Raw genomic sequence first — 65,856 nt, forward strand, 5'->3', positions numbered from 1 at the left:
CTTCCCCCTGAACCCTTCAGGATGAAAAATAGCACAAGTCCATAACACCTTTGGCCCTGCAACTACACTTTCATTATTCCCACACCACAGAAAAAAAAATTAATAATCTGGACTGGTTAATTCTTATATGAAAAAAAAAAAATTCCCATCTCATGATGAATCAGATTAGCCCAAACACTTAATTTGGGTTGTCCAGAAACAAGTGTATTTGTTCCCAAAATGCTTTCTGGAACTTCCAGTTATTTTCTGGCTGCATTTTTAATTTTAAGAGATAGCTACATTTCTATTGTCAATGCCTATTCCACAAGTAACAAACATTCAATTTCTTCTGCTGTAGAATTATCTCACTCTGCTTATCTTTAGGTTCAATTCTCTTGTTTCCATTTTAATCAGATTTTCCAACTCAGTATTTTGTACAACAAACCATTTTCCTTCATGGCAGATAAAAATGATTGCATATTCCTTTTCATTTTTTAAATGAAATTAATGTTATTTTTTTTACCTAGAACTTACTGATTTTTTTTCTGCATTTTTTCACTAAATTGAAGAAAGAATACTTGGCAAAATACACACCCACTAGGCATAAATCACTAAGAGAAAACAACATTTACATTATCAGCCATCTATATACATTACACCTAGTAAAAACACTAGTATCAAAAGTGCATAATGAAAAGTTATTTATTTCCCATTTTTAAAAAGTTCTAGCTGAAAGCAATAATAAAGACTTCTAATACTAGTATTATTTTTAGTAATCACTATACCATTTACTTACAGTATAGAATAGTTTCATTTATACTCAGCCACAATAAGTCACAGCCCTGGAGACAATTTCAGAAAGCTTTATGTATTGAAAAATAGAAACTTTTGTGGGCTCCATATTCTGGCTTTTTATATGTGCTTTGAGATGACAGGATGAAACTTCTGTAGAAGAATGTGGCAGTCTGAAGCACACACTGCGCACATTGACACAACTGCAGTAACAGCTGTACTGACAGTGGCCAGATGTAAGGAACTGGAAAGCCAATTTTCAGTGTGCTAACAAGGGCAATGAGAACTGAGATGCTAAAAGCCCTTGCAACTGCTCAACCTCTACATATTCTTTCTAATTTCAGCAGTAAAATTTTACTGTAAACAAACAAGAAGTGTCACACCAGCTGACTGAGGACAAAGGAAAAGTCCTAACTCCTCAAAGAGCTGTCCCAAACCCAGTGACCCTTCTTTCCTTGGTCAGGATATCTGATAACCAGGGCATGCTGGAGGTGACAGATGTGCTGTCTCCAGCAGGTGGGAACTGGTCAGCTGAACTAATTCCTGATAAATGGAGTGGAAAAGCACAAGCTCAAAATGACTGGTCAATCAGTATGTTTCAGAAATAATCTAAACACCCAAAACAGGAAGATATAAAAAACAACAAACAGGAAAGAGTGGATGACCATTTCTTATTCCTTCCCAATTTACATATTTTTAATAACTCAAGAGTACTGGCAATGTTTCTTCTGTTGAAAGTATGCAGATCCTTACAGAATTTATCACTACATAACTACTAGACTATACTACTAATAGAAAAATGGTTACACTCTGAGTAAGCAGGTAAAAAACAAACAGGCAAACATCAATTAATCACATTTTTATAACCCTCCCATTATTTAAAAAAAAGTAATGTCATCATCACCTAGCAAGGAATTTACTTGGAGAAGCACAGTGCAATAAACAACTGCAAAGCTAGTAATCCATTAGAAGCCAGAGATTTCTTCAAACAGGTTTTTTATATAAACACTTAAAATACAATAAGTTGCTGCATTTATATTGTAACTGTACTGTAGTTACTGAAAATGAAGTGTTCTAAAGAGCAAACCAACCCTTCAATACCTGCGTGGTTGCAATAATACACTGAAATAAAGGAGTTTAACATCAGAATAATGGAAGAGCTCGAGCAGAGTGGAGCTGCCCTCAGCTCAGAGGCACCTGCCAGAGTGAGAGCAGCGAGCTGTGCCCTTGTTAAGGGACCTCAGCCCTGCTCCACTGCCATGGGACGGCTCAGCCCAGGGGCTGTGAGCTCTGCTGCCAGACCCCAAACCAGGCCGTGACCCATTGTGCCTAGAACACGAAAAACCGGGAGCTGGTTTCTGGAAGCTTCCAGGGACTGCCTGCAGGTGCAGCTGGCTCCTTTTGGGGCACGAGAAATGGCCCAGGATTTTTGTTTCGTTTGCATCCATTAGCAAAGGCTGAGGAATGCTCCCCTAGAGCCAACCTGTGGGCACCTGGTGATTTCCTCTGGGATACACTCACCTCCTGTTCAAAATTTTACATCTTGCTCCCTGAACTCATCAGACCTCATTTTAAAGAAAATAATTTAGGTATTATTTAGATTCAACATGATCACATCCAGAATATTTAGGCAAGTATGTTGTCTACAACTAATGATTCGATGAACAACTTAAGATCACCAGGACCTGGATACCCAGTGTATATTAAAGGTTTAAAAACAGCTTTGAATCAATTTTTTCAGGCTTCTCCTTGACACATCCCCCATGACCATCCCAGGCAGTCACTGATATATTTGAAACCTCTGTCTTGCAAAGGAGTCCCCCCTGGAACCCCGGGCCCTTGTCCTGCTGGCAATCCTCAAACTCCCTCTCCCAAAGAACTCCAGGCCCTGCTCACCCAACAACAGTTTGAAGTCCCGACCCCAAAGCACATTTAGCTCAAGCCCAGGTATTTGAAAAGCTGCAGGTGAGAGAGCAGCTGGATTTGCCCATGAAATTGGGGGATAGATTCAGCAATGATAAAATCTATTTCAATAATGAAAACTGGTGTTCATCCTCTCTTTTGGGAAAAGATGGATAATGTGTTCATTTTGACTGATAAAAAGACATGTTAAAAAGACCAGAATATTTTATCAAATTAATTCACATTTCCATCACCATTCCCCACAGAAAAACATTAATTCCAACATTCTCCTAGATGAAGATGAAATGCAACCAAAGCTATGGCAATTAGTATTTTTAATCCTCTAGCCAAAAGGAAGAAATCATCAGAAAAAAGTTATTTGGTTAAATCTGGAATAATTTTTAAATTATTTTCTAAAAATAAAATACACACATTTGAGATACATTACATAATATATTTTGGCCTAAAACAAAAAATTCTTCTTCTTTTGCCATTATTATTTATGCATGTGAGAAATTTTAAAAATGCAAATAGGGTTTTTTTTAGGAAAAAAAATGAAAGTTTAATTCTCAAAATTCTAAAATAAATTTACTTTTTGATTATTTACCCAAGACTATTTTCTGCCCTCAGGTGAGCTTTGTAAATAATTTCAGCTCAGTCAAAACTGCATTTTTCAGTAAGCAAAGTAATCAGAAAAATGAAAGAGCAACTGCCTGTGTCTAATCACTCTAGTGAAGGGAGGGGAGCTGCCTTATCCTGCAAACTCCAGAAACCCTTCCCTGCACCCGCCCAACAGGGAATTTGTTGGAAATTCCACCACAGAAGAGCAGAGATTTTTCCATCCCTTTCTTCCATGCTGCAAAGCAAATTTAGATGCTTTAGATAAGCCAGAGGCACATACAAAAATAAAAATTAACCATTTAAAAAAAGTAAAGAATTGGTGTGAAAGAAAACCCAGGACAGTTAGTCAAACTCTTCTGTTACAACCAAACATTTTAGTTTCTAAATCAGTAGCATTTGATGAAAAGAAAAAAATACATATATCAATTTACTCACATCCTCTCCCGGTTTAAAGAGTTGTTATTAAGTGGTTTAAGATAGAAAGTTAAAAGAAAAAAATTAATACATATAAATCATAATTCCAGAAAAATATTAATGCACATAATGATACCACAACCCCTTATTTCTGAATGCCACTGCATTTGCAATAACGTCACAACAGCATTAGAAGGACAAGAGAAAAAATTCCTACGTGGTGAAGAGAAGCACTAGAAAATATGCAGATTCCCTGACACAACAGTATTTAAAAGTCATTCAAAATTCCTCATTGCTTTAGCATAAATATAACTCAAAATTACTTCAAAGACATGATATTCATTATGTTGCATTTACAGAATGTAAACCCATCAAAGCCGACAGAACTGTCCTTGTCCAAAACTGGAGGAACTGAGGAAGAAGTTGACATTTTGATTCAATCTTTAATGTGCAAATTACCTTTCACATATACAAAGTGTACTGGCACTCAGGCAGAAGACAAACATGTAATAAATCAGCTTACATTTTTTTTCGGCTCTTACAGTGGAATTCCCAAAATTCATTTTATTTTATCTTTTTCCCACTCTTCAGCTTTTTCTCTTCCATTTTTCTTCCTCCTCTTCAATCAGCACGTTTGCATTTCTCGTTTTCTATTTTACACTTTGTTGTCTCCAATGGAAAGGCAGACAGACGGACAGAGAGCAGGGACAGAGGCACGGCCAGCCCAAGGCAACCTCCTCGGACTCCCATGCTCTGCAGGATCTGATTCTCTCTCAAAAACATTTTAACTTTATAAAGGGAAGGGAATCAAAACTGATTTGCATATGGGTTCATTCCATCTCTGCAGCTCACATGTTCGCAGCTCTGGAAAGTCCCTCTCTGATTCCCGGGCTGATAAGGAGCCAGGAAGGTAACGCAGCCCAGCAGAGGTGAGACCTGCTTTGCTGACCTTGCACGAGGGGCACACTGAAGCACTCCATCCACCGTGCTCACAGGGCTCAGCTGGGACATCTGGGTGCTGTTTATCCTTTGGGTTTCAAGGCTCAGAGCATGCAGCAGAGTTGAGGACTGGAGTCAGAGAAACCCCCGCTCCTGAGCAGGAGGAAGCTCTGGTCAGGCGCTCGATACTTCGGCTTCCTGTCTGTACACTACGCGGTCTCATCTGGGGAAATCCTGAAAACATTATCAGATGCCTGATAAGCTCTTTAGCTTTCAAGTACATAGTGATTCAGTTTCGGTCAAAGCCTCATTTGAATACAGTTTTAAAGTCTAAATAAAAAGTGAGACCCTAAAGGAGAAGACATTAGACTTGCAGCCTAACATCTGTGCATCCAAAACAATGTGGCTGATGTTTGATACCAGCATAAACAAATCTGTATTTCCATATCTGCACCAAGATGGTCAGAGCATGTGTTCAGGTTATTAAAAAGGAGTGGAATGAGTTGTCTGGCTAATTAACACTTTTATTTATCCACAAACATAGCAGAAGCAGCAGTACATATTCCTTGCTCCATTCCAACGTTGTTTACCATTGACGTGAGGCAGATTGTTTCTGAGAGAAAAAAGTTGCTTAAAACTCCAATGCCTGCCCCTCCCATGGGCTTTTCTGGAAAAGCTGGCCAGTGACAAGACTTGTTTTGTTCCATATAGACTCCTATTTGCCTAGTATGAAACAGATTTTTTCCAAACCCTGTTAACAGACTCAGAACAGGTTGACAGCATTTAACCCTGTGGATTTAGCCCTGGAAGAGTAAACATCCAGCACCTCCAACACTTTCCAGTTCAGATGGGTATTTTGTGAGGACTCCCCCACAGGAAACCACACCCTCTCCACTAGTTGTCTTCATCCCATCCAGGCCAGGGGACCTTTCTAGGATACAATCCAGGAGGTTCCCCTTCACACACAACTTCTGGAGACAAAGAAATGGACTCCATCTATGAGCCTGGAAGCAGCTAGGAGAATTTTCCCATGTACTGCATGTCTGCAAGCAGAGAGAGCTCAGCAGCACAGAAAACCTGTATCAAACTCTCTCCCTGACAGAAAACCTGTACCAAACACTCTCCATGACAGAAAACCTGCACCAAACACTCTCCATGACAGAAAACCTGCACCAAACACTCTCCATGACACTCTGATGTTCTCTGCTGCACTTGCCCCAAGGGTTACCACAAAGGCATGCACATGTATTTACCAGCTACCTTGGAGAAGACGAAAACTTGAAATATATTTATTGTTAATAACCACATTCCTCTGAGTGAGTACAGAAGTTCAGGCTGTCCATACTCAAGGTAGAAATATCTTTTGTTTCACCCCAAGATCTGGTTTACAGATCTTCAACCAGGCTAATACACAGGTTACAATCCACTAGAGCAGAGGTTTCAGACACAAAACCACTCAACATTTTAAAATCCGCATCAAAACATAGAGAGATCCCAAAAGAATGTAAAACTGGGATTTTGCTTTTCAGCAGCATGAGAGATCTGATGGGCTAAAAAATACCATTTTCTGAACTCTCAGATGCTGCCCAGGGTCACAATTGTGCACAGAGAAGCCAATATCATCCTTATCAATAAGGATGTTTAAATTGATTTGAATGAGTTATTGCACAGGAAGAGAGGAACAGTGAAATCTCAGGCTGGGATTCATCTGTGTTTGCAGTGCTCACTCATACAACTTTGAAAATGCCTCCTCACTCTAGTCTTGGATTTAAAAACTTCTTTGTAAAAGACACTGAAGTAAATGAATACATTCCCTGCTGAGCAGGATGTCCTTGCAGGTTCTTTACATAAAGATAATTCAGGTTTCCTGTGTCCCAAAAGGAGGGTGTCATTGTGTGCATGTGTCACAGCTGGATAACCTCAAGCACAGAGCAGCTGAACAGAACCCAAGTCCCTTGGTGAGAGCAGCACTTTCCTCAGCCCTTGGCACATCCTCCAAGCAAAAGCAGGAAAGTGAACAGTAAAGCCAAAACATTTACAGAGGCCTTTAGAGGGCAAGGATGACAGGACAGGTTCTTCACTTCACCTGTGAAGCAAATGCAGGGGCCAACAGGGGGCAAGGAAAAGAAAGTCAGTACAGAGTGGAAGGGACTGGCAGTATGTTGTGCACTGCTCCTGACAGCTGACATCAGTCAGGACCATTTATTATCATCTCAGCATCTCATCTGGAAAGTTTTGAAATTAATTTCTTGTTTGACAAGAAGTCTAGATCTCAGCCTAATTGAGTGGCTGGAATCTCTTGAGGCAATATTGTGTTAAACCAAACAAGGTAACACTACAGCCCTGAGTGCAGCACTCTCAGAAACACATGCATGGTGATGCAGTGCATTTTAAGGACACTAAATTACAGCCCAGGTGCCAGAGCACCTGATAATTCCAGCTTCTCTGCTCTCTTTACTGCTGCTCACTGTGTTCCTTATCAAGAGAAGAAGCTGCCTTCCTTCTTTCACTGAGGGACAAGGTCCTCCCAGAAGGGAGGATCTCTCCCAGGGTAGTTAAAATCTTTACAGAAGAATAAAACATGCAGGTATCAGAGATAAATCATGTCCTGTATATAAAATATCTTCCACAAAAATACAGCCTTCAGAAAGCAGAGTAGACATACAGTCATTTCATGCATGATTTCATAAATCTTTCATCCCTGCTTAGAGTATTTCTTTGTGACTGGCAGTGAAGTATGAGTTATGAATTCCAACAGGAGCTGGAGCTTAGTCCCATTGAAAAATATGGCAAAATCCTCATTACTTTTGAAGAAACTGGAATTTCTCCTTCAATACTCTTAAAAGCAACTTTCACTTTGTTTCTCCTGAGAGGTTAGTGCTGTGTGTCTTTTGCTATACAGAGCCTTTTACACATACATATATTATTCTTTACTTTTGTGCATCTACTTGTCTCGTTTCTTTAAGCTGAATTGACTTACAAATTTTATGAGCTCTCCCTCTGATTTCTGTCTCATTGCTTTAACACCCAATACATTGAAGAGAGCTTGAGCTGACAGAGAAACTGAGGAAATACTTTATAAATCATGCACCTTTCATGGAGCACTTGGCACATTTACAAAGGCTGTGGTCATATCACAAGCCAGGTAGGATTTGATTAGCCATTTCACCACCCACTGTGACAGGCACATAAATTAGGACACCGTGCTCCTACCTCTTATGCAAGCATTGAAGAGCTGTCAGGCATGCCTGGGTAGCAGAGAGGAGAGGGAATGGCAGAAATGGCTCTTCTGGGTGCTCCTGATCCCCTGTGCAGCCTCCAGAAGCCAGAGCTCACAAAAGAGGGAGGAACATGCCAAGACAGGAGAGCTGCAGCACCCTCCATGAGATGTTTTTCTAAACTGGGAAATGTTCCCAGTAGGAAATGCCTGCAGAGATTCATACAGAGGCATTAACCTTCCCCCTAGAGCCTGCTTGTGTACACGAGTGCATGTACATGCACATATTTCTTATCCTAAGAGAAGATTTTTGCTCCACAGTGGCAACAGAGGGCTGGGTGTTGCCAGAACAGCCCACAGCCCCTGCAGCTTTGCCCTGTGTCCCCCATGACAGCCAGATTGCTTGTCCCCATGCCTTAAAACCTGCCAGAGTTGTTCTACTCAGGTTTGTCATTCCCTTAATTATTTTCCTGTGACTGGCTTTACATCTGTGAAAACAAGAGTCTGAGAGCAAGTGCAACACAGCCAGACCTCACAGAAACCACAGCGCACCCAGAGATCTGCTCCCACACCTGCACCCTGGCCCCTGTCTCCTCTCATGCCTCCCTCCCTGGGACAAGTCCTGGGGTCTCCTGCACCCTGCCCTTGAGACAAACAGTGCCCCCTGAGATGAATGCAGCATTTCAACAGGTAAAGTATTCCCCTGTCAGCCAGCTCAAGGGAAAAGAAAATGATGCAAAGCAGCACCAGGCAGCCCAGCACAACTTCTCTCACAAGGTTCAGAAACAGCTTCACTTTGCAGCCAGAAGTCAGAAAACAGGAAGGTTTCAAGTGAGCTACTAAGGCAGGAAGTGAGTCAGCCCTGAGCAGGAGGGACAGCAAACAGCACCCCCTGCCACCACAGCCAGCCCAACCCCTTCAGCACAGCCAGGCAGGCACAGCCAGGGAGGCAGGCACCAGAACCAGGAGGAGCAGCCTGAGGGCAGAACACATCAGCAGGACAGGAACAGAGAGGAAAAGAGACTCCTGTTCTCCAGCCACAGCCCAAAGGAGGGAAGGTTTTATCCATCCAGAGGACTGTCTGCTAACCAGCCTTCCTTCTCCTGGCAGCCCTAACCCCCAAGCCACCAGCCCATCCCCTCCCAAGGCCTCCCGTGCAGCCCTGCTCAGGAGCAGTTACAGGAGTCCTCCAGAACAGCTCAGCTCTGAGTGGGATTGCAAGTCCCCTTGAGCATCAGAAATCTGAATCCTGGCCTCTCACACACTCATTTAGGTACTTTCTGTTGGAAATAGAAACACCAACACTTCCTCCTCAGCTGCCATCCCACTCTGCCTGCGTTTCACACGAGACAAAATTGCTCTGGAAATGGTCCCATCAGCCTCCTCAGGATAAGGAGGCCAAGGAGCATCTTAGCTTAGGGGTGGAGAGCTCTCTAGCTGCTTGCCTAGAAACAGATGTTCATCAGAAAATTCACCTGCAGCAAACAGAAGAACCATGAGCCACCAGTGCCACCCCAGCTTGGCAGCATATTATGGCAGCAGTTCTGAGGATCCGCATGTTGGGGATAGGGACAAAAGAGGCCCCAGTCTTTTTCTGGGTGAACCTCCAGGCACAAAAATCACATCCAAAAATAGAACTCAGGTAGGAAAGTCACACAGGCAGAGTTAAAATGAAACTCTATATACTGGACAGCATTCCCCATCACATAAAAATGTAGCACTCCTGGATGCAGTGCCTGGAACAACATTTGGGCCTTAAGCCTGGACAGTCACACAAGCACTGAAACCCTCCATGGATAACAAATCCCCACCAACTTTTGCAGGTTCCAAAAGTGGGTAGAATACTTAAAGAATTAGCTGTTCCACAGGTGATGCATGTTGTTCCTATGTATTGTCCTCTGTTTCAAACATGTTGTTGAAGATATTAGGAGGACAAATGATGTTTTACTCTGTACTAATCAGAAAATTAGAATGCTAATCCCAACTGAAAAAAAAAAAAAAAAAACCTGGAGAAGAACAGACAGAATTGGCTGAGTTCCAGCACTAGAAAAGGCCCTTGCCTGTCTGCTTTTCCTGATAATATTCTGTAAAGCATCAAATTACTGTAGCAAAATTCTTAAGAATCACAGCATGGTCACACAACACCATGTGGGGGAGCCAAGACACAACTGAAGAATAAGATGAGCTTCCTCAAAGCAACTAGATCTCAAGGCAAAGCATTTCCAGATCCTTCCTAGCTTCCAAAGAAACTCAGACTAAGGCATGGGAAGCTATGCACAGAAAAAAAAGCACTTCAGGGGAAAGTTTTTAATCCTTGAAAGAAGCTAAGAACTTGTTATCTGAACAAAATAAGGCTGGAGCAAGACTGGGTAGAAGGTAAAAAGCAAAATCCAGAACCTAGTTGCAACTTGCAAGTTTTGAATAACTTCCAGTGCAATAATCATTCCTAGAAAAGTGCTGTGCTGTTGGAATACATTTTTCCACAGGAATGTTCCCACTCATTTTCATTTTGGCTTTTTTTTTCCTCACATGTGCTTTGAGAGGTCAGCACACTCTTGGAACCAGGAGGCATTGCATTTACAAAATGAAGTTTTGTAAACTACTTTACATAGCAAGGTTTTTTAAGTCAGCTTTGGAATTAGAAGTCTTGGTTTCATAAAAGGGGACTCTTAAACTGACAATTTTAAATACCTTAAAAAAATGTATAAGCTCCTTCACAAAATCCAGGAGAACATAATAAGCTCTACTCCCAGCAAAGCAACACACAGCTGCTAAAAACAGCTCTCAAAGGTTGTGTATTATTTAAGAAGGAATATGATGGACAAGGACTATACAACACCTAAACAGCCTCAGGAAGAAGAAGCAAACAGTACAGACAAAACTTTCAAGCTGAGAAGAAGTTCAGAGAAAAGAGCTGTTTGCTACTGGATATGTTTAGGTGAACAGAACTTGATACATTCCCTAAAAATAAGCAGAATTTATCAAAGAGAATCACAACTTATTTCTGCTGCCTGAAGTTTTCACAAGCAGCAGGTACCAGAAACCCAATTGTGGTTAATTGTATTTTTAAAAGTAGATTGCTATCATGCTGAATGAAGTGCAAAATCCTCTGAACTAATAAATCCAGCAGCACCTTGTATTTGATTAAAGAACCTGATGATAGGTGAGTTAAACATGATGTTAATTTATTGATTCTTGAAGCTGGAATGATTTTGGTCACCTGGCCTTACAGAAAACTGAATCCAAATAACAGCTGATTCATGCTTGGTTTTCTCTGCTTTTTGTTCTCATTCCAAAACTGAGTCATAGAGACGTTGAAGAACCTGCTCTGGAAGAACATCCAAAGAAAACACCCCTATTTCAGAACCAGATGTTCCCAGATGGGGACATTCCAGCACAGAGGGTGCCTGTGCCTGCTGCGACCTGCCCTGAGCGCAGCCTGTCGCTGTCACACACGATGGCTCAGCAGCACAGGGAGCCAGCTCTGTGTCCCTGCCCTGAACACAGCCTGTCGCTGTCACACACGATGGCTCAGCAGCACAGGGGCCAGCTCTGTGTCCCTGCCCTGAGCGCAGCCTGTCGCTGTCACACACGATGGCTCAGCAGCACAGGGGCCAGCCCTGTGTGCCTGCCCAGCACAGCTGCCCTGAGCACAGCCTGTCCTGTAGGAGCATCGGGGGTAGAACGGTCGGGACGGACGGAGATGAGAGATCTCTGAAGCCAGGTTATGGAACTTGGGGTTAACTGCAGCCCCTGCTACAGGGCCAGGCTCATACTGGGGCCGTGTCTCAGCCCAGCAGAGAGCAAAGAAGGGGAAGGTTTGCACTGCCCGCCCCGCTGCACTGAGGGACGGCTCCTCTCCTCCTCACCTTCCCCAGGGCACATGCACGCTGCAGCTGGGAAAACACTGTGAAAAGGGAACATCTCCAGTGGGTTTTCCTAAAACCCACTGACATCCAGCAGATGACTATTTACAGAAGAGTAATACAGCATGTTGCTTAGACGTCAGAAGACATTTGAGCAGCAGTGGAGAGAAAAGTAAAGTAACAAACAGGGAAGGGCCCCCTCCGTGGCTGGGCAGCCACCGCCCGGGCCCCGCTCACAGGGAAAGCTCTGCTTTTGAAGGAAGACTCGGGCTTTGCCTTGCGGGAAGACAAGGCTGTGCATCCCGCATGCAGGAGGGCTCTGTGCCTCGCTGGGATCCGTGTTACACACGGACTGTGGTGCCCCCAGAAAGAGACGGCGTGATGCTGCAGCGCCCGCGGCTACCGAGCCCGCCCGGCCCCAGCGTGCCCCCGGTTCCACTGGGCACCGCGGGGCTGTCCCTTGTCCCCGGCCCCAGCGGGGCTCCCCCGTGCCTGTCCCTTGTCCCCGGCCCCAGCGGGGCTCCCCCGTGCCCCCGGTTCCACTGGGCACCGGGGGGCTGTCCCTTGTCCCCGGTCCCTCCGCAGCCGAGGCTCCCCCTCGCGGCTCCGCTCGCAGTCACGGCCGCACAACGCCGCCTGCCGGGGCCTCATCATCCCCTCTGCCACCTCTGGGTCACTCCCTCCTAACAAGAGGAGGAAAAGGCTCCAGGAAAGGGGCAGCAGGACTGCTTAGCTACACGGACCCTGCAGGGACTTCGTGCAGCAATAAACCAGAAATAGCGCGTTCTGGGGCACATTAACCGTTTTAAGAGCTATGAAGTTTTGTGCGGAAGAAGCCATGGGTTTTGTGTGGAAGTTGCAAGATTCACGGCTTTGCTAACCCTTGGGAGACCAACTGCCTCCAGGCTTCTCATTTCTATTTTTAAACAGCGGAAGATAAAAAGTGCCCGGCTCACAGACTGCTCCCCGTAGTCACAGGGTACAGGCACTCTGAATTCCTTCGTGCCCACTCGTATCCTCCATTCCCCATTAATGAGGGGATGAAGCCATCACAGCCACCTACACCGTGTGCAAGGCACCAAAGGCAAGCAGCACCACGGCAGCGATTTCAGGCTGCAGGAGCTCTAACAAGGCTGTTACCATGGTGCCACCCACTGCCAGAACTCTGCACACACGATGGATTGTCTGATGTGCACTGGAGTAACTTCACTGAGCCTGCTAAGAGACTTTTCATTTACATCTCCAAACTCTCCTTACAGAAGTTCAGGTAAAGGCTTCAAGTGACTCTTACAGAGAGAACACAGTTCTTTTGCAGTGATAACCCACTGAAAAGGTCCCTACTCTGTGCATTTCATTACAATCCTGAGCTCCCAATCACATACCCATGAGATCTGTTGAAGACTGCCACCACGCAAGCATTCACTTTCAAAACAGCCATGCATTTACAATCCCCAGTATGTCAGATCTTCACAGGAAGCATAAGCTGATTAAGCAACTGGATCAACCCAAACATTAAAAGCAGTTTTTAGTAAGATCACTGTTGTGGAGGAAAGTGCTTAAAAAGCATTTTGAACTCTCTCAAGTCAGTATTCCTGAAATGCCCCAAGAGAAAATAGAACTTGGTAAGTATCAAGAGCTGTGTGGGTTATAGCAACATTAAAGCAGCTAAGGAAATTGATTTTTTTAGTCACCAGTAGAAGTCAGTGTTAACACCTACCTGAAGCAATACAAAATTCCCAGTACTCCTGTGCTAGCACTTCATGAGCTGACATGGAGTAGGCTTGCAGCTCTGAGGCCATGAGTTTACATTTTCCAAAGAGAAGACAGTGCCTTGTGACTGGGAACTCTTGGAGTCACCAAGAGCAGGAAACTCCACCCACAGATAGAATCTCACCACAGCTTTGTCCCAGGAATGTGCATTTCCCTTTAATCTCAGTCAGAGTTGAAGAGTAAATGAGGAAAATAAAAGCCAGCTGAAACAAGCGAAATTTTCTAATGAATATTTACAAAATTAGGCTTTGTAAAAGCTAAAGTTTCGCCCTGCATTAGCCAGAAATCCTAATGAGAGCAAAAAGCCTGAGTTGTGGTTCACTGTAGCAAACAATTTACTTAATCCTACCACTACCATCTTATTTTCTACACCACAGCAGCACTTATCCCTATGCAGACAGATCACCAATATTGCCAAGCCTGACTCACCCCATCTTTCTGCACATCCATCCCACCAGCCCCACAAATAACAAGTATTTAAGCTCCAACATTAAAGTCTATCAGTACCAAGAGGCCTGTGAATCTGAAATGATTTAATTATCACCTTCATAAACATTATGCAAATAGTTGTCCAGTTTGCTATGAAATTCTACAAGCATGTTTTAAAAAATTTTATGTGCATGTATACACACATGTGGACATGGCCCAAAAAGCTTATTTGACTGTACAAAGAGATCTAGGTTTTTGATCACAGTATTTCAAAGGAACAAAAAAACCAGATCTCATTTGACCCTGATAAACTTCCATAACACAGATGAAGTACTAGTGTTTCTCCCCCAGGGAGGTGTCTATACATACAAAGAGTTACTACCTAAATTCACATTCATGTCATTTCCACACTGTCTCATACCACTGCTCCCTGGGGCCTCACACACCAATGTGCTTTTTTACCTGTGTGCTGCCTACCAAGAGGCCATGTGGTGGCACTGTGTGACCACATTCAGTGCCTCACTGCAGGCACTCTTCAGCAATAAGCATTTACAGGTGTGTAAGAACCCAACACACACCCCCTCAGCCACTGTGAAGAGCAAACGGGTTCAAAGGGCAAATACCAAAATACCAGTTCTAGTGCTTACTTTACACCAGATACACAAATTGGTCAAACCCCTGCATGTTTGGTAGATCAAATTAGGTGGAAATCCTTCTGACCTCACTGCCTGTCACATACACTCCAGCAGGTGCCAGCTCCTAGATGAGGTGACAGCAGTGCATCATAGCCTTGCTTAGGAGCTTACCCAGGTTCTGCTGGTCAGAACCTCCTCCTCAAAGCTCTACTTTGCTACCTACAGCTTGGGCTCACTGAAAAAGGAAAGGTATAACAGTATATAGGTTAAACTAGCCTTTATTAAAATACAGAATTATATTAAATTTGACCTCAAAAAAAACTTCAGAGCACACATTAATCATCATATATTGGAGGTGGCATGTCAATGATCTCATCCAGGGTAGCAAGGAAGTCAGCAGTTGATTGTAGCAAGTCTGAAAGTTAGAAACAAATCAAATCAGTTCCTCAAACTCAGAATGCACACAAACATAAGCTAGCTCCCAGCAGCTCAGCATAAACCTGTTGAATAAGCAAGGGCAATATTGCTGCATTGTATAAACCAATGCCACCTAACTGATCAGTTTGCAATGCACCACAAAAGGTTGCTCAGTGCTTCTCACTGGGTAGAGTTTATTTTCTTCACAGCCACTGGTATGGGCTGTGTTTTGCATTTGTGCTGGAAGTAGTGTTGCTAACTCAGGGATGGTTCAGTTGTGTGAGCACTGCTCAGCAACAGAGTCAAGGCCTTTTCTGCTCCCCACCCCACCAGTGAGGAGGAGACTGGGAGTGCTCAAGCATCTGGAAGGGAGCACAGCCAGAACAGCTGATCCCAAGGGGCCCAAGGATATGTCAGACCATATGGTGCCATGCTCAGCAGACAAAGCTGGGGGAGAAGAGAGACATTTGGAGTTAGGGCACTTGTCTTCCCAAGCCACCACTGCATGTGATGAAGGCATGATGTTGTGAGGACACTGAACACCTGCTTGCTGATGGAAACAGTGAATTCCCTGTCCTGTTTTTCTTAAATGCATGGCTTTTGCTTTAGTTATCAAAACTGCTTTTATCTCAAAGCATGAGTTCTTTCACATTTTCTCTTCTGATTTCTTCCCCATCCCAGAGCAGGGGAGGCAAGTTGTGTGGTGCTTGGTGGCAGCTGGGTTCAGCCACAAGTCAGTGACACCACTGGAGATGATGGCAGTGCTGGCCAGGTACACTGAGCCTGGCTACACACCAGAAGCTGTGTGACATTGGTGCACTGCTCTGGTGGCTCAGACAGCAGCAGCAATTCACTGCTGCAGCCAGCTGGCTTTTTGCCCTGAGCACTGATGAGCATTGTGTGTACTGAAAGTCTGCAAAGCTTCCACTTACTGGATTCCCATGAAATCTCTTCCACCTTCACTGGTGAAGAAGCCATGCTCACACATCTGTCATATGTCCTCTCAAATACCATGAGGGGAACACCACACAGGTCGATATTGCTTAGTTTGTATTCTTCAGGAAGATCAAAACTCTCAAAATCTGTTGAAGAAAGACTGTTAAGTGTGCAGTAGTATGGGAAGCTGCAAAATTTTCTAGACTAAATTAAATAGGAGCCAACCTAAAACACCACAACAGTCTCCTCTTATGGGGTATTTACTTGCAATTACACCTTTCAGCTGTCCATGAAACCTATACACCAACCCTGATGGAAACACTAGGCTGCAAATGGAACTGCTAATGTACAGCAGTTGGTAACTCAGCAAGCAAAGCATGCACATTTCATCAACACAGCAGTCTTGGGGACTGTAGTTTGCACACATGAAGAGGAAAGTTAAGGACACACTTTGAAGGACTGAGAATGAAATGGGCTGGCCTAAGAATAACTTTAGAAGTTTCATCTTCAACTATTATATCCTAGAGCAGTAGGAATCTCTTCAGTTACAATTCTTGGCACACTTTCCTGTATTCCTTTGGATAGTCTATCTATTAGTTATTATCTACTAGTCACTATTTAATGAACTAAGCTAATACCTGGTTATTTGGAGTGTGTTTCCTGTCACCACAATAAGAGACTCAGAATGACCCATCTGAGGCACAGCCATAAGTGTTAGAAATGCCACCTCATTCCTGGCAAAGTACTTCAGAAGCAGCAAGCACCTTTGTGTTTCAGAAAGGGCTCAGGAGAAATGCAATGCTGGCTTGTGTGCCACAGTAGCTTGGACAAATTCTCACAACGATGCCACCACTCATTAAAGCCTTATTGCTAATTTTAATAATTACATCAATAGTTCTTACCTTGAGGATCCAAAGGAAACATATTTTCTATTTCTGGCCAATCTTCTTCAGGCACTGTATGGCAGCTTTCCAATCCAGTCTTTGTTAGGCATAAGAAGAGGAAGTAACATTACTTGAGCTGCTGTAGAATATTTGTAGTGGCTTTCTTGTGCTGTTCAGGTCTACAGCCAAGCACACCTGACATACTTTTCTCAGGCCTAAATTCCAATGCCCTCAATACAAATAAGATGAAGATGGGCAAATGTTTCAGCTGAGCTTATATAGTGCAGTACTCTATGTGGTGGTCAGAGGTGACTGCACTAGAACAGGGAACTCTTAAGGTGTGGATAAGACAAACTCAGACTATTTTCTCTAGAACCATCTACACAGGTGCCCTGCTTTTAGGCAGGATAAAGTAACTTTGCTTCCTAGCAACTCCTATGAGCCCATGTTTTGGATTCATGATGAAAACAGCTCTTTCAGCTATTGCCAAGCAGTGTTTGCCCAGCCCAGGCGTTCTCTGCTCCTCACAACCCCAGCAGTGAGGAGGCTGGGGAGGCACAGCCAGGACAGCTGACCCAGCTGCCCAGAGGGATCTCATATTGAGCATCCATGGCATCTCAGCAAGGAAAATTGGTGGGAAAGCAGGGCTACCACTGCTCGGGGACTGGCAAGGCATTAGTCAACTGGTGACAAGGAATTGGTTTTGGTATTCTTTGAGATTTTTTTATTATTAAATTGCCTTAATCTCAGCCCATTATTTTTCTCACATTCCCCCTTCCAATTCTCACCCCCTATCCCATCAAAGGGGGACTAAGGGAGCACCTGTGTGGTGCTTAATTATATCACAGTTAAATCATAGCAGGTAAATTACAGATTTCCCCTCCTCCCCATAAGTGTGTTGTACTCACTTTGTTCACAGTGCAAGGCTGACTTTTCTGTTTTAGCTTATCCGTCTTGCTTGTGACTCCTTCAGTTTTATTCACATTTCCAAGAGCCTTTCTGACAGAGCAAGATGTGACTGGGGAAGCACTGATTGCTTTTTTAGGAAGTGGAGTGTTAACTTTTCTTTCAGCTAAGACTTTTGCTGGAATGGGGGAGGGGGGGGGGGGGGGGGGGAGAAAAAAAGCAAACATCAGCAACCCTAAAGTTTGCCTAAGTAAGTGCACATGCTGGAAAACTAAGTGTCATGGAAATCATTGTTCACTATCTATAACTCATAAGCCACAATTATGACAAAGCACAGAGTTATCTTCAATTTTATACCAACTGAGCTTGGAAGAATTGATTGGGTGAGTGGATTTATAAATGGGAAACTTTTACCATTAAAAGCAGTGACTAACAAAATGTGATTTATGCCTTTCCCTTAATCCCTTACTGGCTCAGGGCAGCAAATACGCACAAGATCCTGAAGGGAGCTTCAGCTGACTCTTGGGAGCAGGACGGTCACTGTTCTCCTGATCAACAAAGATCAGAGTTGCCATCTTCAGAGTGATAAGGCTACCCTGTAGAGTCCAGAGGAAAAAGGGAAAGCACTTCTTTTGTCATTTGTCTCATCACAACACACTTTCTAAGCAAGCCCCATTAAAAATAGCAGAGCTGTCACATACTGGTCTCTAGACAAGGGAACAAACCCCTACTTCCCACCATTATAGAGCAGGTCAGCTAAAGCCCCTCAGGTGTCAAGGCACTATTAGTGCTCATCGCTGCCATCACACAGGTGAACATGCAATTCCTCATTACAGAGGAATGCAGGAAAACTCAGGACCACAGTTAATCAGGCTGGAAAAGTTCTCTAAATAATCAAGTCCAACCTAAACACCACCATAGCACCGAGTGCCGTATCCAACCTTTCCTTAAACACCTCCAGGGACAGCGACTCCACCACCCCCCGGGCAGCCCGTTCTAATGTGTAACCACCCTTTCTATCAGGAATTCTTCCTAATGGCCAACTCAAAACCCCTCCAGCACAGCGTGATACCATTTATTTTTGTCCTGCTGCCAGCTGTCTGAGAGAAAACAGCGATCTCCACCTGGCTGAATGCGCTTTCAGGTGATTATAGGCAGCGATAAGGCCCCCTGAGCCTCCTCCAGGCTGAGCACGACCCGCCCCTCCTCATCACAGCTGTGCCCTAAACCCTTCCCCAGCTTTACTGCCTTTCTCTGGCCGAAACGCCTTTTCTCCGTACAGCCTGAAGCACAAAGCCCCAGTCCGGCCCTACCCCGAGCCCTCAACTCACCCCAGAAAGCGACAGCACAGGGAAAAGCAGAGCCACAAAGTCCGAACTGCTCTCAAACACCTCAGCGCACCCTGAGGGCCAACGGCGCCGTCTTTTAAACCGGCCCCGAGCCGCCCATTGGCCGCTTCGACCCACGCGCGGCAGCCGATTGGCTGAGCGCGCAGCCGCACGCGGGGCGGGGCGGGCACGGCACGGGGAGGTGGCTCCGCCCCGGAACTGCGCACGGCCGCGGTGCATTGTGGGACAGAGCTGCGGCCTGGTAGGTAAACAGGGCTGGGGAGCGGGCCGGGACCCGGGGCTGGGACCGGGATCGGGACAGGGCAGGGCAGGACAGGACAGGACAGGACAGGACAGGACAGGACAGGGTGCTTTCTGTAGGCTCCGAGCAAGCGCTGCCCTCCCCCGCCCGGCCCTGCGCCCGGGCCTGGCGCTGCTTCCCCGCGGCCGTTCTGTCGCGTCCCTTCCGGGGTAGGCGCAGGCCCGGGTCCCCGGTTGGCGCTGAGGGAATTGTGTGCGTTCGGCACCGGGGCTGTTTGTCAGGACAGCGGCATGTCGGGAATGCGTGATCCGGAGTTAGCTCGTTTCACTGGGTGACGCACAGTCACGTTGAAGAGCTGTGATGTCAGAGGGTATGGATCTGTAAGGCTTTTTTTTGTTTTCTAATTTTATTCTCTTTTTTACGCTAAGGATAAAAGCCAAAATGGCCTCAGGTGCGGTAGCGAACGCCCCTCCTGCAGGAGGAGCAAATGATGTGAGCCTGGAGGAACCAAAGAAGATGACGAGGGAAGATTGGAGGAAAAAGAAAGAATTAGAAGAACAGAGAAAACTGGGGAATGCACCTGCTGAAGTGGATGAAGAGGGAAAGTAAGTTTTACTAAAGCTGTGGATGTTCTAAAGCTGCTGAGGAAAAATGTTTTGGTAGCAGAGCAACTGTGAGGGTAACTCATGATTCCAGTATGAGTTACTGTAGAAGTAAATAGTTGAAGTTTGTGTTTTAATATTCCAGCCATGAGGTACTTTCTAGAAGAATGTAGGTTCAGTGTTTATTTTTTGTCAGCTACTGACAGATCTGCTAAAAAAGTCCCATCCATGAAGGTAATAACATGTGGTATTTTAAAAGTGAGCAAAACACAGCACAGGGGTGTTTTACAGTGTACCTCATCTGTTGCCTCTCCCTTGCTTTCACAGGGCTTGTTGTTTCTGAGAAATGTTGCTGGTTTTTTTGCTCAGTAACATTACACAGAATAAGCATTTGATTTGGAGTCAGTTTAGGTAAATTAGGTGGCAACAAAATTTCACAGTCTGTGTTTATCAAAATGAGAATTTATTTTGTAGTGTGTTGTACCAAGTTCATTATTTAATATCGCTCCTAAAGCACTTGAGCTTTAATGTGAGGGTTGTTTGTTAGACTGAGCCGTTTCGGGTTTTTCCCTGCCACGTTTTCATTGCACAACATCTCTTACAGAGACATCAACCCTCATATTCCTCAGTACATCTCCTCAGTGCCATGGTACATAGATCCTTCCAAGAGACCCACACTAAAGCATCAGAGACCTCAGCCAGAGAAGCAGAAGCAGTACAACTCCTCTGGGGATTGGTACAAACGAGGGGTTCAGGAGGTACGCAGGGTGCTTTTCCCAGGAAATAAAGGGGAGATGTCTGGCTGTGTGCTTTTGAGGGGGCAGGAATTTCTATCCAGCAGGTTTGGGCTTTGGGGGAGGCTCACACTCCTGAGGGGTGTTGCAGACATGGAGTTGTTGTGGGAGCTGTCCCAGGGCTGACACTGCTGCTGTGTTTGCCCCCAGCACGCCGTGGCCACGCGGTACCGCAAGGGAGCCTGCGAGAACTGCGGGGCCCTGACTCACAAGAAGAAGGATTGCATGGAGGTAAGGGCTGCAGGGAGGTGTGAGGGCTGCAGGGAGGTGAGGGCAGGGCTGCAGGGAGGTGTGAGGGCTGCAGGGAGGTGTGAGGGCTGCAGGGAGGTGAGGGCAGGGCTGCAGGGAGGTGTGAGGGCTGCGGGGAGGTGAGGGCAGGGCTGCAGGGAGGTGTGAGGGCTGCAGGGAGGTGAGGACTGCACAGCAGTGTAAGGGACTGCATGGAGGTGTGAGGGCTGCATGGAGGTAAGGACAGAACAGTATGGAGGTGTAACAGCTGCAGGGAGGTGAGGGACTGCATGGAGGTGATCTCCCTTCTGGCCCTGCCTTAATGGCTTTGAATCCCACAGGAGTTTAATCTCTGTGAAAAACAGGTGGCTGTAAATGAAATACTGGGCTTGGAAAAGCTGTTTTGGAAAATGTTACAGCTAGTGAGAGATGGCCTAGAAATTTCTAAAGAAATTATTGATGAAGGGGGAAAGTGATACAGTTCAGTGTGTCATCCATCAGTTCTGCTTGTCATAAGATCTATGGTCTAAAAATAGGTGAAAATGTTCTTTTCTTACTAATTGCATTAACTCAAGTGCTGCTGTGTCTGTCTTCCTGCTTCATCTCAAGTAGAAGCCAACCCTAGAAACTGTTTTAATTGCTTCCTTAGTTGTAGAAAATATAAACAAGAATTTATGGAGTTTGAAGTCAGTTGTGCTGCATAAAAGTGCAGAACTACTTACATTTATTTACAATCCACAGCCTTACAGTGCTGAGTTTAACTTGCTTTAAAGGAGCTTGATTGATAGTGTTTTTTAAAGGATATGTGAGTGAGTAACCTGATGGACTGATCTAACCATCCTTTTTTTTTTCTTTCAGAGACCCAGGAAAGTTGGAGCAAAATACACAGGCATGAACATTGCCCCAGATGAGCACGTGCAGCCCCAGCTGATGTTTGACTACGATGGGAAGCGAGACAGGTGGAATGGGTACAACCCAGAGGAGCACATGAAAATTGTGGAGGAGTACTCCAAGGTTGATTTGGTACGTGGGAGCTGTGGTTTATTGGGGACAGAGTTAGTGTTTGGTGTGGCTGGGCTGGAGGAGGGACACTTATAATGTGCTTTGTTGATATTAGAGCTGGTACTGAGGAGAAATCTTCAAACAAATGCATTTTTGTGCTGCACAGGCCAAACGTACCCTGAAAGCCCAGAAGCTTCAGGAGGAGTTGGCATCAGGGAAGCTGGAGCAAGTGGTAAGTAAACTTAGCTAATCTATTTTTGCTTAGGCTGAATCAATTCAAAACAGATTATTTCTGCTTTCTGACTCTTTTACTCTCTATACAGGGTCTGCTATTGGGTTTTATGCCCTTCAGTAATTTAAAGGTTTTCCTAGCACCAGCATGTTCTGTGTCACACTCAAAAACTTGAAGCATCTTCTTTGAAATGAAAATTCCTTTATGTTCCCCTTGCAGGCAGAAATTCTGTGTGACTATTATTGTTGCTGAAATAATTAACATGGAATTTTGGGGTAGAAAAGCTTGTTTTCCATGCAGTAATTTTTTTTCCTATACCAAAATGCTTTTCTCCTATTAAAAGATTGGTCTGGTCTGCCTAGTGATGAGGTGATGACTCTGCACTGATTTAGTAATGTTTAAAGTAAATTGGGAAGAAGAAGCAAATTGGTTTAAGATAAAATCACTGCACAGTGACTTATAAAATGGGGGAAAAAACAGAGGCTGTTACTGGTCAGAAGTGCTGACCTAAAGCCTCCTTGCAGAGGCTGTGCTGTCCCCCGTGGGCTGTCACTAGATGGCAGAGTGAGCTCCATCTGCCACCCCGCCCAGACTACAGTGCTTCCTACAGAACTCCCCAAAAGAAGAGATTCCTCCTCTTTTCCTGCCCATTCTATGAAGCAAACACTGTTGGCTTCTGTATATTTACTGCTTATAAGTGGCACTGTAAGAAGCAAAGTGTGTTTAAATTTAAGAGCTGTCTCTGAGGGAGAGGACTGGGACTGGATTGCATAGTCAGTGCTGGTCCATGTTCCATGGCTCCCAGCTGTTCCCACCTTCACTGCTGCAAGTATTCTTCAGTTAATTTTAAGCAGGTGAAAAAAATTAAACCTGGCTGTGTTTGTTGAACTTAAATTCTGCCTAAGTGCTTAGTATTCCTGTAAATCCTGACTAAATTCTTGAATACATATCTCTTGAATTCTTTTTTTAAGCTTTCAGAGTTGCAGCTTGGTTATATTTACGGTATGAAATGTTACAGTCTAAATCCTCAGTGTTCAAAGGTGTAACAAGCTCTAAATAACAGCAACAGTTTTAGAATTTGCTGCTCTTGCAAAGAATTGGAAGTTTTGTTGAGGATACTGTTAAAAATTCTCCAACATGTGTCTGTCACAGAGCCAGCTAAGAGCATTCTGCTAGAATGTTATGTAGCAGTGTTTCTGCATTTGGGGCCAGTGGTAAATTGTGTTTTGTATCCAGCATGAAGCTCTGCTTTGATTGCCCTTGTAGCCCTGCTGCCTTGCTTTTTCCCCCTATCTTGTCTTCTCTGCTGATGTGCTCTTTGTTTGCTGCAGAACTCCCCAAGACACCAGTGGGGAGAAGAGGAATCAAATTCACAGACAGTAAGATGATTACCCACTGCATCACACCATGGGCAAAGGAAGAGCCTGTAGTTAGTGGAGCAGTAAAATAAGGGTGGCACAAGGGTTTGAATGTTGTGTCCATGCCACTGCCTACCTCTTGCTTTGGGCAGAGGTTGCTGGATTTCATAAAGAGGCTTTTTGTTTTAATTCCTATGTGTTGTCAAACCTTAGAGATGCAAGCACATAACTAGATTTTACCATGTGGTATATTTTGACCAAAATAACTGTTTTCTTAATATCATCCTAATTATGTTTTGATAATTATTTCCATAGAAGGAAGTGAAAATTCTTTAACAAGAGTGCTTCTGAAATGTTGAATGCTAGATTATCCTGAGAGAATGCTTAAGCCCAGGAAAATTGTGCCACCTTGTAACTACAGGGATTAAGAATTTTAAGGAAACCACTAAAATGAGACCCTTGTACATGTCTCCAGAGTGAAGGAACTCTTTTAATTAGAAATTGTCCATTTCTCCTCAGGAAAGAGATCATAACAGTGAAGATGAAGATGAAGACAAGTATGCAGATGACATTGACATGCCTGGGCAGAACTTTGACTCGAAGAGACGCATCACAGTCCGAAATCTGCGCATTCGGGAGGACATTGCCAAGGTGAGTAAAGAGCTCTGGGCAGATCTTCCTCTGTGTTCCTGGCAGTTAATTTCAACAAATTACACATTCAGTTATTAATGACTTCGTTTATGGGTCTAGGGGTTTGGAAGTTAAGGTCTGTTCTCAGTTCTGTTCCTGCCCATGTTACAACTTCATCAAGGTGATCCTTTTGCACAGATAGAACTTCTTAAAACATCTAAACTGGAGGATGCAAGTGTAACCTCAGTTCTTTCAAAATCATTAACATTAAGTATCTTTTATGTCGGTTTTTTTTCCCTAGTACTTGAGGAATCTAGATCCAAACTCTGCTTATTATGATCCCAAAACAAGAGCAATGAGGGAGAACCCTTATGCTAACACGGGCAAGAATCCAGATGAGTAAGTTCAAATGAGGTCATGTTTGTATATCCAACAAAACTCTTAAAAATTATATTAATTGTTTTATATTTCTTTTACCTGTATGTCCTTCTGCTAATGAATCTCTAGTCAGTTACATGTACACATATCAGTAAACCTAGAAAAAATCTGTTTTATTTAAAAACACATTTTGGTTTAGTATATAGAAGTGGTATTTTTATAATACTGACTGTTCCTTAATCTTCAGTCACATGTGGACCATGGTTTAGTGTAATTATCTGTACAAGGGCTAGGACACTGCTGCATCTAGAGGTGATGCCTGTAAACAATAATTATATTTATGTAAAATATTTCAGTAGCCAAATCTTAAACTTTATCCCTTGTTTCTTGGTTTTGGAGACTAGCATGGTGTTTGTGGTAGCTAACAAAATATTTCAATTAGGAATAAGATCTCCTTCTATATTAATTGATTCTGCATAGAAAATGCAGCTTTGGCATTGTCTAGATACTTAATGAAAGCTGCCATAGGCTTTTGACAGCACACTTGGCTGTCTCCCTGAACCCCCAATTCAGACACTTGACCTGTGTTGTGCTGGGAATGTACAGAGCAAACAGGCTGTGAGTAAAACGTGTTCAGAGAGCAGTAATTGGGTTAGCTCACTGCCTAAAATAGAATGGCAGTACCTAAATGATTGCAAATATTGCTCTTTCCACCTCTCCTTGCCCCCAGCTAGAGTCATGCCAGTCAATTGTTTTTTTTAGGTGCAGATGCTTTTGCTTCTCTATCAAGTCATAATTTGACCTATATTGAATCTAAATTTCTGCCACAGCTTTTCAGACTGTACATTTTTCAGAGTGGCTTTAGGAAGATGAAAGAGTGGAGAATTGGATTGCTAGCATTCTTTGATCCTCAGTGTGTGTTTCATGTGCTGACTGTGCATCTCTTCAAGAGCTGTGCACCAGTGTCTCACTTTACTGAGAGCAGTAAAAGTATCCCAGGCTTTCTTAAACTCAGCCAAATATGCTGGGTCTGGACTGAAGAGTCAGGAATCCAGAAGTGAGAATCACTGTGCTGGAATATCACAGACTGTTTATGGATATTTATTGTGTTACTAGGTCCAAGTTTAACTTTTAGTGCTTGGCATCTCAAACAGAACTCCAGGGCTGTGTCATGTGTCCCTTGAACACAGAAATCAGAGTTTTTGAGTGGCTGGCTGATGCTTTCATGGCTTTGCAGGGAGCATTTTTGCTTCCTGTTTGTTCCAGGTTTTTGTTCCATATATCAAGTGGAATGCACCTTCTTCTTCTGTTCTTAACTCTTAGTGCACAAGAGAATTTTTACTTACCTGTTGCACTTCTGTGTTTGTATTTGAGAGGAAATCATGTTACAAATGCTAAGCATTGTGTTCTTTTCTGCAGAGTTGGGTATGCAGGTGACAACTTCGTTCGCTACACAGGCGACACCATTTCCATGGCACAGACCCAGCGTAAGTGGGCTTTGGGCTTGGGGTTCTTGAAGGAAAGTCACTTAAAATCCTTAACAATGCTGCTTTCTTGCAAAAGAGAAATAAATAAATCTTTATAAATTGAGCCTTATTTGAAATTGCTTCAGAATTAAAGGATGTAATTTGAATGTGTGTCAGTTTTAAAGTATTGAATGGAACCTTTTGTGTACACAGTGTTTGCCTGGGAGGCTTATGACAAAGGCTCTGAAGTTCATCTTCAAGCAGACCCTACAAAATTAGAACTCCTCTATAAATCTTTCAAAGTGAAAAAAGAAGATTTCAAGGCACAGCAGAAAGAAAGCATCCTAGAGAAGGTAACAGGCATTTTGGTTTATTTAATAGGAATTCTGTTTGAAGTCTGGGTCTTGGGGAACAAGTAAGATTACTAATCCTATGTGAGAGGGCATCAGCTGTTCTCAGCAGCTTAGACTTAAAATATTTTTATATCTATACACACTATCTCATCAAGTGAATAATTTTATTTAGTATTGGGACCTTTGAAAGTCTGCTGGTATTTACATTATTGGGAGCTCTTCCCTAAACTGTCAGAATTTCTCCACTGAAGAAATCTGAATTTCTTTCTGACTCAAATTTTGGGTACAGTGTTTTAGATAAATACTTATTTTATATATTGCAACTTGTGTCTTGGACAGCTGGAAAAGAACTAAATAATCCATTTGGATTCTAACTATGTCAACATTCAAGTTTGGAGGGGGCAGGAAGTATTGCTCTGGTTCTACCCAAGCTGGTCTTTGGCTTGGTCTCTAAAGATTTTCTGCTTTGAGTGAGGAATATCACTGTCGTCATTCTACAAGCATAAACAAAACAAAAACAAACAAACAACACAACACAACAAAAAAACACGTGCACAAAGAACCCCACAAAACTAAACACCAAAAGACACCACAGTGGCCATAGGAGATGATGTATTTCTGTCTTAACTCTTCACTAAAGATTAAACTATCTTTGTCACTTTTGTGCCTTTTGACAAGGTACCAAAGGTCATGTTTTTGAAATGTTTGTTTAACTATATAAGAAGTGGTTTTTTTCCAAAACTATTGTATGCCATTTCTGTTTGCATTTTAGTATGGAGGCCAAGAACATTTAGATGCCCCCCCAGCTGAACTTCTGTTGGCTCAAACAGAAGATTATGTGGAGTACTCTAGGCATGGAACAGTCATCAAAGGACAGGAGAAAGCTATTGCTTGTTCTAAGTATGAAGAGGATGTGAAGATCAACAACCATACAGTAAGTCCTAGGTTGTGTTTAAAATTTTTTAAAATTAAATGCCATCGCATTGGAGGTATATTAGGATGCAGTATAATCTAAGTAATACATGAAATACATTTCTCCTGTCTCAATGTGGCACTCTCCCTTTTCTGTTAAGGAGAAACTTCAGATTGTCATAGTTGTGATGTGAATTTGAGGAGTTGCCATGGCAATCTTAAACTAAAGGAGAAGTTACTCTATTCACCTTTCACTTTGAATATAAGTTGACCACATCCTGTTGTGATTCACTTTTTTGACAGTGTACCTGTAAGGTTCATGTAAAATAGCATAAATATTTCTCTTAGTTTCCTTTTGGATGTCTGAGTAATTTGCTTACCAGGGCATCAGCTCAGGAGGAAATTTCAGCCTGCCTCTTTCAGGAGTAACTGTGTGCTGTGTTCTCCTGCAGTGCATTTGGGGTTCATACTGGAAGGAAGGCAAGTGGGGTTACAAGTGCTGCCACTCCTTTGTCAAGTACTCCTACTGTACAGGAGAAGCTGGGAAGGAAATTGCTGTAAGTATTCTCTTGTTTATTATGTGGAAAAGCTAAAAGCATTCATATTCTTACTTTAGGTTTAGACTGTTTTGCTTTTTGAGGGAGGTTGGTTTTTTAGGGATTTCTGGGATTTTTTTTGTCCTTCCCCTTTCAGATGTGGTCAGTAACAGGGTATCCTTGTTCTTGTCTGTTGTACAGAATACAGAGGCAAGTTTAATGGAGGAGCAGCCTGAGGAGGCAGAGCACATGACAAAACCCAAAACACTGATGGAGGTAGGAATTATCCCTTTCTCTGGAAGACAGATACTTCTCCTCAACATTTTATCTACAAAATTCTGTAGAATAATAAGCCTGAAAATTACTAGACTGCATTATTAGAGCATTAACATCCCCATTGAAAACTAGGCTCTCAAATAGCATTAATAGAAGGTTGGATTTAATGGTTTGGGCATTATTAATGTTGGCAAGTTGAATCTTAACAGTGACTTGTTTCCCACCTTACAGATCCACCAAGAGAAACAGAAAGAGAAGAAAAAGAAGAAGCACAAGAAGAGCTCAAATTCTGACAGTGAGGGTGAAGAGAAAAAGAAGCAAGAAAAACTAAAAAAGGTGCACTATAATCTTCAGTGGCTTCGTGGCAAAAGGAACATGACATATTTTACAGTATCAGTTTTATGAAGCCTGTAATGTTGTTCTGGTGATATACCATGGGGCAGTTTGATGCTAATTTTGAGCTAAATTAAATTTAAAATGCTGTTAGGTGTTCTAAAGTCCATCCCCTAGAAAGCTGCCATAAATCTCAGGCAAAGCTTCAATAAATATTTAGTTTTGAAGACTTAATTTAGATGACTTAGAACATTTGATGTCTAGGCACCTATTACACCTGTAGATCTATAAAAGACATGGCAGAACACAATGATTTGTGTATTGAGGAAAGATGGAGAGATCAAAGCAGTGTTAAATCTGAATTTTGCACTTTGTATCCCAGGCTTGGCCCAGTCTCACAGCTGGTGTAACAAATCCATGCCCCATCCACTGGGCAGCAGTGGGCTGCTGTGGCCACACAGCCTGCTCTGGGCTGCTCTCAGAGGAAACATGTTAAACTGTGCTTAATTAAAGCAGGGTACAAATGCAACTTCTTTTCCAGTAGCAGCAGTAGTAGTTTGAGGAATGAGATGGCACATAGCGCTTAAAAATTGAAACTCCAAACATATAACAATTCATTTGTACTTGCTAGATCATGATAATATTTTAGGTAAATCCTGGGAGTTTGTTGCTTGATTTTGACATTTGGAAAGAGATTATAGTGTCTTGTTTACTAAATAGCATTTTACCATCATTTTATGTTAAACACTAAAAAATAAGCATTAAGTGAAATGTGCTGTGGGTGAGCCAGACAGATGTGGATTGCTTATCCCACCTTTGTGCTTGCCCCTTGTCCATCATACAGGAATCTAAGACAAACCTTCATTGTTGGGTTTTTAATCTAAGTTTCACTGTGCAATTTTTGATTGCCTTTGCTCTCATTTCAGGCTCTAAATGCTGAAGAGGCTCGACTTCTCCACATCAAAGAAATCATGCAGTTAGATGAGAGGAAGAGGCCATACAACAGCCAGTATGAAACCAGGGAGCCAACAGAAGAGGAGATGGAGGCTTACAGAATGAAAAGGCAGAGACCTGATGACCCCATGGCCTCTTTCCTTGGGCAGTAGTCACAGGAGGCACCATTCCAGTACAGGAGACTTTTTCCAGTTGTTTACAGCTCTCTATAGACACTTGCACTGTCTGAAATGGCAGAAACCTTTCTGTGCTCTGAAGAAATTTGTGAAAGCTTCTTTCAGCAGACATGAGCAGTCTAGGTCTTACTGGAGTTCTGTAAATGTGTGTGTATGTATACAAATACAGGCACATATACACACATATGTATACACATATATGTATAGATTAAATAAATGTATATGTATAGATTAAATAAATTCACCCACTCTGTAAGATCTTGAAGGAGATTTGACTGAAATCCTAGATTTATTTGGCCAACTAGTATGTATATATTTATATATATTTGGCTAACTAATGCATAAAGTTGTGATACAGTAAAACTGACTAGTCAGGAGAAATGGTCAGCAGGTGTCAATATAGAACAAAAACTGTTGACAAAATTTGGTACAACTACTGCTAGAGGTTCTTACTTGTAAATCCTGTATCATGACTAAAAAATACATAGTTTCTTGATCACTTTGCAGTAAGTACTTAGGAAATGTAAAAGTTAATTGCTTTGTTCTGGTTAAATCAGATAAAGATCTTAAGTATGTCGAGCCTTTTAAAAGAAAGGGTTGAGAGAAACTGACTGTAGAGCTTTTAAATTCCAATTGTTTCTTCAGATGTATTTTCACAGAAATTTCAGTTGTAAAGATCTGTGTTCTTGGGTTTCCTTTTGATAACAGTGTGCTATTCCATGGTGTGACACCAAGAGTCAGGCTCTAATCCCCTGTGAGAACCTGAAGCAGCATCTGCTTTGGTTTGGCAATGTTAGTCCTTAAGCTGGGAATTTTCCCCTTTTAACTGATTAAAAGTTGAAGAACTGGGTGAAAAACTGCACAGCATGACTTCAGAGTTGGAAGGCTTGGGAATTACTTCTGTTGAGGCTTAAACTGTTTCCAATGAAAAACTGCTCTTTTCCACAAATAATTATATACAAAAAACATACCTGTGAGTGTCCTGAGTGTGATTTCACAAACACTTTGGGGACTGAATGTTCTGATTTGACACACAGCTAATGATGGCAATTCTGCAGTGGTCTGCAGTTAGTGCTGTATTAATATGATATGTGATATTGAGTATTTACTCAACATTTTGATCACCAATGATCCTCTGTGATCCTCTGCCACACAGTAAAAGCAAACAGTCTGATTTAGCTGGTTTAACTGAGGTGTTCTCAGGGCTGTAGCACCTGAGGTTGTGGCAGCATGCCCTGCAAAGGGCTTGCTCAGTGCCAAGTTCAGATTGAGGGAGGAGGAGCTGTCAGAAGGCTTCCTTGAGCTATTTTCATACCTTTCTCAAAGCTGCAGTTACATTTTTTTTTTTTTAGACTAAAGTCTGAAAGACTTTATAAAGGAGGTAATTCAGAAATAACACAAAGGAAATTTCAAGACAAACTTTGTGGATTCACTGCATGGAAACTTTAATACATCAAGTCTCTATTGAATTTATGTGAAGTGATTGGTCAGGGAATAAAATTCAGTCCTAAATTTAGGATACTTAGGTTTCACCAATGAGTCAATCCCAAGCCCTTGGGGCAGTAGTTGATCCTTGCTACATTTTTAGTCTGGACTGTAAAGAAAGAGATCTCCATTAAAGGGTTGGCAGGTTATTTATTTTAACCTTGAGAGGACAGTGTGTTATCCTGAGACTTGTTCTTAAACAGCTGCAACACTTTTTTAAAAAACTTATTATTTAAAAAAACTTCATGCATGCATTTCCAGCTGGAATCCTCCAGTCAAATGGATAAACATTTGTCAGAATAAATGGCAGGAAATGTGAAACAATGCTGATACACTCAGAACCTTCCAGGAATAAACAGACCTGTCTGGTTTTCATCTGGAATATAAAATGGCCTTTCTCCTCTTTGGGAGTTTATTCTAGGTGCAGCATTTCATGCACAGAACTATGGAAGATCATTTCTTGGATCATGAGCTTTTTTGCACTTGCCCCAGTTACTATACAGGCTTCTCCAAGAGCAGGAAATTAGTATGGTCAGAAATTAAAAATACCATTTTGCTCTTCACGTGCCCAGAAGTAATTATGCATTGGGATACTAAAATACCAGTCCTGCTTGGAAGCAAATGTTTCATGCTAATAATTTTTTATGATAATCAATATAAATTAGCAAGGAGTTTTTATATGGAAAAAAGTTACTAACATAAAATGATAAATACTAACTTTTAGATTGTCAACGACCTTTCCATGGGTTGAGAAACAAATGGTTTAGATAATAAAATACTTTTTTGAGGTGAGTTTTGTGACAATCTGAGAGCCTGTAGAACGTAAAGGTTTGACCGAAGTTCTAGCCCAGGCCTGGTGTGGTTGTTCTTGTGGCAGGTGAGCAGTTTGCTCCTCTCTCTGCCTCCCTGTTCTTTCAACTCTCCCTGCTCCAGGAGATCATTTGTAGATGCTCCAAGATGATTTAATGGTAAGATCAGAGGGGTAAGAGTTCTGTGCTCATGGTGTTTGCTGCTTTAGCTGCCTCCAGTGCTGCTGGGAGCCTCAGCAGGAGTTAACCACCTAAAATGTGTCTCCCTTTCAGGAGTGTGGGCAGCCCTTGCCAAGTTACTGGCTGCTGGTTACCCTGCCTCCCATGCACACTTTGGTCATTCTTTGATGGTTTTGAATAACTTGGGGGGGGAAAGGGGTTAATTTGGGGGGAGAATTGGCACAAAAACAAAATCCTGTACTTTCAAGGGTTTTTGTAGATAAGCTGAAAAAGGGATTTCTGATATGATTTGAAGCAATTCTTGCTTAACTGATTCATTTGTCAAACTGAAGATGGGACAATGCCAAAAAGCAGTTCCAGTCAGATCTTGGCTGACAAGGTTCCTGTCTCTCATGCTTCTACTTGTGCAAAATTTTGAGCTTCCAGTTCCAATCTTATGAGAATTCCCTACAAACCCTTGACTGCAATAAGTTGATTTACGGGATACTCTGACTCTGTAAGCAGCATCTGTTCTTTGGGAAGCTCAGTTAATATTTCTGCCACGTGGCATTTCCCAGCAAGGGCTGAACAGCTCCAGAGATCCAAGAGAGGCAGAAAGAGAGTGAAGCTCAGGAGTGCATGGATGTGAGTGACTCTGGGATGTCCCAGAGCCTCCCTGCCCTTCCTTGGGCACCAGCTGCTCTCCTTTCCCCAGCACAGAGGAGACACCTCCATCCCTGGTAAGCAGCATGGGCTGTGGGATTGCTTTGGAATTGCCTCAGGGGGCTTGGGGGGGCTCAGGAGGATCTCTTCTACCACAGCAATGGAATTTGAGCTTTTTCCTGCTCTGCTCAGGTCTCTTGGGATTAATCTGTGACCATAACCCAAAGTGACCCTGGCAGTGCCCACAAAGCTGCCTGGGGCACACACAGTTATCTAACATGGGAAATCTGCTCTGGTCAGTGAGCAGGGAACTGGAAATAAACAACTTGCTCCCTTTGCCCTTAACTTACTGCATGAAAATGGGTAAACAGCAGTGGAGCCCCAGATATGTCCATTGAGGAGCTTTCCTCAGCTCTGGGTCTGAGAGGCATTGAGGTCAAAGCACCCTTATATATATCAATATATATATATTGCAAGTAATTTTGCCTAAATTATATACAACAGAATGGGAAAATGAATTTTCACATATTAAATAAAAAGGAAACCTCTTCCAGTTTTGTAAGTCAATTGTCATCATTAGATTAAACTAATAGAATTTCACATGGTGTATCTAGGAAAATTGCTTCTTCTAATGTGTATAAAATCAAATTTGAAAAGCAGAGATCAGTTGTAGCATCTTGTATATGCCCTCCTAGGACTTTCAGAACTGACACCTTATGTGCTTCCTGTTTTCTGTTAATAGCTTGTTGCAACTTTACCACATGAAAAGCATCTTGAAATTTGTTCCTGAGTTTTTTCCTATATGAAAACTTTTGCAAAAGTTGTTTGGAAATTTCCATTGTGCATGGCTTGCAAGATAAGATTCTTATTAGCAGGAATGTTTCATAGAAAAGAAACTATGTGCTTCCTAAAAATATTAAGTGTAAAATTACTTTGGTATCATTCTGTCATCCCAATGCCTTCTGAAGTTCAGGGAAACTCCAGAATTTAAATGATTAACTGGCATTTCCAGACTGCTGGCCAAACTAACTCTTATCACATCTGAATGTTCTGTTATTAATGAGCCAGGTTTGCTTGGAGCCCTCTGAGACCCTTTTTACTGTTTGATTACTAGAATAATATTGCTTTTACTTGTGAAAATATGTGCTCAAGTTGCACTGGGAGACAGCCTGATTTATTTTTTGAAAAGCTGCATTGGTAGAATCCCAGGAAGGTTTGGGTTGGAAGGGACCTTAAAGATGCCCAGCTTCAGCCAGCCTGCCCTGAGCAGGGACACCTCCCACTGGACCAGGCTGCTCCAAGCTTTGTCCATGCTTGGCCTTGAGCACCTCCAGGAACGAGGAGTCCATCCCCAGAGTCCTCATTGCAGAGACACAGATCAGATCCTGCTGGGTCTGACATTTAAAAGCTCCACTGCAGAAAACAAAAGCACATGAGAAAGCAATACCTGTTGTCAGTCATTATTCTAAATTAGTCCGTTGTCAAAAGCCAGACCTTCATGTTCTGTATCTCTGTTGTCCCTGGTAATTTTTGCTCTAATCCCTCCCCAGTGCTGTGCTGTGGTTTCACTGCTGCACCTTGGTTTGTCTGGGGCCACAGCAGAGCTGCCCTGCTCTGCATCTGGAACTTCATCGTGCAATGCTCCTTTTTCTTTGACATCCAATGCCCACAGGATCCATTCAGCCTCCTGTAACAAAGCCCCCTTGTGCTGGAATGTTGTGAGGGACAGCAAAGACCCAGCTGCTGCCTTGCTGTGTGACTGCAGTGCCAGCCTGCCAGCAGCCCTGGGAATTTATTGCAGGGGAGAGCAGCAAGTGCATGAGGGCAAAAGCGGGCACAGCTGGCACTGCTGCTCTTCAGCTGCACCCCTGCCCCAGGGGAGCCATCACATCCCTCTCTTCTTGCTTCTCTGGCATTTTATAGGGTTTAAGGAAACAAACAGATCCCCCTTCCTGTGGGAGCTGTTTATTTACACATTGTGCTGCTCTTTTAATACCTGTCTGCAAGTGAAATTCCTGAACACATTCTTTTTAATGTACTGAGAAGTGGTGTTTAAATTCTGATTTTATAAATACCTGAAAAAATGAGAGCATCCAGCTTCTGATGAATGACACATTCCCTGAGCAAAATGCCCTGATTCTTTTTTGAAGGCTCTCTCTTTTAAAGAAAAGAGTTTGGGAATCTCTTCTGTGTGGAATTATTATCAGACTGAGTGCAGATTTCTGGTGAATCTCTGTTTGATGGTGGAGTTCTGTACACACATCTGGGTTCCAGGTACATTCCTCTGCAATGAGCTCAGCGGTCCCAGGCTGGAGGGACAGGCCCTGATGCTTTTCATGTTTCATGCCCACACTCCTTTTCACACTGAAGGAAGCTCAGCAGCATTCTCCTCTCTCTCCTCTCCTTTCTCCTGACATTGACTCAGAATTCACCCAATTCCTCTGACAATTCTTTCAGCTCAATAAACCACCAGGAAACGAAATAAAAGCCCTGATCAGCTTCTGCCAGATCAGCAAACTGAACCAGCTCAGCAGAGCCCAGGTTCTGGAGCTGCAGCAGGGCTGCTGTGGAGGAAGGGGAGAGAAGGGGTCAGGGCAGTCTCCCTCCTTCCAAGCAGCAGCTTGAGCTCATTTCCATTGAAATCACTTGAGCAGATTCTGCTCTGAGGCCCAGGGATCAATGGTGATCTGTAAACCATACAAAATGAAGTTCAGCTGCTTTGAGGAAAAAATATAAAACTGTGAAATTAATTAAAACCACTTATCCAGGCTGGCACAGCCCCTTGAATCAGAAAGGGAAATGTCCCATGCTGTGTGATAGGATATTCTCTGAAGGTTTTCCTATGGGTTCAAAGAGCCCAGACACTGCTGGTGCAGTACTTAAATGTGCTCACAACATGGTTTCCCATGGAAAAACAAAATTGGGTTGGCTAAATATTTGTTTACTTTTCTAATGAGGCTTCCAGACATGATTTGATTGTTCCCACCTAAAAATCTACCCTTACATATTTCACCAGGGACAAATCCTGTAACCTTGCTCAGTCCAAACTCCTAGTGAAGATTTGCATGACTAAAAGAAGCCATATCAGTTTAAGGTAGTTTTTTGCAAGTGTGCTTTCCCCAGCACACAGCTGCTTCCTCCTGCTCCATGCTGCAGCCAAAATCCTGTTCCTTGCAACTGCTTGTAGTGCTGAGAATTGGGAAACCAGCCTTGGAAGAAGCATGAGGAGAGGAAACTCCCCTAAACTGCTTTGGCTGCAGAACATTTTGTATTAAACCAGGGGCTGCAGGAACACAGGGACCTGTCTTTGACCCATGGAACATCAGGATGACTTAGAACAATGGTAGTGACTTTGTCAAGCTTTCTTCTATAAACTATTACAAATTAACTAGATAATAGGCAGTGTAAAAAAAAAGTTGGTTATGTACTGTTATAAGGTCATGCAAAAGGATTAAATCCTGTAGGAATTATTGGATTCCAGTGAAAAAATAATGAATTTGTGCTGGTAATGACACTGCCTTAGTCCTCTGTCCTGGTGCGGTCACTAGGCAGAGCAGCCCCATCTGTGAAGAGTGGGGTTGATGAGATCTCTCAGGGATATTATTTTGTCCATTAGGCTGCTGTTACTTGGATGGTTTTGGTGGCTAAACCCCAGGATTTTTATTTTTCCTTGATATCAGTGCTGACCTAGTTCTGCAGTGAGTAACTGCACAGCCATCTGTATCCCAGCTGATGCCAAGGAATGAAAATATCCCTGAAAGGCAGAGGGAGCTTTAGGGGCAGCATTTGCTGTTTGTGTTGCTTCCCCTTTGGCCTGCACTTTCCAGCACCTGGGGAAAAAGGCTGGGGAGGCAGAAAGAAGGGCTGGGAGCAGCCCCAGGGCTCAGGGGGTTTGGCCAGCCCTGCCCACAGCTCCTCACTGGGGTTTCCTTTATCCTGCCCCGTGGGGTTCAACCAGTCTGGTTTGGTGTATTTGGGAGCCTTTGAGAGAAGAGTCAGTCACAGCCATGAGGAATTGTTTGGGTGTTGAGTTTCTCTGCTGCCCCTGCTGCCTGAACACATTTCTGGCAGTAAAGGGGCAGTGGCAGAGGGTGGGGTGCCAGTGAAGGGGAAGCATCAGCCCTGCTCGTGCTGAGCATTGATGGCTGCAGGTTTTATCCAGAATTGTAAATTCCTGCTTTCAGGAGCTGCACATGAGTGCAGGACACACCCCAGCACAGGGCAGATTAGGCAGCGAACATGCAAAGTAGCATTAAGATGCAAACTTTGGCCTATAATCCTAATTACTGCTTTTCTACTCTCAAGCACTTTTGTACAGTGCTCAGAAATGAAAGTTGTGCCAAAGGCAAACCCTGACATGGTTATCAGGGGTGTCATGAGATTTTATGCCTCTCTGAAAGCACCAGCTGTAAAAATTCAAGGCTTTCCTGAAATTCTTAGCTTTCAGTTAAGAAATCCACCATGTATATCAATATTTTGGGTGGTGAAGAAAAGTTTGAAAACATGTCAATGTACTTGAAAAGTTTAGATACTAAAGGAAAAGGAAAATTAACGTCAGCTCTGTTGCTTTTATAAAATCCCTTGTTTATTTTAACTCTTGGCCCTGTTTATTATGGTTACTGTAAATTAGTCAATTGCAAACCTCAGCAAGCTTTGTTATTTGTAAATATCCTGAGAATACTTTGGTTATTTCCCAGTGGTGATGAATGGAAGGTGCCTGGTGCAGGGGTGAGGTTTCTGCCTTGCTTCTGTCAAATTCTCTGACATTAATGTGTTCCAGTGTTTTTAACTGCCAGGAGCAGCTGTAAAATCTCTCTGTGGGGATGTTCCCATCACATCTCATTCAGTCATTATTGGTCATTAAACACCTTACTCTGTGACTGAATCCAAGGATAGAGCAAAGGGCAATTATTCAGCCCAAATACAGGACTTGATGTGAAGGCAGTGGGAAGGTTTAATTGCTATACTTGTGACAAATGGATTTACTGTGACACTGGGGGCCCTGGAGGAGCTCTCTGTTAGCTCTGCTCAGCGTTTCACATGTGAGTGGGACTGCAGAGCCCTCCTGGAACCCAGCCTGGGAACAATTTGCCTCTGTGGGATGCACACCACTAGAGCTGCAGACCAGATGAAACATTCAATAACTTCTTTACAAGGCAACTGCTTTGTAAGTGAGGAGGAGCATTTGGAACACGTAATTTATAGTTGGGAATATTTTATAATTGGTGAATGCTACTGTCACACTCACAGTGCTGTGAATTAGTGAGAGTTTCTGGTGACATTTCCACTGGTTTAGAGCTCAGGTTGGGTGGCACTGTGGTGACAGGGCTGTTTTCCCAAGGCTGTGCAGTTCTGCAGAGTTTCAGGTGATCTGCTGACACTCTGCACCTTGCAGAGGCTTTCAGCACGCTCAGGTTATGCAGGGATTGTGTTTGTTTTCAAGATTCCCACAGTTTTTAATGGATTTATCCTGACAAGAGTGTGGTGAGAAGAGTGTTGTTCATCCCCCATTAACGTACAAGAGACACTTCACTGAAGGACCCTTGAACTGGGATGCCTGCACAGCTGTGTCACAGAGACAGAAGTCGGGCACTGTGCTGTGGCTGGAAAAGTCTGGACAGCTCTCATGTGTTGAAATGTCTTTAAAAACCTCCCTATACAAGAGGGCCAAACCTTACAAAGATGTGTGACGAATCCCAGAGCCAAACCGAACTGCCCAGAGTGAATTCCTGCTGCAGGGCTCAGCTGTTGGAGTCCTGGGAGGGGCAGGAGCTGCTGAATTAACTCTCTGGGCTGCAGGGTGAATGATGGCTTTGACTTCCTCCACTTTCTCATGTGGTAGGCTGGAACCTGGGTTATTCCTGTAGGACTGAGGCCAGACTGTCTGCAGCGCTGTTCCACACCAGGCATTCTGTGAAAGTCCTGCACAAAGGTTTCACTGGCTTTAAAAGGAATGTACAAACAAGAAATGTACCACTGGAGCTGCCAGCTCTGCTCCCAGACCAGAGCCCAGCTCATCACTGGCAGCAGAATTGCTCAGCTTTGCCTTTTTCCCCAGTGCAGGATTTTCTTCCTTCTCATTTCTCAGACTGCTGGAAATGTCCCCTCTCCTCCTACACTTGATCAGGTACCAACTCACTGCTGTGTGAAAATGCCATTAAATGCAATGACTAAACACTGAGTTAGTTACTGAGTAACTTCTCCGGAGCCCTTCTCCATACCTGGGGACTTACTGAACACTTGTGCTGGTGAAAAAATTGATCTGTGAGATGGTTTGTTTGTGTACAGGACTTTGAAGGGGAGCCTGGGTGGCTGCTCACAGAAAAATATTAATTAAATGAATAATCAGTGAATAATACCAGAGGCTCTTCCTGCTCAGGAGAAGTGGATTGAGAGAACCCACAAAAGGATCCCTGTCCTGCCCAGGAAAGGCAGCTCCAGGCTCTCTGGGGTGGTTTTGGCCCAGCCTTTGGCATAGCCTGGACAGCAGGGTGAGGCCAGGCACAGTCCAAGGGCTCAGCCTGGTCCCACTTCTGTCCTTCCCCACGTGTGAAACCAGCACAGCCACAGGTCAGCAGATTGTTTCTGTGGGAAATGTGGAAGGAATGCCCAGTGCTCCCTGGAGAGACAGTACATAACAAATCACAGAGCTCTGGCCTGCATGGCATTATCCAGCTTAGTTTGAGGGAAAAAATAGTGGCACAAAATCAGCTTATTTTTTAAGCCCATCTGGAAACTAGTGGGAATTCATCTCACTGACTAAGGCCATTATAAATTATATCAGGCTTCATCAAATATATTTGGAGGCAGAAACAACTTATTGCAGAGGCTTGAGTTGATTCAGAGTCCCACAACACAGATTAAAGCCTTTGTGCTTTCTGTGCACTTTTATGAACAAAATGTTTGAAATCATTTAAAAGTCCCACAAAGCAAAACTGTGGCATGTAAAACACAGCTTCCGAGTTGCCTTGAGCTGCATTAACTTTTACTGTACCGCCCTTTTTCTTTCCCCCTAAGAAAACAGTACATAATATTTTTAAAAAATCAACTCTAACTCCTTTGTTGGATTATATCTAACTCCTTTCAGTTGCATTTATTTCATTTTTGTCCAGCAGTGCTTCTCAACTGCTCAGAGCAAGGGCTCTTGGCAGTGACCTCAGGCCGGGGACAGCATGGGATGCTCCTGGAGTGGGGACACCCAGTGGGATGTCACACAGCACAGGAGTGTTTTGGGTTGGAGAGGCCTCACCTGGTCCCTCCCCTGTGGCCTTGGCAGCGTTTTCATGGAATTTTTCAGCGGTGCCCACGTGGGAGCGGTGGCAGCCAGCCAGGAGCTCCAGCCCTGTGGTTAATGATTGACTGGTGAGATAATGCACAGCCCAGCCCTCTGTGCGCTGCCTGTGCTCCTGCCCTGCTCTGCTCCCTCTGTGCCCCAGAGCACAGCGAGCAGGGCACTGCCAGCCTGGCACTGCCACCCTGCAGGATGGCCAGGATGGGAGCCACGGGACAGCCCAGGGGACAGGTGAGACAGAGAATGGCCCTGACACCTGGAGAGCATGGAGAGCTGTGACAGGGGACAGGTGAGGCAGGGAATGGCCCTGACACCTGGGAATGCATGGAGAGCTGTGACAGGGGACAGGTGAGGCAGGGAATGGCCCTGACACCTGGGAATGCATGGAGAGCTGTGACAGGGGACAGGTGAGACAGAGAATGGCCTCTGACACCTGGGACTGCATGGAGAGCTGTGACAGGGGACAGGTGAGACAGAGAATGGCCTCTGACACCTGGGACTGCATGGAGAGCTGTCAGAGGGGACAGGTGAGACAGGGAATGGCCTCTGACACAGGAGAGCATGGAGAGCTGTCACACTGTGACCTGCACAGGCTCTGCTTCACTGACTGTCAGATCTTCTCAGCTGGGATGTGGGACCAGAGCACTGGCTTCTGTTTTATAGAGAGAATTTTGGAGGTAGAAATGGGCACTGTGTACTCACTGGGAACATGCCTGCAGAGTCTGGAGCTGACAGGTAACCTGACCTGCTGTGTGCAAGGTGTCCCTGCCCATGGCAGCAAGGGGGGAGCTGGAGGAGCTTTCAGGTACCTTCTAACCCAAAGCATTTTGTAGTTCTGTGATTCTAACAAAACCAAACAACATCTCTGTGTGTGTTTATGTATTGTGTGTGTGTATTTTAGATGCCTGTACCTGGTACATGTTGCCTTCAGCAGTTGCTGTGCTGTTTGTGTATTTGCTTTCTGCAAGAAAAGAATGGAAAGAACATTCTGGCTGCTCTGGTGTTTATATTGTGTTTGCTGCAAGTCTGGAGAAGATGATTCTGCTGATCCACGGTCTGAGGAGCTGCTTCTTAGCCTGTGGATCAGTGCCTGTGTTTGGGGAGGGATTCAGGGATTTCCCAGCTGCGGACCTTGAGGGCCACAGTGCGTGCTGTCTCTGGTCTCTCCTGACAAGCAGATTTTCCTTTAGCTCAGCAGGGTCCCTTGGGCAGCTGGGGGACACCACAGAGGGTTGGTGCAGTTTGTGTGATCCCTGGCTTTGGTGTTCGGGACACCCCAGCCGTGCCAGCTGCTGGTGGCCTTGTGGCTCAGGTGCCAGGCTGGTGCCAGGCTGGGGGCTCGTGGCAGCCACCTGAGGGGTTTGGGGGGCTCAGCAAGAGGAGGTGCAGACTGTGCCATCCCAGCCAAAGGTCCCACTGGGGAGGAACAACCTAAACCTGGTGCATCAGCCCAGCCAGGGCCAGGCAGGAGCTGGTGGATGTGCTGAGAGCAGAAATGTGTGACAAACGGGCGCTGTGCTTTTCTGCCAGTCCCTTCTCCCCAGCAGGGCTGCCTCAGCTCTCAGCTGCACCTGCTGCCAAAGCCCAGCTGCTCCCACCTGGAACAGCAGCCTGGAGACACAGGAAGGGGCAGGATGTGTGTTGGAAAATGTTAAAGCCGCATTTTGAAATGTTTAACTTGAGGCTGGAAGCTGTCTTAGGCATACTTGGTTGCACCAGGCCACCTGAGCTTCAGGGCTTGTCCTCGGGATCTCTGACTGGATAAAGTGGAATTTTCATAGGGAAATGTGTCAACATAACCAAACAATAGAGGACAGAATTGAATTTGTAACAGAAAAATTATCTTTAAAATGCTAAAATTATCAGTGCTGTAGTGTGTGAGGGACCAGTTGCACCCCTGTGGGCAGTCTGGAGAGTCACCTGAGTCTGACACAGTCACAGGAGCTCTGTTCTAACCTTGAGTGTACAGATTGTGTGGGGTTTTTTTAAATAAATAAAATCTAGGTCTGTGTTAACTGGGTCAGGTAAAGGGTCTGGCAGGTAGACATTTTCACACAGAAATGAGCCACCTTGGTACAAAATGTACTGAATGGTTCTCCAGCACAGGCAATGTTTGAGGCTAATGGCAGGTTATAGAGGATTTATTTGGGAGCTCAGAGTGGAATTTCTGTAGAATGGGTTAAATATAGAAAGGTGGATCTGCAAAACCTCACACCTTTCTGTTTGGATGGGCACTAGCTGGCCATGAAGTGCTCCTGACAGGGAATCCCTTGGTCCCTTGCTTGTGTGTCCCCAGCAGACCCTGGCACTGAAACTCCACTGCTCTGAGTTACTCACTTGATTTCAGAGGTGAGCACTGTCCTGCCATCACCTGTTGGGGAAAGTCTCACAAAAGCTCTGAGTGCTGCCTTTTCCCAGAATTGAATTCATTTATGGGAATTATTTATTTTTACCCCCAGCATTTTTCCTCTGCCATCCCCTGCCAGTCTTGCAGCATGTCTGGAGGAGGCTGCAGGAGGGTGGGATCAGTTTGGATGCTGAGAAGGAATTCCTCCCTGTGAGGGTGCTGGGGCCCTGGCACAGGGAGCCCAGAGCAGCTGTGGCTGCCCCTGCATCCCTGGCAGTGTCCAGGACCAGGATGGATGGGCTGGGAGCACCCTGGGACAGTGGAAGCTGTCCCTGCCATGGCAGGGGTGGAACCGGGTGAGCTTTAAGGTCCCTTCCAACCCAAACCATTCTGTGATTCTGTGATGCTCTTGGCAGACCAAGGCTTTGATTTCTGCCCCTAATCCCACCTCACCACTAAACCTGCTCTCATGTAACTATTGGATATTTCCAGATTATTTTTAACTACTAATCCAGGTTTTCATTTTTTGTTGTGGAGACCAGAGATATGTTTAGTGAGATTAAGCATAAACACTGATGAATTCTGCCCAAACAAAAGCTATGGGAAAATACTGGAATGCAGTATTTGCCAAAGGAACAGAGCAGGCTAATATATTATTTCTTGTGTATATTTGGTGGTTTCCTCTTTTTCCAGTGGAATGTTCTGTAGTAACTGGATACTGCATTACTGTCTGCTCCAGCCCAAAGGCAGGCTTAATTACATTTAACATCTGGATGAATTAGACTGAAAACAGACATCCTCTGGAAAGGAATAGTTTCTGTCTCCTATGTCAAAATAAGAAAGAGCTAATGACTTTTTTTAAATACCACATTAATTGGTATGACTTCATAATCCTTGATTTATGTACACGAAAATGGAAGTGCTAATATTGTTTGCCAGTTATATTTTAGACCGCTGCTATGAAAGACTGGAAAAGTTATGTGGTGGTAAGGTATTAAAAAATTAATTTGTAGTGAGGAGGAGTGCTGAGAAGGTTCTGCTCCTGCTTCGGGACTCAAGTGATTTCATGGTAAGGCAGAGTCCTACTGGTGTGGCAGAATAGAATTGAAGTTTGTAAGATGCTCTCTGAGGTTCAGGGAGATTGTTGTGTTGGATGAAGCTCCACTTCCACCCCTGTGCTCACTTTCTCTCTGATTCCCTCCTGGCTCCAGTCTCCCCCTCACCTGTGGTCAGTGCTGGGAAGTTTTCCAGGTACCCGCAGCTGGTTCCAGTGCTCCCCTGTTCTCAGGGGTAATCTCGGTGAGCCAGCCTGACCATGTCACCCTCTGCTCTGGGAAGGTCTGGTGGGATTCTCTGTCACACATTTTACCTGGGATTCCCTAGATGGAAATTACTCAGGGAATGTAGTGAAGAGAGTGCATTTCTGTATCTTCATGAAGTTCATTGCACACGGTCTAGAGCTTGCAAAATTCAGCAAAAAGCTTCTTTGTACATTAGGAGAGCAGAGAATGAACTTTTTGATCCATCTGAAGCCATAATTTAAATTATATACACACATATATTTATAAACATAAATTATAGATTAGGTATAGATGATATAGATATAGATATATAGATATATAGATATATAGATGATATATATAGATATATAGATATATAGATATATAGATATATAGATATATAGATATATAGATATATAGATATATAGATATATAGATATATAGATATATAGATATATAGATATATAGATATAATCCCATTTTATTAAGGTGGACTGGACACTGCTCCTTCCCCAGTCAGCACCTCTGGATCCATCTGGATCCATCCTTGCCTGAAACTGGAGCTGCAGCAGGAATGTTTGTTCTCACTGCAGCTTTGCCTGTGGAAAACATAACTACAGCACGTAGAAATTGGAATCTGCAGTGTTGTTCTGGAAAGGGCTCTTGGATTGCATTTACAGAGCCATCCATAAAGCTTCTGAGAATAGTTTTACATTAGAATAAAGCATAGGTAGGTGCCAGAAAACCACAATTCTTCAAAGATAAGATGACTTCATGACATTTCCCAGCCAGCCAACCCTCACTAGTGAGTCTGTGTGTCAGCTCTCCCAGAGCTCTGATAAAGCTGGAAAAGCCAAATTCTGATCCAGGCAGTGCTGGGATAGTCTGGGTTTGGGATGTGTGGCACCTGGTGAAGCTGCCTGTAATAAGCACTTGGTTTTTCTAATTATAGGCAATTAATAATGAATATGTTTTTAAAACTGTGCATGCACAGATTGCTAACCAACTACCAACTCATGGGATTCTGGACTAAAACCATGTCAGTGGAAGCAGATGTTGAATGGATTACCCCTATTTAAAGGCCAGTTTCTTCTCTTGTGAGCTTGACTTGCTGCCTGAGCTGTGGGAAGCTCAGTGCAGCCAGGGACAGGTCAGGGGACTATGAGAATTTTATTTTTCCCTGATGTTTCTTGGACAGCCTTGCTGGGAAGCAGTCAGCATGGTAGAAATGAGCAAACATCTTTATTATAGATATTCATTAAATTCTATTCTATTAATTAGTTAATTTAATAATATATATAGTAATTCTAAAGACTGATGTTTAAAAATCAACAGTGTCATTAGATTTTTTTTCCTTTTTGATTTTTAGTACTTTGGAGTCTGTATTTTTTAATTCTCTTGGTGGTGTTTCTGTAGCCTGTAAAAACAGTATGGGGCTAAGTTTATGGCATCAGATGAACTTGATTAGATTTTAAAAAGAAATAAGGAAAATATGATGACATTAACAGGGATGAAATGGAAGTGGTTAGGAAGAAATGCGTACATTTGGGATGAAACTCTGATTTCTGGCAAAATCATTTTCTGAGAACACTTACAGAGTTAGAAGAAACAGTGTTTGGTGTTTAATAGAACAGAGACTCATGCTGATGGCAACCAAGAGAAATTTTTGAGGCTGAAGAAGGAAAGTCGGGGAATTCAGGGACAATGGAGAGGTATGTAGTGGGTGACTGCTCTAATTAAGAGGTCAGACCCTGTTGGGGGCTCAGAAAAGGTCTCCCCAGGGCTGTGAAGCATTGCCAAACCTGATCTTCCTCATTAATGCCTTGCCCAGAGACTGGGCCACAGCTCTCACCTCCACAAGCAGTTTATTTGGGCCACAGCTTTCATCAGCCCATAGGCACGTTGGGGAAAAGCCAAATGTTGCTGTGCACCAGTGGGATGTCCTCCCTTTGGGAGTGACACCAGGAAGCTGCAGGATGGACCCATTCTGGTACTGTGGCTCCAGCAAAGCTCCCTTGCTGCTCACCAGGGATCTCCTCCTCCTTAGGGAGCCTGGCCTAGCAGGGTGAGGGGGTCTAGGAAGGTTTGTCTGTGCCCCTACACAAAAAAGGGGATACTCAGATGCATTTTGTTATTATTACTTTCATCCTTCTCTAAATTTCTCATGACACTTAGATAGCTCCAGAAAGCCTCAAGTGTGTATCCGTGGGTCTTACTGGAAATGTTTACATTCCTCAAACTATGGTGAAATTTATTTCTGTGTACGCAAGGCACAGACTTCCTCTAAATCCCACTCAGGCTTTGTTTTGGGACTGTGTGACACTTTGACTTCCCTGGCTCCCAGTAGCAGGGTGAGCTTTCCACAGGTCCTGGAAGCCAAATGTGAGGTTTGTCCTTGGGTGTTGATGTTCAATATCCCTGGTGACCATTACCACCTGCACAACAGCTCTGGAAATTGCACTAAATGAGAAAAACAGGGATTAGAGTCTTCAGAAATCTTAGCAAAATAATGCAGATTAGCAGAAAGTGTGGGTTTTCAGTCAACCAAAGGCAATATCATCTGGTATGTTTGCCTTCCTGTTAGAAACCTAAGGTTGAAACCCAAGGGGATAAAATTGTTGATTATAAGCTAGAAACAAATAAAAACAAAGAGAAAGTATCTACTAAAAAGAAAAGGCAGAGAAAGAGAGAAGTAGTGACTTTCAGAGATGCTGGGCACACAGGAAATGCCAGCCACACTTTTCTGAATGGAGTGTCCTTCCATTTCTCTCACCCTTTCAACAGTCAGGCCAAAGGGATGGAATCTGAAGACTTCAGACATTTGTCTGAAATTTCTGGATATTTCAGAATCTGGTCAAAGAAGCAGCTCTTATTTCCAGACATCTCATATCTCAGAGAATACATCCATGTCGTGCAAGGGCATGGGTTTCTCTGGATGGAGACCTGGGAACCTGTGCTAGATCACCAACTGGTGACCTGCTGAAGGTTTCTGGGATGCCAGAGACTGCACCTGACTTCCCCAGGATTTCTGCCCTGGGAAAGCCAGGAGGATCACCTGCTAAAGCAAGAGTCCCTCAGGTGATCTCTTGGTAGCAATGAAACCTCAGGGTCTGGGGAGCAGATGGGTCGGGTGCTGCAGCCTGTGCAACAGGCTGGAATCTGAAGAATTTCAGTTAATGTTTACATCCAGTGTTTACCCTTTGATAAGGAACAGGTCATTCACTAATGTGGACATGACATATTATTGGGAGGTTGTCAAGGTGTTTGCTTTGTGTTTTGCACACTTGTTCTCCTCTGGAGAACACTTGTGTAATGTAGTTTGATCCAGATCAACAGCTGTGGGTTTCCCCTTTATTTCATGGAGCCATTTGTATAAAAAGGGCAATTACACAACAAGAGAGCTAAGAAGGTTTGAACTCTGCTTGTGTTTGTGAGAAGGAAAATTCTCATTCTTGCTTCTGTAATGCAAAGATTGTGTTGGTCATTTCAAGGGAGCTCCACAAGTACACAAATTATTGCAAACTGTGTTATATACCAGGGACATTTTTCCTGGGTTGTTGAGGGCAAATCAGAGATAGAGAGAATACCTGTGTTTCTGGTGGGTGATGATTTGTTTGTGCAAGCATTGTATATCAGTGCAGGTGAGTTACAGATCAATTATGGCACCTGGCAAACTCTAAATGAGGTCAAACAAGACCAAACTGCAATTATAATAAATCTTGCCCTTATAAGACAGGTGAGTTGTGCACTGACTGGTGGTCTGGAGTCACTGGGTTTTCTCTGTACAGAGTTTATTTGCTAGACAGGAGGCTTTGTCATACTGAGTTGATTGCAAAGAATTCAAGATTGTGCAATGCAAATCACCTTTCCCTAGAACAGAACAGGTTGATGTGGATGGAAGTTAAATTAGCCTGTTTTTAACAACAAAAAACAATAAGAAAACCACTTTGGAATGTAATAGATTCATAGTGGCTTTATTTCTTCCTTGGGCATGGAGTGGATATACTTCCCAGCATTCTTACTCTGTTAATACACTTCCCTTCCTCTTTCAGTGGTTTTGGTTCTGATATATTTTAATTTAACATTTTTCTTCTTGCTTCCAGTGGTTTACAAAGCAAGCAAGTGGGTCTGGAGTGGCACATTGCATTCCAGCCTTGCCAGAATGCATCTGAGAGCCAGAGGAGCACAGTCCCTGAGGGAGCTCTGCTCCTCCCCTCTGAGAGCAATAATGTCATTGTTCATGTCAGCTGAGTTTTAAGGACATTCGTGGTTTTCTCTTACATGGGAAAGAGAGGGCAGCTTCCACACAGTTCTTTGAACACACTGAAATAAACAATTCTGCTGCCAGGGTTTAGGAAATATCCTCTGCAAAAGAAACAAAAGTATTCCCTAAGGTGTGTTTCAGTATCAGGCAGAGCTTCTTACCTCAGTCTTCTAAGATATTGAAATGATATTTCCTATTACTTCTGGTGTTATAAAATCCTGAGTCAAAAATTCTTCTCTGTATTGCCAGCTTCACTGAAAATCCAATGAGGAGCTTGAAACAATGGGGGGAAAGAGATTTTGGGAATGACTGGTATAGGAAACCAGGAGAACACTTCCGTGGATAGACATGAACTGAATCACAGCAGTTACTGGGGTTCTAGACATTGCTGTGAAAAGGTGGAGCCAAATTCTCCCTGTAGATCAGGGTGGCTCCGTGAGCTTCCATGGAACTGTGCCAGCACAGCCCAGACCAGGACTTGGCTCTGTCTGTTTACAGCACCAACAGCAAGAGCTGCTTGGAGAGGTTCCTCTGGGAGAAAAATTTAATTAAAACAAGGGAGATAAGACTGACAGAGCAATCTGTCTTCTGGACCTCTTGTGGAATGTGTGGCTCCTGTGGGGTTTGGTCCTGTGCACCCGCAGCACCCCCAGGTCCTGCTGAGCTCTCCCAGGGGTCACAGCCATGGGCCAGAGCTCCAGGGCACTCCTGGGAAATGCAACTGCACTGGGACACACCATGGTCCCCTCCCATCTGCACTGAGTGTCACTGCAGTCATTCAATGCTTTTTTCCCTCAGCAGCTCAAAAAAATCCAATGTTTTTCTTTCACCAAGTAGCTCAGGTTTTTATTTCTTTAAATTCCTGAACCCACCATGGTGAAAAGGATGGGGAATAGCATCATCAGCCACTGATGTTTCCTATTTCCTTTGTGACCCTGTAATTCACAGAATTAGATTTCACAGCTTTGTTTTAAATGATCTAAAGACAGAGAGAACTCCAGACATCCTTGAGTTGGTTTCTTACTAAAATGTTAAAAAACAAGGCAAGGGCCCAGAAAAAAAAAACCCAAAAAACAGCAGGCAAATTACCACTTTGTGGTGTTAGGCTGTTTTCATTTCCCAGAAACTAGTTAATTTATTTAGTGTGCCCCACCAGTCCAAGTTTCATTTATAGATTAACTTGTGTATTTTGGCTCCTATCCATCTCTTGCTTTGGCTCAAAATGAATGATACCAGGACTGTCTTTGAAACAAGGCAGGAATGTGATTTTTTTTTTTTTTAAGAGAAACATCACCCTGAAACCTCTCTTTCTGCCAGCTTTTTGAGATCCCACCACAGAAATATGATATTGGGAATGGCAGATTAGTGTCTGGTGAGTCCCACCTTTATGAATAAATCAGACATGTGATATTCTGGAGGGATCTGGACACAATTTGTGTCTCCTCAGAAGGCCTTTTATTGGAGCACTTGTTGATGAAGCTTTTCATGATTGTTTGTTTGCTTTCTCTTAATAACTAATCAGTTTCTAGAGCTGGTTTAAATGAGAAATACTAAACGAGGTTGCTGGTTAGCAGCACTCTGGTGCCAGGCTCAGTCTCGTATTTGGGTTCCTCCTGCCTGAGAGCAGTCAGGGGGTCTGAAGCTGGCAGAGGGGCTGAGGGTCAGGCTGTTGGTGTGAGAATCTCCTGCTTGTCTCCTCTTGGCCCATTGGGTTGCTGCTTGAGGATCCATTTGTTAAACTAAACCTGTGGGCATCATGCACAGCTATCAGAGAGGAACTGTCAAGTGCTGCTGATAAACACAGGCTGTTTTCCAGACTGCAAAAACTGTTGTTGTTCATGAACTCTATGCTGGTGCTTTTTCCTAGTCCATTTGGCGGTTTTCAGGGGAGTTCTGAGCTGCAGCCATAAATATCTGGCCATCTTTTAAAATCTGTGACTTGGGACTGGCAGCAGAATGTCTCACCAAGATGCTCTGTCGGTCTCAAGCACCTTTTTCTAGGATTCTGGGAAAGGTTTGCCAAGATGTGCCAGGAGAATCCTCACACTGAGTCTTTTCACACATTTCTCTTTCTTTTTAGGTTTCTCTAGATATTGTTGGAATGTAACTGTAGAGAAAAATTTTCATTTCTGATCACTTGGTTGTGGGCTTTTAATCAGACTTGGATTTCTGGAAATGCTACAACATGACTTCAGCTGGGAATGAGATAGAAAGATGGACTCAGAGGCAAGGTGGCAGAGCTGGGAAGCTGGTGGAGCCTGTGGCCTCTCCTGAAAATGATCATCTTTTGTCAGTGAAGTCAGTCAGCAGCATGGAGCATCTCCTGCACCTCCCTGGAAGGGCAGACTCTGCTTACAGCTCTTTCTCAGGAGGATCAAACATCCCAGAGAACCCCACACCATCATGCCAAGGTGATTATTTCTGTGTGCCTCCAGAGCAGGCCCCGTACATGGACTCAGAATACGTGACAGGAATTTATAACCTCAGTGCTGCCCACCCTGCCCTCAGATCCCCCCAGGCATCCAAGGCACCAGAGCTGAGCATCCCCAACAGCTCCCACAGCTGTGGAGTTACTCCTGCCCAAAGGACTTCAAATCAGGGCCCTGCAGCCCTGGCACCTCCTCTGCTGTCCCCTCCCAGGTGTCCCAAGAGCTGTAACATCACTACCAGGCCCTTGGACACGCCAAGAGAGAGAAGAGGCTCTGCTGGGCACACTGAGGGCAGCGGGCAGCCAGCCCCTGGAGCGCAGCACAGGGAGGGACCATGGGGCCAGCACTGGGATGCACTCACAGAGCAGCATGTAGGGCCTCCTAGGGAAAAGCCTCTGGAAAACAAGGGCCTTTCTTCTGATTTCACAAAGGTATCAAAAGTTCAGCCATTAAAGACAGAGGAAAATGGAGAGTGGAGACCATCACAACAACCTACAAAGAGAAGCAAACACATTTTCAGGAGACCTTCTTCGTTCATTTTTCAAGAATATTTAAAGACAGACTCTGTGGTGAATGTCCCCAAAATACTTTCTGCATATAATTCAGGTCATGGTAACAAAATTCCCAAAGAGATGAACTCCAAATCCTATCACCAAGCACATTCCAAGCCCAGTGCTGTTAATGATACACAGGAAGTCAAACAGTGTCCCAGGGGTGTGTGTAGGGCAGGTGCCAGAGAAGCAGCTCTGCCAAGCACTGTGCCAGGTTCCAGCCAGAGGAAAGAGTCCTTGCCCTGTGCTCAGGGCCCGCTCCATGCTGAGTGGAGTTCAGACATGGATCAGGATGTGTTTGAGGACAGCTCAGAATTAACATACATGGAGAATGCCCTTCTAAATAAAAATGCTCCCAGGAAGCTGAACAGTTATGCAGACAAAAATAAGTGCTGTGATTCTGAAGGAAAAATTATGAGCAATATTAGGGAATCAGTCCCAAACCAGCAAAACAAAGTGCAGAGATCACCACTGTCCTGCAGCTGCAGTGCTGTGGAAGTGGAGCACCCTCAGTGTGAGGAGCTGGACCAGGGAAGGAAGCAGAGCTGTGATGATGGCACAAGCCAAAGGGCTTTTTTCAGACCAAAGGAAGAGTCCACATCTCAGTCATTACAAGAAGTGCAGAAAGGAAAGCAGGGTAACAACAGCAGTCCTGACCTCAGTATGTGTCTGGAGCAAGAGGAACCTCCTGCTCAGAAACTGCAGCCTGTATTTCAAACACAGCTCTCAAGACAGCTCTGGTTGGACCATGCTGGGGAACAAATAACCAGGCAGGCAACTCCCATGCTTTACTATCTGTCTGCAGGGAGAACCACCAGTGTCCTGCACCCCAGCAAGGACTCAAGGAGCTCACCAAAGGAAATTCCATCAGCACAGTGTCTGGAGATACAAAGAGAAGGCCATCAGCCCCAGAGGAGCAGCCACCACCACCAGCACAGTGCTGATGATCTCCAGCTTCAGAATAAAGATCTCATTTTCAGGAGTCCTGCCTCATTCACAGAAGAGAGTTTCCAGAATGACTACATAGAGAAACTTAAAATGGCTCAGAAAAAGGTTCTCAAAGAAACGTCCTTTAAAAGAAAAGACTTACAGATGAGTTTGCCTGTCAGACTGAGACAGAAATCCTCTAAAAGGCCATCCATTGAACACCTTCGGTCTTTCTCATTATCCAGTGCAAGTGAGGATGCCAAACCTGTTCATTGCTCCCCTTCCCATCTAGAATCCTTGGAAAGTTTCAATAGAAATGAAGAAATAAGGAGGCCACAAAAAGGTCAAGCAGGGGGAAGGAAAAGGGTAACCCAAGAGCAAAAGAAACTGTGCTACTCTGAGCCTGAGAAGCTCAATCACCTAATGGATAAGGAAATATCATGGAGTCAAGTTAGGGATGAAACCACTGACCAAGGCACAGTGGCATCCAGGAGAAGGGATCTGGAGAACAGAGGAAAGGCATTTTCCAGCTCAGGTGTCTCCAGGACAGAGCTGAAACAAATCCAGCACAGTGCACTGATCAAATACATGGAACGAAAGATCAGTCAAAGGCCAGGGGGGTCACAACACCTCCCACTGCATAAACCACCCCTGCAGGAGAGGCTGTCAAATCCCAAAGGCCCTCCTGGCCAGATTTCCAACCCAAATGGAAGCAGGAAGATGCAAAATGATGAGGTTTTCTGCCAACCTCTCTCTGAACAGAAATCACCAGATGTTTTTCCTCCTTTGCCTTTTGCTCCCCCACGGAACGGGAGCAGCAGGTGTGATCCCAACCAAGGGGACAGGAGCTGTACCAGCAAGTGCCCATCTGCTGAAAGCCTCCCACAGGCAGGGGGTTCTGCATCTGGGAGAGCTCCTGAGAGACCAAAATCCACTCCTTCTTCCACACAGGTAAGACACCAGTACCTGAAAGAAACTCAAGAGGGGCATAAAGAAACTCAAGAGGGACTCTGGCACTTGAAGATGCATTCACAGAGAACATATGCTGTATGCTGGATGAGGCTGTTTGTGCTCCAGTAGTCTATATTGTTAATGACAGCAACTTCATTAGAGCCCTATCCCAAAAAAGGTCATTATAGAGAAAATTTTATAAATTACCAACGTTTTTCTTTAAAAAGACAGTAGCTGTCAATATTGTTGAGGAGAATAAAGAAAATAAAGGGCCAAAAAATAAATTATTAAACTTACCCTACTGAAGAGACAAACTTCTACCAATGCTGAATTTCTGAACTGCTATGACAGTAGAGGTGTCTTTTGTTGACAGCTGGTTTTTGGTTTTCTAGGGGGAAAAAAAATATTATTATGCTACCTAGGAAGAGCATAATAGCAATTTAATTAATAAAAAAGAGGTAGACAAAAATAACCCCAAAGATTAAAAAAAAAAAAAAAAAAGGAACAAAAAACAAACTTTTCGCCCTAGAAAAAACAACAACCAAACAAAAAAAAAAATACACACACAAAAAAAAAAAAAAAAAAAAAGAAAGAAAAAAAAAAGGAAAAAGCACAAACCTCAGTGAAGCTACTTGGAGCTCTACCATCAGCTTCCCTTTGTGGGAATAACATAAATGGGAGCAAAATTCAGCAGCTGCCTCGCCTGCAGTGCTGGCTGCCCCAGTGTGCTGTTTTCCCTTCCAGGAGCCGTGCAGATGTGCCAGATGTGCCAGATGTGCAGCAGCTCCGCGCCGGCGCCCTGGGAGCTGCCCCGGCCCCTCCAGGTGAGGCTGCGGGGCTGCGCTGGGCACAGCCCATGAACCAGGGGTGGGACCCCAGCGCTGCTCCCTTCGCTGTCCGTGCGGGAATGTTCCCCGCTGCTCTCTGGGTGTTTCAAATCGTTCCCACCGCGGAAAGTGAAGTGCCGGGAGCCCCTGAGCTGCTGTCCCTGCTCCTTCAGATCTCTGGGATCACAGCTCCCTCCTCCGAGCCTGGAGAAAACAGCATTTCCATCGGAGATACCCAGTCCTGGACAATCTTTGTGATCAGGACTGCTGCAATAGGGGATTTTGGTGTGTTTTTCCACAGGAAAAAAAAACTGTGCCATTTACACATCACTAGTTAGGAAGTTTGTGGTTTAACTCTCTATATTTGTTTGCTAGTTTGAGGAGCATCAAGGGAGATAAACATCTGAATTCTGTCTCAGCAAGGCAATGATGCTGACTCTTTTGTAGTAAAAAAATTTCCACTCTTTCAAAAATATTCCAGTGGTTTCTGGACATTTGAATGGCTTATGTAAAATTAATTTTTTTCTTAAATTTCCTAGTTTAGCAGGTTAGCATAAAAGTAGCTGAAAGTTCCAGACAGAACCATAACATCACAAACATCTGATCGTAGCTCTTAAACAGTCTGCAAAAAATCTGTTCCAAATAAAAGGAACTGTCTCCTTCCTTACAGTTTCTGTGATCCGGAGACAGATGAACCCAAGAATGATGAACATAATGACATAACTGGACGTGGGTGTGGTCAGGATAAAAAGGAGCAGACTCCTGAAACCCCCATGCCTGTCCCAAGAGGTGGAAGCAAGGAGAATGCTGGAGTGGAGGAGGAATGCAGAACTCAGTCTCTGGGCGGGAATGCTGCACTCAAGCATGCAGAGCAGCAGCAGCCTGCAGCTTCTCCAGAGCAGGGGATGCATCTGCACACAGCACCAGCTGGGTCTCACCAAGGACACAAACATCCAGGCAAAGGTCTCCTTGCCCAGGAAACATCCCTGCACAGCAACCCTGATGATGTTCCCCTGCAGGGAGACGCCCAGAGGAGGCTGCAGCCTTCTGAGGAGCAGCGGTACCAGGAGCTTGCTCTGGAGATCATTGCCAAAGACAGATCTCTGGAGGACATTCTCACGCCTCATCCCCTTAGAAAAACTGCCTTGAACCTGATGGAGAGTTTGTTTCCTGTTAACATTTCCATGCTGGATAAATCACGTAGGAAAAGGGGAAAGGCACAGCGTGTGCAGGAGAATGAGTAAGTAGACAAAGCAAATTTTCCAGCACTTTGGTCTATTTTAATGTACAGATACTATCCATACTAGTATGAGAGTAGTAAGATGAACTTAAGCACATGGTTTTATTTGTGTTTCATTAGAAAAACATATTGCTTTCTGATTTACAACCAAGAAATGTCTGAGGCTAAGGGTATATAATGGAAGAAAAGTGGTTCAGTGGTTCCTTATTAAAGGGACTCCAACAGACATAGGCTGCAAATCTTTTGCTCCATATCTTCTAAAAAATTAGAAGCTCTCCTGTGGTGAGAAGAGAGTGATCCTGAAGTCAAGATGGATAAAACCATTAATTCAGTGTTAGGGAAGAAATGTAAATGTTTGCTTTGGGTATTTATTTTCTGTTCCAATAGCAGGAAAAGTCATGGAGATGGACCAGAAGAATGTCCAAAATCTGGGCATGAAACCAAGCAAAGGAGCAAATATCGTGCCTCTATGAGAAACCAAGTCCTGAAGAGGAGCAGGGACAGCACAAATGAGCTAGATGACCTCACATCTAAGAAAGTATGTAAATATCCATCACAGGAACCACTGTTTTTCCATCATGACAAAGAAAATCTTATTAATGTCATTATTGCTATGGATATTTCTATCCCAATAACATTTCACAGGTAACTTTGAATCAATTTTTGGTAGAAGGTGAAGTCCTGGCACATTGGCATATTGATCATAGTTGGTGGTATTTAAATCCTGCCTGATTTGACTCTGATCTCTCATCTATCACCATTAAAGGTTTCCTTGCACCACCAGCTCCTGTGCAGCAGCAGCAAACTCCCAATTTAACACTCAATTCTAATCTCAAAATCTGTAAAATAAATTAGAACTGGCAGCCTAAATAAGAAATATTCTTTACTCTGGGAGCTGGTAGCAGTTTCTGCACATTCCAGTGTCCAATTAATTCCATACATGCAGAGAAGGAGAGCACAGCTGGACAGTGACAGAAGTATGGAGCTTGCAGGGGTGATTATGTAGCTTTGCATAGTTAGGTGAGCTTTTTCCCTGGCCATCTCCATCTCAGGTATGACAATCTGCCTTCCTGAGGCTCCTCCTGCTGTCTTACTGCTGCTCCTGTTCACGCTGGCACTGTCCAACTTCCAAAGAACTGATGGTGTGCTCCCACTCAAGTCTTGAGGCCTTTTTCCATATAATTTCCCTTTGAAACAGCCTCCTCTGATTACTTTGCTACCCAGACACCATAGCCTGCTTGGATTGCCCGTGGAACTGACTTTTTCTGTGCATATGATAATGAAATTCCAATCAATTCTTCTAAAGCTTGGTGCAGAGCTGGGACTTCATGCTCATGTCTTAGAACAACAGTTCTGTGTAATCATGGTGTAATCTTTATTGCAGTTCCCTTCTGACTGATTGGAAGCTCTCTGAGCCAGAGAATATATCAGCAGCTAGGGTGATTACCAGTAATTTGCTTTTCAGAGTTTGAGAATTAAGTACAGCTTAGAAAATACTGCTGCTTTTTTTCCCCCCTTTTTTTCTTTCCTGTAGCTTAAAATGATTTTAAAAGTCAAAAATTTGGCCAAGACAATGTGAAGAAAATCCATTCTCTAGGACTGATACGGATTCTCTTTGGCAGTAACAGTTCCTGTGATTTTTTTATTTTTTCTTTTCGCAGCTGGAACTCATGGCCAGTCTCCAATCCAGGCTGCAGGCGTTGTGGGAGGAGCAGGAGCTGGTTCTCCTGGAAGTCAGGGAATGTGCCAGGTGGGGCGAGGAGCTGGAGGTGCTGCTGAGGGAGCTGTGCAAGCCGCAGGAGTTTGAGCGCTACCTGATGTTCATTGGGGACCTGGAGAAGGTGCTGAGCCTCCTGCTCTGCCTGTCCAGCCGCCTGGCCCGGGTGCAGAACGCCCTCAGCAGGACGGATGGCAACACAGAGCCTGAGGAGAAGGTGAGATGGCTGAACCTGGACATTCCTCTGGCTGCCCTGGAGGACTCAGAGACCTTGGCATGGAGTCAAAGACGCCTGTGCCTTCGATTTTAACCCATGCAAACAATTACCAACTTTGTGTGAGGAGTTACAAGCCACAAGGGTTTGAATGGAATGACAGTGAGTTTATCACAGGGTGGAAAAGTAGATTTTTGGGGTTTTTAGAATGGGGTTTCAACAGGCAAGATGGAGGGATCTGGGTGTGTCCTGTCTTTCTTCTTCTTCTTGTCCTCCAACTTCTGCTGTGATGGTGGCACTTCTGGATTGGTTTAGGGTACAGACTGTCGAACAGATTGTCTAACATAGCTGATAGGTATTGGAAATTCACTGTAAATAAAGTACACATAGTTTTTAGTATAAAAAGATAACACTGCCCTGAGGGCAGTCAGTGTGCCTCAACCAGACCTGCTGGACAGATCTAAGTAGGTCTGAAAAAGAATGTATCAGATAAGAGAAAATAACAACCTTGAAAACCAGACCTGAGGAATCTCAACTTCTTCCTCAAGCACAGGGCTGGGAAAAAAGACTTTTTAATACCTCGGGAGCTTCCAACAACTCAGAACCCAAGAGTGAGAGACAGCAGAGCTGCTGGATTGGTTTGGTTCACACACAGATTAGCACTAAAAAGGTTCTCTCATGCAGTGTGACATAGAGAGCCAGGATTCACCTCTTCCAAAATGTCAGTTGTGTTAATGTGAATAATTTTAAATAGTATTTCATGCTTACTTTCACTTTATGGTAGGCAGGAAGGGTGTTGTTTCTCTGGTATTACATTTATAGTCTTCATAGGAAGCGCATTTAAATTATTTCTTCAAATATTTGAATAAAATGCCTAATGAAGACTTGGTTAAGTGCCAACATTTTTGACAACCATCTCCCACTGACTGCATTTGCCCTCGTGTCAGCAAAAACAGCAGTCTCAATCTTTTACTCAATTTTTAGGGTGTCAGTACACTGTCTGGAAAGAGAATATTTTCCAGCATTGTAATCCCCATGAAAATTATTACAGCTGAATGAGAATTAGCTAAAGGTGAAAGGTACAAAAATCCTGTAGAACAAGCAAGGCCCAACCCTTTAACAGAAACCTTTGATAAACAGATCACAGTTATTTTATCACACTGGTGCCTTTCCGTGGTCTTAAAAAATTGAGAGCCATGCATGGTTAAGGGACAAAGCGTTTTTACCTGGGTATTTAATAAGGATCTTTGTGGTGCCCCACTTTGCTAAGGTGGAATGCACTGCAATGCACACACATGATAGAAGGCATATACCATTTATAGACCTTACAAATTAGCATATCTAACAAAGATACCCCAATGAGAGGCTTGGATGAATGGCATGATGTCCCCCCATCCTGAGGAATTCCCCCCTGGATGGGCTAAATCTCAGTTATAGGGTATTTTCTAGAGAGCACCTTGGCTTCCCAAGACACTGTAGGGTTTTCCCACCTCCAGGGTGTTTGGTCTCCTGGCCTAACAGAATACCAGGACTATGCTAAGTTATCAGACTTAAGCAATTACAAATATGCATGCTAAGAGTACTGAGGATATATAAAAGGTATATAAAAGAAAAAAAGCAAAAAATCATCTTGGCATCAACCCAGACCTTTTAATAGAAGCCACTCTATCTTTTTAATATGATAGCAGCACTCTGGCCACATGCAACACAAAAAACACAAAGATACATACCTTAAAGAGCTTCTAATTGACTGAAGATTGTTACAGGATACTTCAAAAGGACCAGAATGTTAAGTTTATTGATTTTGTTTCATGAGGGCAGCATAGGAGAAGTAAGCCTTGATGGCATTTACCGTGTCTTTACCTTACAAGCCACAAGAATGAGTAATTCAATTGAGAAAAAGCTCAGGTGGAACACAAAGCCCACAAGAGGAAGTAATTAAATTAAATCGACTGTGGCTTCCAAATGAAGAAGCAGAGCCTGCCAGGAATGATGGGTTCTCATGGTGTGCTGCTTTGTGTTTTATTCCATTAGCAATCGCTGAATGAACGGCACCAGCTCTTGTCTCGGCAGCGGGAGGATGCAAAGGACCTGAAGGAGAATCTGGACAGGAGAGAACGTGTGGTCTCTGGAATCCTTGCCAAATACCTGACAGAGCAGCAGCTCCAGGACTATCAGCACTTTGTTCAAGTCAAGACCTCCTTGCTGATTGAACAGAAGGACCTCGAAGAGCAGATTAAATTTTTTGAAGAACAATTAGAAAATCTCGAGCAAAGCATCCCCATCTAACACCCACCATCAGGCCAGACATTTTTATATGTGATGTTACCCTGGGAATCCACAGGTACTCTCATCACAGGGCTCAGTTTGGTGGATTCTTCCAATCCTGTTTGTGCCACTGACAAGTGTTCAGATGCCCTGGGATGCTCCAGGCACACTCTGGACATGCCCTCCACTTGGACAGTGTGTAAGAAACTGCCTTGTGGACATGACTGATAGGACTCATTGCTCCTCTTAACTGAATGTGTATTTCCCCTTCCTCTTGTCTGTCCATCTGTTTCTACACTGACATCATCTCAATAAAAGAACCATACAAATATTTGCCTCTTGTGGGTGGGCTGAGTGTTTGAAATGAAAAATTATGTGGGTGTTCAGATTTGAATTGGTGATTGCACAAAGCCATAGGAAATGTTATGGACCATTTCAGTGAAACTCCTGCACTCATTTCTACTGTTTATATGTGTGACACAGTAAAAATACACTGTAATGAAAGAAAATAATTACTTCCTTTCTTGGCAGTTGTCAGCCATGAGTCTTTCCTGGCTCTGTGTAATCCTGGTAGGCTGCTCAGAGGAGGTCAGGAAAAGGGTGATCTTCACTGACATCAAAGAGCCAATCAGTGATGTAAGCAGTTTAAATGAACAGTTTTGTGAATCACAAACTCTGAGCTTATTCCTGCACAGTCATTTGCAAAGTCCTTGCTGTTCTTTTGAAGAATTTATTTTTCAAGCAGCACCTTCAGGGCATTGTTTTTAGGTAGTTTTCAATTGTCAGCATGCCCAAAAAGCCTGAACACGTGGGGAAAAGCTCTGCTGCAGACTGGGCCAGGAGGAATCACCAGAAGAGATTATTCAGTTTCAGTGAGACTTTATATAAATCCCTTGGCAAAACTCTTTTAAGCCAGTGTTTGCTATGAGTCAAACCAGTGATGTTGCTGTATTTAAAATCTCACTGTGTTTTGTTTGCAAGAATTCAGTGAGAACAATATTCAGCCTAAACCAAATATCTAGACCATGAATAAGGCAGCCACTAATTAAACTCAGGTTTCTTCCACAGCCGAAACAGATGTTCATTGTGCCATGATGCTGGGCTTTACCAAGTATTTTAGTAGTGCTGTGTGTCCTGGCTACAGAAGTAGCCCTGAGAGAAGCTGTCCTGCTCCTGAGGAACCTTCTCTGGAATTGCATGTCACTGAGCACAAGAACTCTGGGAGCACAGTGACCAAGCTGCCAAGTGTATTTGTCTGAATACCTGAGGGAAAATGGCCAGGCACTGTAGAGCCTGTGAGTAATCTGCACAGTGGTTCTCAGAAGGCCATAAATACAGGTTTTTAATCCATAAATCAGAAAGCTGCCTTTTGAAAATGGTCTTTAAAATAACAGAAGCAATGTTAATGGAGTCAGTGGAGAATTTATAAAATACAAGCAATGTTAAATGAGCTGTTTACATGATTTGAGAAGCCTGACTTGAAGGTGCATTTTATTCTTATTATTCCTAGTTGAGGGAAAAACAGCTGATTGGAAATAGTTGTTCTGTAATTGAAGCTAATGCTTGCTTTTAAGGGGAAAAATAGGTCTGCCCTGTTTAGCTTATCTTTTTAGGGCATTGTGCCATGAGGAGGGCAATTGCTACCCCTTCCACACCTGGCACTCACATGTATGCTTCAAAGAGCAATAATTAAAAATAACTTTGTTTAAAAAAAAACCCAAAACAAATGGCTTCTTGGTACAGTGTTCCAGGCAAAGTGAAAAATTGACACAGTGGCAGCATCAGAACCTCTCTGCAGGCAAGCAGAGAATCCCTTTCAAAGCACCACCAGGTCTGGATTGTCAAGTGGGTATCAGTTTTGTTATTGATCATTTGTTAAAAATTTATTAGGACGGTAATGGTGAAAGTTCACCTGGACCTCAGCCATGTGCAGCATTCCTGGCACACCAGCATACTCAGTCATGGTAAGTGCCCCTTTCTGCTCCGGTCAGCTGTGGCCTCTGAAAGTACAGACTGAAGCCAAGAGCACATGCTCTTGAATCCTATTGCCTTTTGGTGAAAGTTTGGTATTCAGAGCACTGGTTACATCCCCATACCAACACATGGCAGCTTTTTCCCAACTTCAGCTCATGCAGTGTAGAAGGCAAGATGGCCAGAAACACAGAGCATCTTCATTTTACAGCACTGTGACCCCACACTGCTCCACAGAGTTTTTTCTGACCCTTTACCATCAAAAGACAAAATCAAGATTTGAACTCTCAGTAGCAGTAACTGGAGCTCTTTTGGGGAAGCAGATCCACGGAGATTATGGAAATAAAACCCTGTGCAGTGCTTGTATATAATTGCTGCTCATACCATCACTCAGCAGCCTTCCACCTGTGACCTCTGCAGCAAGAACACTGAGTGACCTCTGCCCGGAGCCCTGGAAAGCCTCAGCTGCAAAGAGAGTTCGGCCCCTTGGCAACGCCCCCGAGCCGGGACACTTCTTGTGTAAACCAAGTCAGGTTGTGTGAGTGGGGGGAATGCAAGGAACGAAGAAGTTCCCCGGTACCTGAGCCTCCAAGGAGAGCGGGCAGGGAATCCCCGCCACCGCCCAGCCCTGGCTGCTGCCTGCCAGCCTGATCCTTTCCCAGGTAAGGCACAATGTGAGCCCAGCTCCATGGAGAATTGTAACCGGAGCCCTGCGGGGAGCTGTCTCCGTGAATTAATGGCAGCGGCAGCCGGGAGAGCGCAGCACAGCGGGGCTGAGGAGCAGGGACAGTGAAAGAGGCAGAACGCAAGCGCCTCTTGCGTGGGAGCTGTGGGATGCCAGGAGCCATCTCGGCATCTCGCTTGGCCACCCACACACCAGTGCCGAGGGGGACACTCTGCAATAGCTCTGAGAACAGCTCCTGTCGTGCTGGGCGAAGCAGGTGGGCCGGATTGTTGGCTGAGAAGATGGCTGGTACTGCCCGAGGCAGATCATGAGCCTGCGGGAGCGGTAGTGCATGCTGCAGCAGTGCATCCTGCCTGGGAGCAGCAGCAGTGCATCCTGCCCGGCTGGGAGCAGCAGCAGTGCATCTGCCGGGCTGAGAGAAGCAGTGCATCCTGCCCAAGTGACAGCAGCAGTGCATCCTGCCCAAGTGACAGCAGCAGTGCATCCTGCCCGGCTGAGAGCAGTTCTGGCAGTGACTGAGACATGTTAAACACAGTCACTCCTTTAGAACTGCATTTAACATTCACTGCAATGTGTGGGAGTCACTGCTGGACCAGGAGCTGCTGTTTCAGCCTTTTGGGCACTAAATGGAAGGATTTTCATTATTTTGTTCTAAACCCCAGCCTCATTTTCTTCACTGGGGCGTTTTGCATATGGAGCTAATTAAAGAACAGAGAACTGCAGGAGTTCTCTGTTAGATAGATGTACTCTGCAAAAAGATCTGTTTTGTGCTTGTGAGAGCTGTATTTAATAAGTAGAAGGGTGTTCTCTCTGCTTTGACAATTCATGGCAACCATCTGAATAAATTTTTTAAAATAAACTCAGAGCAGCATTGCAAAGCTAATGTTCTGTGCCTGGAGGGAGCCCATATAGACATTAAAGAATAATCAGCCTGTAGGAATCATGCAACCTCTGGGGTTCACAAAAGGCTCTCAAGAAGCAGCACTTGAATTTCACTGCTAAATGAGAGAGGCATTAAAGGTTATCAGAGACTCTAAAATACCACATGAGCCTTGAAGCTGAGTCATCTCATAGATAAATCCACAGAGAGACAATGTGGGCTGCGCTGATAGTCTTTATTTAGAGAATAAGAGACATTTCTAAAAATGTGAATAAAGACCCAGAGGTCTTTGTAATGGGCTCAGCCCATGGTGGAAGAGTAAGAACATCCCAAACTACCTCAAAAGGGAACCACTTGTGAAACAATCTCTCCAGAGACCCCTGCCCTGTGACAGCTCCTGATGGCATGGCTGGTGCCTGCAGGACCCCCCTCTGGGTCTCAGCCCAGGGTCAGTGTCACCAATGTCACAGTGGCTGCTTGGAGAGGTCTGGTCTGCAGCTGATCACAGCCTGGAGTGAAGCTGCAGCTCTTTGTTGCAAAGGGGAGTGGTGGAAGAAAATACAACACAAAAATCATGGTGAGAAAGCCTGTCTGTATCACTGCAGCTTGTTATTGTCACCATACTGGTGAATCTTAGTGGTGGGACCGTCTGCCTCATGCAGGAACCTGTGGGTGAGGACACCAGGGAAGGCCTGGCACCCCAATAGCTCCCATCAAGGGCTTGTGTGTTTGGGTGTCAGGTTGTATTCAGTGGAAATTAACATTATTTGGTTTGTGTCAGCTGTGACTCCATGGTGCTTGCTGTGCTTCTCAGCTGGAGTCTCTCTTCTTGTCTGCAGGGTCTCAAGGGATGGGGATGGATGATTTTCCTCTTGGGAAACGGTGGTTTGGGTTTGGCTAAGAACTCATGCTTTCAGGTGAACAAAAGTAATGCCCTACCTGGGACAAGCATAGAGCAGAAGTTCTACCAATAAAATGAAAGCTGAACAGTGCCAGATAATTCTTATTGTGCACATCTCTATTTTCTCTTCACAGAAAGGGAAGATGTACTAAAGCTGTGCTAATTTTAACAGTATGGATCTATTTTGCATGGTTCCAGGTTACACACACAGTATAAAGGCTCAATGTGCTTAATGACTTGCTTTGTCTTATAAATTACCGAAATAAACCTTGAAGCTGGAATAGAAATATTCCTCATTAGGACACAGAGTTTTTGATCTGTGCTGTCCTGCTCTGCCCCTGCTGTCCCCCTTCAGCAAACAAACACCACACTGTTTGTGCCCGTGCTACAGGCTGGCCAAGTCCTGTTAACTACCTCTTAATTTGGGGAGTCCCACAATAGTACAAACAACTGGACAGGGCAAAAACTGCCAAGCTGCTATTTTATTCAGATTAATATGCAAATCAGGAGGCAAGTACATCCAGGGAATGTAGGTCATGGTGGAAACATGAAGAAAGGGAGCAAGAGATGAGCAATGGGCAATCAGGGGACTGTCCAGAAATGCTTCCTCTACCTCCAGCTGGTGGCTGCAGCTCCCATTGGTCTTTTGGAGTTACTGTGACTCTTCCACTGGACTGTGGGTTTGTGATAAAGCTGAAATCTCATTAAAACTCCTCTGCAGTGCAGGAATGGGGTTTCCTGGGTTTTCATAATCCATGTTTCTGTGCAGCACTCACAAGAGAATGGTGACAGCCAAAACTCTCTGTGAGCCTGACCACAACCACACTGTCTCACACTGCTCAAACAGCCACAGCCAAGAGGACAAAGTCTGTCCCTTTGTGCAGAATTGTGGTTTGGAGTTTGTTTGCAGAGCTCTTCAGAGCAGGTTTTCGAGCTGATATTCCTCAGAACACAATGTGCCAAGGAACAGACAAAGCAAGTTATCCTTAGCAGGCAGACTGAACCAGGGTCAGCAAACAGTGGCTTTCCTGATCCCTAGTGCTGCTGAACTAAAATCAGAGCTAGTTTTCATTTGTGTAGGCGCTCCACTGAATGCGCATTCACAGGGTGGGGGAACAACACTGCTCATGCTGCCCACAGGCCTAAAAACATTATCTTGATTTCAATTTGCATATCATTACTGACTGTGTACTTTAAAGAAGTGACCAAGGTGATTATCTACATTTTATAGCAGGAAAACTGAGACATGCTGAGAGGGCAGGCTAAAAACCAAGGCAAAATACCACCAAGCTGCTGAGTCCTGCCCCTGTGCCTGATCTGTGCCTTCCATCTCCAGCTTTCCCCACCACTCAGCCCTCTCCAGGGGGCAGGAGCAGAGCCAGGGAGGCCTCAGGTTTTTTGGTTTTTACCTTTCCTGCTCTTAGCTTTGATGGTGCCTTGGGCAGCTCCCAGCTCTGGGCTGGACCGGGGATTCAAAGGCTGCATGCCCAGCCTGTGGCACAGCCCCTGTCCCACTGTGCTGAGAGAACCCAGTTCTCCTCTCAGCTGTTCTTGTGAAAATATCCTGGATAAAGCTGTCATTCATTCAGGTGAAAATCCTACTGCCTTCAGCCAGACAGGTTTGGGCTTGAAAATGAGAATTAAGGAGAACCAGTCAAGCTGAGGGATTCATAGAACAGTCCTGCTTTAGCCTTTTGCAGGAAAACACTCTCGTGATCACTCATCACCCTGCAGTGTCCCTTCCCATGGTTTAAAGGGTGACATTGGAACCCAAAACACAGCCAGGCTGATGGACTGGTTTTACTCCAAACTGAAGGCACTACACATAGCTGTGAGATGACAGCAGTGTGTTCTCAGTACCTCTCAGTACTCATCTGCACCTGAAGTTATACTGCACTTCGTGTACTCATCCCAGCCTCCCTAAATACCATCTTTGCCTTCATCAGCTCAACCAGGAGGAGGAATGAGCTGAGTCACTGCACAAACTTGCTGGCAGAGCCTGGCCCAGCCTACCCCACCCACAGCACCTGGCCTTGTGAGCAGCTCTGTGACACCAGCCTCCTGCCAAGCCTGCAGCAGCACTCCCTGGGAAATGCTGTTAGAGAGCTCTTGCTGCTGGCCATGTTCTACCACACCAGCTCATCGCTTCCATGCCTCTGAGGAAGGACTAATGCAGAATTTTCTTGGTGATACATGTTGTGTTGCAATGAAGTCTTATCTCAGGTGTGACTTTGATAAAACAATAGAGAAGCAATGAAACCTTCTCCCTACTTCCCCAGGGGTGAAATCACAGCCATGCTCTCCAGATTAGTCAGGTGGGGTTTTTAAACACAAAACACTCCATCCTTGAACCCTGCCTCTGGCTCATGCAGGCTTGACTCTAAATGAGCACTAAAGTTCAGCAATGTTGTCTGAACAGGTGTCAAGCCTATACTCATAATTATTGAACAAACTTCTCATAAGGCCAAGC

The 65,856-nt window shown here is 44.2% G+C and overlaps 3 protein-coding genes across 5 annotated transcripts; 2 read left to right on the forward strand and 1 right to left on the reverse strand.

Annotated features, from left to right (window-relative positions):
• Positions 1 to 14,826: 14,826 nt before the first annotated feature.
• On the reverse strand, positions 14,827 to 19,133 carry PTTG1 (PTTG1 regulator of sister chromatid separation, securin). Its single transcript, XM_058815017.1, has 6 exons — positions 19,039 to 19,133; positions 18,201 to 18,303; positions 17,710 to 17,885; positions 16,820 to 16,898; positions 15,914 to 16,063; positions 14,827 to 14,979 (listed from the first exon to the last, which is right to left on the reverse strand). Exons 2-6 carry the CDS (start codon positions 18,280 to 18,282, stop codon positions 14,900 to 14,902), a joined length of 567 nt encoding a protein of 188 aa, XP_058671000.1. The 5' UTR covers positions 18,283 to 18,303; positions 19,039 to 19,133; the 3' UTR covers positions 14,827 to 14,899.
• A 134-nt stretch (positions 19,134 to 19,267) lies between these two features.
• Positions 19,268 to 31,305, forward strand: SLU7 (SLU7 homolog, splicing factor). 2 transcript variants are annotated; one of them, XM_058815015.1, is made up of 16 exons: positions 19,268 to 19,297; positions 19,726 to 19,902; positions 20,504 to 20,657; positions 20,844 to 20,924; positions 21,780 to 21,944; positions 22,090 to 22,155; positions 23,487 to 23,534; positions 24,033 to 24,164; positions 24,445 to 24,542; positions 25,941 to 26,008; positions 26,201 to 26,340; positions 27,113 to 27,274; positions 27,705 to 27,809; positions 27,990 to 28,064; positions 28,296 to 28,400; positions 29,324 to 31,305. In XM_058815015.1, exons 2-16 carry the CDS (start codon positions 19,739 to 19,741, stop codon positions 29,501 to 29,503), a joined length of 1,743 nt encoding a protein of 580 aa, XP_058670998.1. In that variant the 5' UTR covers positions 19,268 to 19,297; positions 19,726 to 19,738; the 3' UTR covers positions 29,504 to 31,305. The 2 variants fall into 2 exon arrangements, with proteins under 2 accessions (XP_058670998.1, XP_058670999.1); XM_058815016.1 differs by lacking the exons at positions 19,268 to 19,297; positions 23,487 to 23,534 and having other exon boundaries at positions 19,327 to 19,902; positions 29,324 to 31,302.
• Positions 31,306 to 40,125: 8,820 nt separating this feature from the next.
• Positions 40,126 to 59,257, forward strand: LOC131564821 (protein Shroom1-like). 2 transcript variants are annotated; one of them, XM_058815411.1, is made up of 7 exons: positions 40,126 to 40,223; positions 49,906 to 52,683; positions 53,428 to 53,507; positions 54,181 to 54,750; positions 55,138 to 55,288; positions 56,412 to 56,684; positions 58,716 to 59,257. In XM_058815411.1, exons 2-7 carry the CDS (start codon positions 50,011 to 50,013, stop codon positions 58,968 to 58,970), a joined length of 4,002 nt encoding a protein of 1,333 aa, XP_058671394.1. In that variant the 5' UTR covers positions 40,126 to 40,223; positions 49,906 to 50,010; the 3' UTR covers positions 58,971 to 59,257. The 2 variants fall into 2 exon arrangements, with proteins under 2 accessions (XP_058671394.1, XP_058671395.1); XM_058815412.1 differs by having other exon boundaries at positions 55,141 to 55,288.
• The last annotated feature ends 6,599 nt before the right edge of the window (positions 59,258 to 65,856 follow it).

This window comes from Ammospiza caudacuta, chromosome 16 (assembly GCF_027887145.1).
Source record: "Ammospiza caudacuta isolate bAmmCau1 chromosome 16, bAmmCau1.pri, whole genome shotgun sequence".
In the NCBI taxonomy this organism is placed as follows: Eukaryota; Metazoa; Chordata; class Aves; order Passeriformes; family Passerellidae; genus Ammospiza; species Ammospiza caudacuta.

Excerpts from the sequence above, each read along its gene's own strand:
- PTTG1 (XM_058815017.1), bottom strand. The coding sequence starts at position 18,282 with ATGGCAACTCTGATCTTTGTTGATCAGGAGAACAGTGACCGTCCTGCT. Across the intron at positions 16,899-17,709 it reads AGCCTTGCACTGTGAACAAA|ACTGGATTGGAAAGCTGCCA; the intron begins GTGAGTACAACA and ends TGCCTAACAAAG. Across the intron at positions 14,980-15,913 it reads AGAGATTTCATGGGAATCCA|ACTTGCTACAATCAACTGCT; the intron begins GTAAGTGGAAGC and ends TCTAACTTTCAG.
- LOC131564821 (XM_058815411.1), top strand. The coding sequence starts at position 50,011 with ATGACTTCAGCTGGGAATGAGATAGAAAGATGGACTCAGAGGCAAGGT. Across the intron at positions 55,289-56,411 it reads ATGACCTCACATCTAAGAAA|CTGGAACTCATGGCCAGTCT; the intron begins GTATGTAAATAT and ends TTCTTTTCGCAG. Across the intron at positions 56,685-58,715 it reads ACACAGAGCCTGAGGAGAAG|CAATCGCTGAATGAACGGCA; the intron begins GTGAGATGGCTG and ends TTATTCCATTAG.
- SLU7 (XM_058815015.1), top strand. The coding sequence starts at position 19,739 with ATGGCCTCAGGTGCGGTAGCGAACGCCCCTCCTGCAGGAGGAGCAAAT. Across the intron at positions 20,658-20,843 it reads ACAAACGAGGGGTTCAGGAG|CACGCCGTGGCCACGCGGTA; the intron begins GTACGCAGGGTG and ends GTTTGCCCCCAG. Across the intron at positions 28,065-28,295 it reads AACCCAAAACACTGATGGAG|ATCCACCAAGAGAAACAGAA; the intron begins GTAGGAATTATC and ends CCCACCTTACAG.